The sequence below is a fragment of the Sus scrofa genome, chromosome 6 (genome assembly GCF_000003025.6).
Source record: "Sus scrofa isolate TJ Tabasco breed Duroc chromosome 6, Sscrofa11.1, whole genome shotgun sequence".
Classification (NCBI taxonomy): Eukaryota; Metazoa; Chordata; class Mammalia; order Artiodactyla; family Suidae; genus Sus; species Sus scrofa.
Genome location: NC_010448.4, coordinates 82,241,482 through 82,312,666, shown reverse-complemented (window position 1 = coordinate 82,312,666; position 71,185 = coordinate 82,241,482). Strand labels below are relative to the sequence as shown.

The following is a 71,185-nucleotide window of genomic DNA, read 5'->3' as shown; positions in this document are numbered from 1 at the left end:
AACATCATCTTCAAATCCAAGGATTTCTGTTACTCGTTTTGTTATCCAAGGCTTTATAACCTCCAAATTTACTTTGCTCATGTCCACCTGATAAAATATGCAAGTAATTATTACTGAGTACAACTTTGCAATCCTAAAAGAAAACTCACATAAGAGTCCTGGCTAAGTTCCTTTTAGCTTATGAAATACTTTGTTTAGTTTGGTACAATTTAGCTCATTCTTATTTGTTTGTGCTATTCTCTGTTGTTACTAAAAGGTGGAAAATGTTTGACTATAAATGTTTCCCCTAGTATTCATGTGACAGTGCATCTCCAAAACAATCCCAAAATGTTTGAATCAACTGTGCTACGTAAAGGTGCAGAACACTTTATCCAGTATACCTTTTTTTCTAGACATTCTGCGAATTTCAGCTGCTTCAGTAGCTTCTTTTGTTTGTTGCTGAACCGATTATCCTGTTCTGCACTTGTTCCCTGAAGGAAGAGAAACACATTCCAATCAAGACCTCAAAGTTAAATTCCTGCTTTTTATTAGCTAATGATGGCTATGACCTTTACAGTCAAAATAGGATAATCAAGTAAAGGGAAACACCAAAGTAAAGAGAAACACCCTAGCTCATATTCATAGGTACAGAATGCATACTCTTTTTCCAAAGTAGCTAACATTTTGAAAACTGGATTGTATTTAAAAAACACAAAACATACATTCATTGTATTAAGTCCAGCAATATAGAATACAACATAAAACACCCCCCTCACAACCAAGTTTGCTATGTATCTTTTTACACCCCTTTCTATGCTAATAAAGCATTTAAGGGGTTTTTTTGTTTGTTCAAAAGAGAGCACTTTCTATACTTTACAAACGAGACCATTTCATCCTCTTCTGAAAGCCAGGATCATCTTACAAAATTATTGTGGCAATGCATATAAACACAGAAAAAGGAAGAACCTAAGACTGTATGTTAAGTTTTCACAACTTGAAGAACTCAGAGTGCATAAAAAATAAAGGTCTACCATATAAACTCAATTTCTGCAAACAAACTGGAAAAAAGTGAGAGCTTACAAACATACCAGACCATCAAGTAACCACCAGACTGCATTTTGTCATTCCTACTGACCCAATTAAACCCGGATATACAATGTGATATGAAATCTACTGATTGGGAGAGCCTCCTTGCCTGCCAGCCTGTATCTCTCGCAAGCGCTTTTTATCTTAACCCACTTCTTGCCCATCAAAAAAAAGAAATCTACTGATCAGTTCTCAGAGTTGGCCACTAATCCTTTGGAAAGTGATCGAGAAAATTCTTTTAAGAAAGTAAAGAACCTGATTAGAATCCCAACTCTGTCACTATGTAAACCACATGACCTCAAAGCAAGTTACTTAACCTGTCTGAGAAACTTTCCCTAACTTGCTAAAACCTACCTCCCAAGGCTGAGAATATCCGAAACGATATACATAAAGTAACTGGTGTGTGGCAGAAGTTCAGCAAATGAAAGGTACTATTTCCATCTTAACTGAAAAATTCAGTCTATTACTCGATGGAAGTGTACTAAAAGAATAACTGCCCTAAAATCTTTAATTCAGAGCTCAAATCTAATCAACTTCTCTAAGAACCCAAGGCAATATATAAAACACTGCCCTTTCCTTCCAGATTTTTACCAACACTAAAAGCAAATCTCATTCTTAAAACAGCCACTTTGTTCTTTTTCTGTTGGAACTCTCTTCCGAGGGAAAGTGACAATAACAAGAAAAAATTAAAAGAACAGACTTGTTTCAAAAGAATACATTCAGACTACAGGATATGTTGAGTATTTACCACAAAAAAACTTTGATGGAAATCACAAAATGGAGAGTTCATCTGCAGTGTGAAAATTTGATATAAACTCACTGGAAACGATCATTACATAAATAACTATAGTACTGTTTGCATAACCTAAGAACAATCAAACAACCGGCTGTATCAAATTCTTGGAATAACACTTCAACCTTTAATGAAAAACTAGTTGGCACATTTAAAGCCAAGACAAAAGGCATTTCAATGCTAGCTTTGGAGTGTCAAGACATATCTTAAAGTCCCGGTCTTACCCTCTTTTATCTTTTCCTTTAAACACACAGAAACTGCATGTAACATGCTCCAGGGAATGGAAAGAGCCAATATGCACTACAGATTCTGACTTAAATCAACTGGTCTCTATATGGTCCGTTCTGCCTTAAAAAGAATTTGCAAACTCTAGTCCAATCAGTGTCACTTCCCACCCATCGAGATCTCGAATGGGTCCTACGGGAGTGTAAAAGGGGACCAAAAGAGTCCAGCACGCGCCCGGTAAAAGTATGGGCCCTGAGGGCCAACTACGACGAGAAAACGTCCCCATCTCCAGGTGATGGGCGAGAATCAAGAGGAACCTTTTCACCAAAAAGATTTTCAAGAGAACGTTCACAGGGGGTGGGGGGCGGTGAGCGGGAACGAAGAGTAGATCCACTCCATACCCCTGCCTCCACAAACGCGCATACTTTTTGTTGCACCCTCTGCCTGGAGTCTCAGACTCAAACGTTCTAACTACAAATTATCTGCATTCCCCTCCCTGAAGGGCTATCAAATTGGGCGGGAGCTCCCGCGAACTCTGACCCGGAGCCTTCGGGAAGGCTTAGACCAAGAGGGAGGGCGCGCGAGGCGCGGGGGGAGGGGGTTTGGTGCCCGCTTTCTCAAGAAAAGCGGCTCAAGGCTGCTTCCGGTCCTCTCACCCGCTCTCCTGAGGCGGTACCCCCAAACCTGTCCTCCCCAGGGCCCTCCTGCCGCCAGTCACCTCAGGGTTTCCCTCCGGCCTCCCCCCAGGGACTTCCTCCTCGCGGGTCCGCTAGGCCCCAGGACCCGGTGGGGCGCGCGGCTCTCCCTGCAGGCCCTGCCAGGGAGGCGGGCGGGAAGGTACCGCTCAGGCCCATTCCCGCCGCCATTTTCCGGCGACCGTCGCTGCCGCGTAGGGGGGACGATCCCGGAGGAGGAGACTGCGCAGGGGCGCACCGGTCCCCGCCGCAGGGTAGTGGGGAAGCGTCCACTGGCAACGAGGATCCTCAGGATCTTCGAAGTCTCCGCTCGCTGGCCACCCCATCTCGAGTTTAGGCCTCCTGCTGGGCCTTTTCGATAAGCCCCTCACCTCACCCCAGATCCCCGCGCTCCTACTTACGCGGAAGAATCCCGCGTCCATCTTGCTGCCTCGCTCGGAGATCGCTCCCTATCCCAAGGTGCACCGCGCCACCGCGACGGAGGGCGGGACCGGCAGGGAAAGCCGAGCGCCGGGACGCAGCTCGCGCTGCTCCACCCGCCCTTCCAGCGGACACGAGGCCGCGCTTGCTCAGTGTGGAGAGCGCTCGCCAAGTGTGCGCACGCGCGTTCCGGGAGGCGGGCTGCTACCGGACTCCGAGCTTCTCCAGTGGCCAGTCCTTGAGGAGAGCCTCGCGACCACAGCCAATGGGAGCGAGCAAGAGAGTGTCGTCCGGTCGCCCCGCCCTGCAAAACCTTTTGTGGCGCTTAACCAGCCTTGTTCGCTCAGCGTGAATTGACCCTTCCTTCGACCCGTAGTGGGGGCGGCTTTCTGCCCCCCCCCGGGGGGGGGCTCCATGGAGAGCTTGTGGAGAAAGGCTGTTACCTCAGGGTGACGCTTGTGAGGCCGCTCTTGCGCAGAGGAGAAGCCTGCGGCCTCCGCTTTCGTTAGAAAAGTTGTGATTGTGTTGCTTTTACGAGTTTCCAGTTATCGAGGTCGGCCCTGAAGTAGTCGAGCTCTGTACTATGAATGAAATCTGCGTTTTGGTCCCGCACCCTCGACTTCCGCTACAACTCCTTAGCTTTGGGGAGAAGCTGGAAATGTCCGTTAGATGAGTTTCGGAACCGGCAGGAAGCTGATGAGAGCCGGGGCCCCCGGGCAGAGTCTGACGGAAAGGAAGCCGGCCTTCAGGCTTCGGGACTTTCGGAGCTCACGTGTGCCTCACCGGCCCAGCTCTGGCTGCGAGGGCCTGCAACCGGATGCCTTCTGCCTCCTTTCCTTTATGCACTCTCTTTTTCTCTGAAAGGGAACATGTGACCCTTCTCTAGCCATCTTTTGTAACGTAACCACACACACACACCCCCCCCAACACACACTTGCCTCCCTTTCCTGATTTTTGTTCACAATGTATTCACTCTCTTGGCTTCAAATACCAATTCTGCCAACAACTTCATAGGTTTCCAGCTCAAGGCCTCTCCTCTGAGCTTCGAACATGTATTGGCAACGTCCTGTTCAATGTTTCCGCTTGGACAGACGTCACGAACGTAACATAAGTAGGAACTGGGCTCCTCGTTTCTCCTGTTCTGCCTGGAACTCCCTCCCTCCACCCTCCACCAGGCCAAAAACCCGACCTGTCCCTCCCAAAGTCTTCCCTACCTCAGTTGATGGCAGTATCTTTCCTTTTGTTTAAGATACAAGCCTTGGTTGTTAATCTCGATTCCTCTTGGAGTTCCCATTGTGGCTCATTGGTAACAAATCCCTACTAGTATCCATGATGACACGGATTCGATCCCTGTCCTTGCACAGGAGGGTAAGGATCTCCTGTTGCTGTGGTTGTGGCATAGGCCTGCGGCTGTAGCTCCCATTCGAACCCTAGCCTGAGAACTTCCGTATGCCAAAGGTGTGGCCCTAAAAAAGAAAAAAAAAAAGCTGGACTCCTCTTCCTCCCACATCTCACTGCCAAACCATCAAGAAACCCACTCTGCTATCGTCTAGGTTCAAAGCACCATCATCTTTGGCCTGAACTTCTGCCCTAGCCTCCTATCTGGTTTCCCTGCTTCTACCCTTGCGGATCAGCATCTGTTCTAAATGCACCAGAGTGAGCCCGTTGGAAAACCTTAGGCAAGTCACTCAAGCTCAAAACCTCCCAATACCTCCTCCTTTTCTCCAGCAAAGGTGGAATCCCAGGAAATGGAAATGCCCCCACATCTTTTTTTTTTTTTTTTTTTGCCTTTTTTTCTAGGGCCACTCCCTTGGCATATGGAGGTTCCCAGGCTAGGGGTCTAATCGGAGCTGTAGCCACCCGCCTACGCCACAGTCACAGCAATTCGGGATCCAAGCCACGTCTGCGACCTACACCACAGCTTACACAATGCCGGATCCTTAACCCACTGAGCAAGGCCAGGGATCGAACCCACAGCCTCATGATTCCTAGTTGGATTCGTTAACCACTGAGCCACGATGGGAACTAACACACACACACACACACACACCCCGTCTTCTTGAATCTCATTTCCTAGTACCCTAACACTGCGCAGTGCTTGAACTTCTGGTTGTATCTTCTGCCAGAATGCTCTCTCCCCACATATCTACTTGCAAATTTCAAGCTTTACTCAAGTATCACCTTCTCAATGAGGCTACCCTGGAAATTGATCACTTAACTCTCTTTACACCCTTGATGCCTCTTAACCTACTGTTTCCCCCACCCTCAGCATTTATCACCTTCTAATATTTACCTATTTTTAATATGTTTATTGTCTGTTTCCCACACTAGAATGTAAGCTCCTTAAAGTCAGGATGTCTGTCTGTTTTGTATATTGATATGGCCCTAGCACCTAAAACAGTGTCTGTCCTATAGGGTAGGCTCGTTAAAGTGGGTTTGTTTGTTTGCTTTTGTCTTTTTTTTTTTTTTTTGTCTTTTTAGGGCCACACCTTTAGCACATGAAAGTTCCCAGACTAGGGGTCGAATCAGAACTGTAGCTGCCAGCCTACACCACAGCCACAGCAGCACAGGAGCTGAGCCCCATCTGCAACCTACACCACAGCTCATGGCAACGCTGAATCCCTAACCCACTGAGCGAGGCCAGGGATTGAACCTGCGTCCTCATGGATACTAGTCAGATTTGTTTCTGCTGAGCCACAATAGGAACACCTCAATAAAATTTGTTGCATAAACAAAAGCACTGTCAGAGGGTCAAAGACTGGCTTCCACAGAAAGAGCAAGTTAACCAGATGGGACTATGAAATCACAATGTCCACATCTTAATATTCTCTATGATACTGACCTCCCTTCACTGAATCTGCTCTTTTGCTGCCAATCTTGTAATTGGTGGTTTTCCTTGTGATTCTGTCATTGACCCTTTTGTTTTCCTCAATAAAGGAAAACAAAATACATCGGCTTTTATTCATCAGTCACCTTTATCTCAGCCATGAGATTATTTTAGTCTGTATTTTGTTTGGTAAATTTCTGTTTCATTTCGAGATTGATGTAGGTCAGGAATCCCTTGGCATTAAAGGAAAATAAAAGCTTAGTTGAATTCATCATTATTATGAATACATCATGCTGTCAAACTATAGGAAGATTTCTAGTTGTTTTTGAATATATCGAATGTATAAGACATAGAAGTAGTGACCTGGGCTTTTCTGAAACACACTTTTCTAGTCTAGTAACAAGAGTCACTAGATGGCGATCTACCCTCTCAAGACAACGCCTCTTTGATTGGCCAGGACTTGTTACTAGAAATAAGTAATTACAAAGACATACGATTTTTTTTTTCTTTTATGTTACTGAGCCCTTACACCAAGCTCAGCATGGTGTTCTTAGATATAGTAAAAGATGCAACAGAAGTTTAAGACAGTCCTCAGAGAGTTTATAATACAGATGGAAGGGTATGAGCAACAGGCATAAAAGAAAACTGTAACTCTCCTTTGCTTCCTAGCCCACAGAAAGTCTACCCACAGAAGTTATATTCAGGAATGTGGCCACACATTTTTATTTTCTATTTATTTATTTTTTAGGGCCGCACCCACAGCATATGGATGTTCCCAGGGTAGGGATTGAATCAGAGCTACAGCTGCCAGCCTACACCACAGCCACAGCAATGATGGATCTGAGCCGTGTCTGTGACCTACACCGCAGCTCACAACAACACTGGATCCTTAACCCACTGAGCAAGGCCAGGGATTGAACCCACAACCTCATGTTCCTAGTTGGATTTGTCTCTGCTGCACCACAAGGGGAACTCCGGTCTGCACATTTTTATTTTTTAGTCTTTTTTTTTTTTTTTTTTTGCCATTTCTTGGGCCGCTCCTGGGCGTATGAAGTTCCCAGGCTAGGGTCGAATCGGAGCTGTAGCCGCCAGCCTATGCCACAGCCACAGCAACGCAGGATCCGAGCCGCATCTGTGACCTACACCACAGCTCACGGCAACGGTGGATCCTTAACCCACTGAGCAAGGCCAGGGATCGAACCCCGCAACCTCACATTTCCTAGTCGGATTCATTAACCACTGAGCGATGACGGGACCTCCCCGCACATTTTTAAAAGAAGGGTTTGAAGGAGTTCCTGTCATGGCTCAGTGGTAACAAACCTGACTAGGATCCATGAGGACATGGGTTCGATCCCTGGCTTCACCCAGTGCGTTACAGGTCTGGAATTGTCGTGAGCTGGTGGCTTGGACGCAGCTCAAATCCAGCATTGCTGTGGCTGTGGCGTAGGCCAGCAGCTAACAGCTCTGATTTGACCCCTATCCTGAGAACTTCCATATGCCTTGGGTGTGGCCCTAAAAAGACTAAATAAATAAATGAAGGGCTTGAAGAGCAACAGAAACATCCATCAGGTTGGGAATGAAGAACCATAATTGGAGAATTTCCTTTTCCCGCCTATGTTCTCTTGTGTTCCGATGACAGTCTCTTTGTTTTCTGTAGGGCCTTAGACTCACAACATTTACCATTTTGTGGGGCATACTATGGCAGGCTTTATGTTAATGATTTCGACACCTTAGATATTCAGTCTTCACAATAATACCTGGTAGGCTGTCATGAGATGAATTGTGTCCTCCCAAAATGTTGAAGTCCTAACCCTGTGTGCCTCGTAATATGACTGCATTTTGGAGATAGGGTCTTTAAAGATATAATTAAGTTAAAGTGAGGTCATTAATTGGGCTTTGATCAAGATGATTGGTGTCCTTAGAAGCGGAAATTAGAACCCAGAGACACATAGAGAAGACCATGTTAGTTTCACCTGTGCCCATTTACAAGCCAAGGGGAGAAGTTTTGGAAGAAAACAACCCTGCCAACATCTTGATCTCAGATTTCTAGCCTCCAAAATGTATGAAAATAAATTTAAGTCACCCTTCTGTGTTACTTTGGTAGAGCAGTCCTCACAAGCTAATACACAGGTATTATCCTCATGCTAGAGATGAGTAAAGTGAGACCCAGTGTTATGAGAGCTGCCCAGCAGCCCTGCACCGCAGTGTCTCAGCTCTAGCGACAGCCCTGTGGCTGTCGTATAGCAGCCCTAGCAGCTCTTTTACCCGGCAAGAAACCAAGCGAGCATTCGGAGAGTTGGAGAACCTGGGTTTATTACACCGGTGGGTTCAGAGGAGATCGCTCTCCGGAGTCTGAGCCCCAAAGAAGGGTTTCACAAGGCTTTTATGGCCTAGCTCTTCCGGGTCCGTGCTTGGAGGACCAGCGTGGGGACAGGCAAGGCAGTAGATGCAGAAGCAAGTTTACAGAAGCAGATGTGTAGGGGAGGGGTGGTTAGGGGCCGTTGGCCAGACTTTCATTAGTAATCATGGCCGCAGCCTCTCCCTCCTTTCTATGTTTTTATAGGGATATTTTTCTCCTACAACAGGAAGGAGAAGTTAGTTGCCTAAAATCACACAGCCAGCATACAGCAAAACTCAGGTTTAGGGTTCCATGGACCTGCTGAGGGTGGAGACCACAACATTCCAAAGGGCTTGACATTCGTATACATGTTAAGCAAATGGCTGGAGGAGGGAAAGTAGACAGACCTTATCCAACCAGTCATTAAGCAAACAGGCCTCCTCAATCTGGTGTTTGAGTGCCTTCCAGGCTCACCCAGGTGAGAGAAAGGGAAAGCCAGAGAGGCCTGGCTCAATTTTCTTCACCTTCAGGCCAAAGACCCTTCTGACAGTCATGGCCACAAGCAGTCAGTGATTCAAATCATTCTTGACTTTTTTTGTTTGTTTGTTTTTGGGGATGTTCCCAGGCTAGGGGTCCAATCAGAGCTGTAGTTGCTGGCCTACACCACAGCCACAGCAACACCAGATCTGTGTCTTGTCTACTACCTACCCCATGGCTCACGGCAACATTGGATCCTTAATCCATTGAGTGAGGCCGGGGATCAAACCCACATCCTCATGGATACTAGTCAGGTTTGTTACCACTGAGCCAAGATGAGAACTCCTGCAGTTGGATTCTTAACCCACTCCCACAGCGTGAACATGTGGTCTTGTGGAATACTTGAGGAGTTATGGTCCATTGATGAAGACCTTGGACCTGGGCACTGGATTAAGACACTTAGGCCAGGTGTAAAGTGTGTGAATTATGACTTGACCCCTTGTTTACATCCCAAGGAGGATCACTACAACTTAACATATATGTTAGGGAACCAGTGACTGAAACTGCCCACCGTGGCCAGGCACGGTAATAGCCACTTGCATGAGCTGTCTCACAAGAGGAGGCCCTGATAAGGAACTTGGGCCACCCTGAAGACTAACTGGGAGGATGTGGGAGGGGCCGATAGGAGGGAAGAGACAACCAACCTCCCAGGATCCTTGGCGCTGGAACCCATCTTAGCTGAGAGGTGTGCTTACTACCAAGAGGGACCCTGGGCCAGACCAAGTATGGACCGAGCAAGATGACTGGCCAGAGACAACCCAGAAACTAACCCCATTCCCATAAAACCTGAGGCTGTGAGCCACATGGCAGAGCACTTCTCCTGGCTTCCCCTACCCTGCTGCTCTCCACCTGGGTGCCTCTTCCCAGTAAATCTCAGTAAGTTTTGCTTTGTCAGCATGTGTTTCCTGCAACACATTGGGGCTGTCTAACTTATATGTCAAACCTGCAAACAGATGAGTAGGGGTAGTAGAGACAGCATGTGCATTCACAGGGAGACACCTGTTCCCACAGTAGGCGTGCCTATCATTCTTCCAGTGTCCTAAGGCCCAGGCAGCAGCTGGAAAGAGAGTGAGGAGCTTCCACACCTGCAAGCAACTCATGGACTATCAAAGGCACCCGTTTAAAGACGAAGATGGTATGGCCTTGGGAACTCCCTGATGGCCTAAAAGTTAAGGACACTTGGTATTGTCACTGCTGAAGGCTGGGTTACTGCTGCGGCTTAGATTCTATCCCTGGCCCAGAAACTTCCACATGACCCAGACACAGCCAAAAAAAACCAAAAAACAAACAAACAAAAAAAACAAAAAACGATGCTATGGCCTTGGCAGCTACATGTAAGAGAATGAAACTAAAACATTCTCTAACACCACATAGATGAGTAAACTCAGAATGGATTAAAGATCTACATGTAAGACTGGATGCTATTAAACTCCTAGAGGAAAACATAGGCAAAATCTCTTCAACATAAATCACAGAGATATTTTTTTTGGATCCGTCTCTTAAAGTAATGGAAATAAAATAAGGCGTTTCCTCGTGGAGCAGCCAGTTAAGGATGTGTCATTGTCACTGCTGTGGCTCTTAGTGGCAGCCGTGGAATTTGATCCCTGGCCCAGGAACGTCCACATGCCCAAGTTCAGCCAAAAAATAAATACATTTTTAAAAAATAAATAAAACTAGGAGTTCCCGTCTGGGTGCAGTGGTTAACGAATCTGACTAGGAACCATGAGGTTGCGGGTTCGATCCCTGGCCTTGCTCAGTGGGTTAAGGATCCAGTGTTGCCGTGAGCTGTGGTGTGGGTTGCAGACGTGGCTCGGATCCCAAGTTGCTGTGGCTTTGGCGTAGGTCGGCGGCTACAGCTCCGATTCGACCCCTAGCCTGGGAACCTCCATATGCCACGGAAGCAGCCCAAGAAGCGGCAAAAAGACAAATAAATAAATAAAACTAAAAATAAACAAATGAGAAACAAAAGCTTTTCACAGTAAAAAACAAACAAACCCATAAACAAAATGAAAAGACAGCTTATATCCATGAGATACCAACATCGAATGCGATCACCTCCATGTGGAATCTAAAAAAAGGACACGATGAACTTCTTTGCAGAGCAGATAGTGACTCACAGGCTTTGAAAAACATGGTTTCCAAATAAGACAGGTTGAGGGGTGGGGGATGGGCTGGGGGGTTGTGATGAAAATGCTATAAAATCGGGTTGTAATGATCATTGTACAGCTATAAATGTGATAAAATTCATTGTGCAATTAAAAAAAAGAAAAGATAACTTAAGAACTGGAAGAATATTTTTGCAAATGATGCAACTAACAAGGGATTAATTCCAAAATACACAAACAGCTTAGACAGCTTAACATCAAAAAACAATTAACCCAATGAGGAGTTCCCATTGTGGCTCAGTGGTTAACAAATCCGACCAGGAACCATGAGGTTGTGGGTTTGATCCCTGGCCTCGCTCAGTGGGTTAAGGATCCAGTGTTGCCGTGAGCTGTGGTCTAGCTTGTAGATGTGGCTTGGATTTGGTGTGGCCGTGGCTGTGGTGTAAGCCGGTGGCTGTAGCTCCAATTGGACCCCTAGCCTGGGAACCTCCATATGCCCTGGGGCGGTCCTAGAAAATACAAAAACAAAAACAGGTAACCTAATGAAAAAAAATGGACAGAAGACCTAAATAGACATTTATGCAAAGAAGACAGGAGTTCCCACTGTGGCACAATGGGATCGGCGGTGTCTTGGCAATGCTGGGATGCAAGTTCGATTCCCCCACCCTCCACAGTGGGTTAAGGATCTGGTGCTGCCAAAGCTGTGGCTTAGGTCGAGGCTACGGCTCGGATCTGATTCCTGGCCTGGGAACTCCATATGCCGCACCATATTACTGAATGTAAATCCAGTTCATTATTTCTGAGGACTGCATAGAGTGTCATCAAATGCCACATTTTCCTCATCCGTCTTCTTAATGGTGGACACATGGTTTGCCTCAAGCCCCAAATGTATACACAGCATGAAATAAATTTTCTGAAATATATACCTTATGAATCAGTGAGAGGTCTTTTTGGTATTTGGGGGTGGAGAGTGGAGGGAGAAGGATGGCAAATATACCCAGGACTAGAACTGGTGAGTCGTAGGACAAACATAGATATACTTAATTCAACTAAGTACAGCCAAAAGACTTGCCAGGGAGAAAGCACACATAATTTATACCCTCCTCCATCAACAACTTGGGGAAAATCCTGTTTCCACCATATCCCTACAGGCCTTTTGAATACCCTTGAGTTTCTATTTCTTGCAATTATTATGGATATTAAAATATTATCTAATTGTTGTTTTCATTTGGATTTTTCTGATTACCAGGTAAGAAGGTAAGTGCTTATAGAGTTTCCGTTCTGACATTTGTAACACTTTGGTTTTTTTTTTTTTTAGAGCAGAGAGAGGGAGGGAATGGGGAGAAATCACTATTTAGAAGCTAAGGAAATGTATTAAGTCATATATTCTTTTTTTATATGTAATTATTTTTATTATTTACTTATTTATTTTGCTTTTTTAGGGCTGCACCTACGGCATATGGAAGTTCCCGGACTAGGGGGTCAAATCGGAGCTACAGCTGCCAGCCTACACCACAGCCACAGCAATGCCAGATCCTTAACCCACTGAACAAGCCAGGGATCGAACCCGCAACCTTATGGTTCCTAGTCGGATTCGTTTCCCCTGCACCACAATGGGAACTCTATTAAGTCATATATTCTTCTTTACTCCCCATATCTCATTGCTTTCTCCTGGATTCAATTCTCTTCTTGCTTTATGCTTACTTTAGAAGGGATTTCAAAGAAGGTTTTTATGTGGCAACATTCTTCAGGACTTGAATAAATATTTATTTTCCTCAAGTACTTAATTGACAGTATAGCTGGAGATAAAATTTTAGTTTCAAAATTCTTTTCCTTCAGTACTTCAAAAATGTTACTCCACCATCTCTGCATCCCAGCTATTAAGATCTTTTGTCAATAATCTAATCATATTGTCAGGAATTTTTCTTCTCTCCCACATTGTGTTATATTTGTAAAATACCAAGTAAAATATGTAATATCTTTGGAGTTCCCTGGTGGCACAGCGTGTCAAGGATCCAGCATTGTCACCGGGGTGGCTCAGGGCACTGATATGGCGGGAGTTCAATCCTTGGACGGGGAACTTCTGCCTGCCACCAATGTGGCCAAAAAGAAAAAAAAGTGTAACATTTTGGAAAAACAACTCTGGAAGTTCCTGCTGTGGCTTAGAGGGTTATGGATCTGGCATTGCTTTAGCTGTGGTGAGGTCGAAGTTCCTGCTGGAATTCGATCCCCAGCCCGGGAACATCCATATGCCAGGGGCGGGTTAGGGGCAGGGGGTAGCTGAAAAAATAAATTAAAAATTTAAAAGAAAATGGCTCTGAACATCTGAACACACCCCAACTCAGCTCAAGAGTGGGAGCATTACAAGCACTGTTTAATAATTTGTGCACTTTCCCTGTCTTTTTTTTTTTTTGGTTTTCAGGGTCACACCTGAGGCAAATGGAAGTTCCCAGGCTAGGGGTCTAATCACCGCTATAGCTGCCGGCCTAGGCCACAAGCACAGCAACACCAGATCCCAGCTGCACCTCCGACCTACACCACAGCTCACAACAACCCTGAGCCATGACAGGAACTCCTCTTTCCCTGTCTTATCCTCAATCCTGCCCCCCCTTCCCAAGAAACAACTTTCTGGAATATTCCTCACTTTAAAAATGATTGTTGCCAGTCCCCAGAATGTTTGCACGCCTGCTCTGTCATCTCTTTCTCAGCCTAGCCCAGCCTCACCGTGGTGGATGCCTTCGCAGGCACCTGGAAGCTAGTGGACAGCAAGAATTTCCATGACTACATGAAATCAATTGGTGTGGGTTTCGCCACCAGGCAGGTGGCCAACATGACCAAGCCTACCACAATCATCGAAGTGAATGGGGACACAGTCACCATAAAAACACAAAGCACCTTCAAGAGCACAGAGATCAGCTTCAAGCTGGGAGTGGCGTTTGATGAGACAACAGCAGATGACAGGAAGGTCAAGTCCATAGTGACACCGGATGGAAGCAAACTTGTCCACGTGCAGAAGTGGAATGGACAAGAGACAACGCTTGTTCGGGAACTAGTTGATGGGAAACTTATCCTGACACTCACCCACGGCAGTGAAGTGTGCATTCGCACTTATGAGAAAGAGGCATGACCTGCCCATCCCTTCATCAACTACTCCTGCCGATTGGCTACTCCTGGACTCAGCACCAGATTGCCTCATTTTTTCCTCTGGCATTTTGTAAAAATCCACTTTGGAGATATTCTCCTGGGGTCAGATTGCACCAGCCTGCGTTTAGTTCCGGTTCTTTTTGTGTATGTTTGTTTTTTTTAACTTCATCCAAAGGGTGCTCCGAGGTCAATAAAATAGCCAAGGCCACCCAGTGAAAAAAAAAAGATTGTTGGGGAGTTCCCCATTGTGGCGCAGTGGAAACAAATCTGACTAGGAACCATGAGGTTGCAGGTTCAATCCCTGGCCTTGCTCAGTGGGTTAAGGATCCAGCATTGCTGTGAGCTGTGGTGTATGTCACAGATGTGGCTCAGATCTGGTGTGGCTATGGCTGTGGTGTAGGCTGGTGGCTGTAGCTCCGATTGGACCCCTAGCATGGGAATCTCCCTGTGCCCCAGTGTGGCCCTAAAAAAAAAAAAAAAAAAAAAAAAAAAAATGTTGGAGGTGCCATTGTGGTTCAGCCAGTTAAGAATGCAGCATAGTGTCCATGAGGATTTAGGTTCCATCCCTGGCCTCACTCAGTAGCTTAAGGATCCAGCATTGCCACAAGCTGCAGTGTAGTTCACAGACGTTGCTCAGATCCAACGTTGCTGTGACTGTAGTGTAGGCTGACAGGTGCAGCTCCAATTTGACCCCTAGCCTGGAAACTTCCCTGTGCCACACAGGAGCCCCCCCGCCCCCAAAAAAAAGAAAGAAAGGGAAAACCAATTGTCCAAAGTGGCAATAAAACAATACTTTTGGGGGTTATCTTTTCTGGTAAATTTTTTTTTCATCTCTTGGACAAAAATCATTTGCACTGCCTTCATTTTTCTATAAGTTAATATCTACACTTACAGAATTTTTTTTTTTTTTTTGCCTTTTCTAGGGCCACACCCGAGGCATATGGAGGTTCCCAGGCTGAGGGTCTAATCAGAGTTGTAGCCCCCGGCCTACGCCAGAGCCACAACAATGAGGTATATGAGCCTCACCTGTGACCTACACCACAGCTCACAGCAATGCCGGATCCTTAACCCACTGACGGAGGCCAGGGATCGAATCTGCAACCTCATGGTTCCTAGTTGGATTCGTTAACCACTGAGCCATGACGGGAATTCCATCTACCCTTACAGAATTTTAAAATGTTTTAACCAAGAGTATGTAGTAAAGGAAATAAAGGTACATTCCTTGAAGAATTGAATAATCACTGAGAATAATAGTCTGCTAGACAATGCCCTGAAATATTGAAAGGAAATGTAATAATTCCTTTTAGCCTATTTCCAAATTTTGAATATTTTTTCTTAATAAGAGTTAAGAGCTAAGGCTTCTTCTCCTTTTCCTCTTCCTTCTCCTTCTCTCTTCCCCCATCCACTCTCTCTCTTTCTGTGACATCTAAAGCTTTGTATATACCAAGGACTATGCCAAACATTTCACAAATATAAACTTATTTAATGATAAGCAAAAGATAAAATTGTCCCAAACTTGGTCTAGGACAAAATCCTTTTATGGGATCTAATTCTCAGCTTCCCTCTAGGAAAAACAAAAGTAGCATATCTGAGAAAATGCTTAAGTAGGAGTTCCTGTGTGGTACAGCAGGTTAAAGATTTGACATTGTCATTACAATGGCTCAGGTCACTGCTGCAGTATGCCTAGCCTGGGAACTTCCACATGTCCTGAGTGTGGCTGTATATATAGATATATATACAACCACACTATATATATATGTATATACATATATACATATTATATTACTATATATTTAATATATGTATTAAAATAAGAAAGAAAAATGCTTTAGCAATTTTCTAATGCTAATCAGGTTAAGACTTATTCTGCTACTCACCTACCCAATTGACTTTTATCTGAGAATCTGAAAGTCTTCTATCGAGAGTCTAGAAATCCCTTTTAATTTTTTACTTTTTATCTGATCCAACCATGATTAATTATTTATCCATTTTCTTTTTTCCATAATAGAACATTTTTCTTATATATATATATTTTTCTTTTTACAGCCGTACCTATGGCATATGGAAATTCCCAGGCTAGGGGTAGAATCGAAGTTGCAGCTGAGGCCTACACTGCAGCCACAACAATACTGGATCTGAGCCTCACCTTCGACCTACTCCACAGCTTGCAGCAATGCCAGATCCATAAACCATTGAGTGAGGCCAGGGATTGAACCTGTACCCTCACAGAGGCTATGTCAGGTTCTTAACCCACTGAGCTATAGTGCGAAATCCTAGAGCAAATTTTTTTTTTTTTTTGGTCTTTTTTGCCTTTTCTAGGGCTGCACCCATAGCATCTGGAGGTTCCCAGGTTAGGGGTCTAATTGGAGCTGTAGCTCCTGACCTATGCTACTGCCACAGCCACAGCAACGCCAGACCCAAGCCGCCTCTTCGACCTACACCACAGCTCATGGCAACACCAGATCCTTAACCCACAGAGAGAGGCCAGGGATCGAACCCACAACCTCATGGTTCCTAGTTGGATTCGTTAATCACTGAGCCAGGACAGGAATTCCCTAGAGCAAATTTTTTAATTGATTAAACACCCAAAGGAGTTCCCGTCAGTGGCGCAGTGGTTAACGAATCCGACTAGGAACCATGAGGTTGCGGGTTCGGTCCCTGCCCTTGCCTGGGAACCTCCATATGCCGAGGGAGCGGCCCAAGAAATAGCAACAACAACAACAACAAAAGACAAAAAGACAAAAAGACCAAAAACAACAACAACAACAAAAAAAAAAACACCCAGGGATCAAACCTGTGCCACAGCAGTGACCCAGGTGGCTGGAATGACAATGCCGGATCCTTAACCTGCTGTGCCACGAGAGAACTCCATGGCAAGCTTGAACTGTTAATCTCTTCCCCATCATCTAAAAAATTATTGCTCTTGATGAAACCACTGAGGGCTGAGGAGTAAAGAGATACTGTCTTGGGCGTTCCTAGAAAGACCATAAATAGCTTAGACCTGAGATGCCCTTTCTTGGAGAGCTGGCTCTAATGCCCAAACTTTTATAAGACCGACCCAGAGAAACAAGGTCTGTAACCAAGCAGGGGCCTGTGGGGCTCCTGGGCACATGAGCCTTCCTGTGTCCCCCATTTCTTGTTTTTAGGGAATAAGCTTCAGCCTCCACGACCTTCCCTGAGTTCCAAATGGCAGTTGTTAATCCGGAAAGGGAGGGGAGGCACAGACCAAGGAGGAGCCATCAAGAGACAATAGTGCAGCCTTAGGGCAGGATCCTGCTTCCTCAAGGAACATACATCACAATATCTTTGAATCTTTCTGCAGAACTAAAATGCCCAACAAATGGAAGAACTACTTATGAAGCATTTTTCATTCCAGGAAGAAGGAAGAGGACCACCAGAACTAGTCCTGGGGCCACTAAACACCAGCTTTGAAAGATGATGCAGGATTTCCTGTTGTGGCTCAGTGGAACCCTGGCCTCGCTCAGTGGGTTACGGATCTGTCTTGCCATGAGATGTGGTATGGGTCGCAGACTTGTCTCTGAACCCGTGTTGCCCTGACCGTGATGCAGGCTGGCAGGTGTAGCTCTGACTCTAACCTGGGAACTTCCTTATGCTTTGGGTGTGGCCCTAAAAAGCAGGGGTGGGGTAGGAGAACAATGTAAGCTTGCCTCTACCCTGATCCTTATCTGTGGCCCTATTTTCCACTCCCCAAACTAGAAAACCACCTCCTAATCTCTTCCAAGGGGGACACAGTCTTTAAGGCATTAGCCTGCTGTGGCCCCTTTTGCCTGGCAAAGCGATAAAGCTATCTTTTTCTCCTTCACCCAGAATTTGTCTCCACGTCTTTATTCGGCAAGGTTGGATAGAGGCTGAGCTTCGGCCAGGGGACCTGAAGCATAGCAGATAAGCCCTCCTTATCAGGAATGCCCAGAGGCAGCTTGGTCTTGTGGTGAGTTGAATGAGGGACCACTTTATTTATTCTGTCCCTCATGTCTTGCGTTTCCCACAGGTGGCAATGATCCTTTTCAGGGAGCAGCAGCAGATTGCCTAAAACTTTTGAGGGGTTGTGACTGTGGGTAAGAATTAACCTATGTCTTTTCTATCAAGGGAAGCCTTGGTTATTCCATTTTGCTCCTGCTTTGCCTGAGACACCCTCCTCCACCCTTCCCCTTTTCCCTCTCCTCCCAGTAAGAGTTTGTTTCAGATCAGCCAACCGAGAAGAATGTGTGCCCTGACCTGACCAATGGGAAGGGGACAGATGTACTGCTTGTGTTAGGGATTAAATAATGGGTTATTCCTTCTTCTCGTGCACTTGCTCACTTGCCTGCTCATCACTGACAGGGAGCACTTGCGTCCTTCTGCAGAAATAAAGAGCCTTGGTTTTTTTTTTTTTTTTTTTTTTTTGCCTTTTCTAGGGCCGCTCCCACAGCATATGGACGTTCCCAGGCTAGGGTTCTCATCGGAGCTGTAGATGCCGGCCTACACCACAGCCTCAGCAATGCGAGGTCTGAGCCACGTCTTTGACCTACACCACAGCTCAAGGCAACACCGGATCCTCAATCCACTGAGCGAGGCCAGGAATTGAACCTGCAACTTCATGGTTCCTAGTAGGATTCGTTAACCACTGCTCCATGACGGGAACGCCTAAAGAGCCTTGCTGAGATCTCCCTGTGTTCGTGTGTCTTACTTTCTGACACTGACATCCGAGCTGGGGGTCACTTTCCCCCAATATGTGTAAGCAGACAGGGCAGGATATTCCCAGAGAAAAAGAACTGGGCATGGCTTTCTGGACCTAAGAGAAGCTACTTTGGGCTGAAGGCATTTTGTGATCTAAGCCTGGCCACAGTGCTCACTCTTGAATAGATCTCAGTAATTAATGATCTTAAGGGAACAAAAGAATGCAGAAGCATCATCTGTTATCTGGCAAGAGAAGTAACAACAGCAAAGATAACAAATCAGTTGTAAAGACCCCCGTTCTCTTTCAATGGCAAAGGTTAGCCAGAAGCACGCCACCACCAGATCTACTGGAATCTAAGGGAGGATGATGTTAATCTTTTTTGACACTCACCCCACCTCCGACTTCAACCAGCTAAAGCTTGGACTCAACCAGCCAAGCCCTTTCATGAATATGCAGGTACCCACAGCTTAAAACTTCCCCAGTTTTGCTGTTTGGGGAGTCACTGCTTTGGGAAAGATCTCTGATGTTCTCCATGTAATAAATACTTCCTTCTCCTCTTCTTTGGCTTAGTTGTGTCCTTTGACTCAGTACTCACCAAGAGGTTTGTTTTTGTTTTTGTTTGCTTTTTTTTCAGGGCTGCACCTACAGCATATGGAAATTCACAGGCTAGGGGTTGAATCAGAGCTATGGCTGCTGGCCTACACCACAGCCACACAACGCCAGATCCGAGTTGTGTCTGCAACCCACACCACATCTCACAGTAACGCTGGATCCTTAACCCACAGAGCTGGGCCAGGGATCGAACCCACAACCTCATGGTTTATAGTTGGATTTGTTTCTGCTGCCCCACAACAGGAACTCCCAGTATTACGGCAGCTGCCCAGCAGCCCTGCGCCGCAGTGTCTCAGCTCTAGCGACAGCCCTGTGGCTGTCGTGTACCAGCCCCAGCAGCTCTTTTACCCGGCAAGAAACCAAGCGAGCACTCAGAGAGTTGGAGAACCTGGGTTTATTACACCGGTGGGTTCAGAGGACATCACTCTCCGGAGTCTGAGCCCCAAAGAAGGGTTTCACAAGGCTTTTATGGCCTAGCTCTTCTGGGTCCGTGCTTGGCTGGTCGGACCGGAGTGAGGTCAGGGAAGGCAGTAGATGCAGAAGCAAGTTTACAGAAGCAGAGGTGTGGGGGGGGGGGTGGTTGTGGCCATTGACTGGACTTTGCTTTGTCATCATGGCCAGGGTTTCTCTTTTCCAGCTTTTTATCAGGACATTTTCTCCTACACCAGTACTCACCAAGAGGCAAACCCAGTTTTGGGGTAAGAGCTGAAGAAGGGAATTTAGTGGTAATCTATAATGTGAGGGTGCCATTATCTGGGATCAGAGAATCCCCATCTTCCCTGAGGTTTGACAGAGAGGGCTTTGATGGCTCAGCTCGGCAGGGTCTCCAGAGCTACCTGGAGAAATTATGTTTACTCCGAGAGAAAAGAAAGTGGGGGTGGGGGGGCGGCGGTTGGAGTATATGTAGAAGGGGCCTCTGGAAGATGTAATAAATATCAGTCTTTCTTTGTAGGGTTCTACAAAGATTTGACAGGGGAAAATGAGTCACCTGAAACTGCATGACTCAGACTGGGGCTTGAACACACTTGCTGGGACTCTATTTATATTTATTTTTGTCCTTTTAGGGCCGCACCCGAGGCATATAGAGGTTCCTAGGCTAGGGGTTGAATCAGAGCTGTAGCTACTGGCCTACGACACAGCCACAGCAACGCCAGATCCGAGCCATGTCTGCGACCTACACCACAGGTCACAGCAATGCCGGATTCTTAACCCACTGAGCAAGGCCGAAACCTCATGGTTCCTAGTCAGATTCGTTTCCGCTGAGCCACAACGGGAACTCCAACCCTTGCTGGGACTCTAACCCAGCCCAAACCCAGACTGGAAATGGAACCCACTGTTTTCACACACCTGGTCTTAGGACTTATTAAATTTCATGGTCTTCTTCTTAGTACAGAAGAAATTTGGGGTGGTGGAGGGACACAGTGATAGGTAAGAGTAGGTATACCGAAAGAGTTCCTGTCATGGCTTAGGGGTCAATGAATCCAATTAGGATCCATGGGGACACAGGTTCGATCCCCAACCTCCCTCAGTGGGTTAAGGATCCAGGGTTGCCATGAGCTGTGGTGTAGGTTGCAGATGCAAGGCTCAGATCTGGCGTTGCTGTGGCTGTGGTGTAGGCCTGCAGCTACAACTCTGATTCAACCACTAGTCTGGGAACCTCCATATGCCTGGGGTGCAGCCCTAAAAAAAAAAGACAAAAAAAAAAGTGCATATACTGAGAAAGATGAGTTGTGGGCCACCTCAGAAGTTGAGAGCAGGAGTTCCCATTGTGGCTCTTGGGTTAAGAACCCAACATAGGGTCCGTGAGGATGCAGGTTCCATCCCTGGCCTTGCTCAGTGGATTAAGGATCTGGCGTGGCCACAGGCTGTGGTGTAGGTCACAGATGCGGCTCGGATCCCACATTGCTGTGGTGTAGGTTGGCAGCTGCAGTTCCAATCCAGCCCCTAGCCTGGGAACTTCCATATGCTGTGGGTGTGACCCTAAAACAAAGACTAGGTGGGAGCAGCCTGGAAGACACACATTCCATAGACACAACAAGGTCCTTGGTGGATCTCAAAAGGCAAGAGAGTGGCTCTGGAGAATCACTCCAGAGACAGGGTGTGGGTCATTTCAAAAGCCAAGAGGCCTGGAAACATGGGGTGGTGAGTTTTCAGGATAATTTCATAGACTAATGAGTAGGAGGATTATTCCAACTATTTAGGAAAAGAGGTAGGGATTTCCAGGATTGGCCCACCACAAACTTTTTGGCCTTTCGTGGTTGGCCTCGGAAATATCATGATGCCTCTGGCCTTGTCATTTAGCCTATGCCAATGTTTTACACTGGGCATGTAATGAGACTCAAGGTCTACTGGAAGTCCTACTTTATGCCATCCTTTTTTTTTATGATGTTTTTGTCTTTTTAGAGCCACACTCATGGCATATGGAGGTTGCCTGGCATGGGGTCAAATCTGAGCAGTAGCCGCTGGCCTACGCCACAGACACAGCAACCTTGGATCCTTAACCTTAACCCACTGAGGGAGGCCAGGGATTGAACCCGCATCCTCATGGATGCTAGTTGGGTTTGTTAACCACTGAGCCACAACAGGAACTCCCAAGCAGTATTTTTTTAGTACTTACTATGTGTCAGGCACCACTCTTGACCTTGGGAACATAGCAGCAAACAAAGCAAAATTCTTGTTTTTATGGAAGTTAGATGTGACTAGAAGAAGATAGATGATGAGGAAAAACAAATGAGGAGCACAGGATGGAGATGGTGGATCGGGGAGATATTCTATTTTATGTCAGGTGACCATGGAAGTCCTCTCTGATAGGGGGACCTGGGAGGAGAGGACTGCTTTAGGAGGAGGAGCAAGACTGGATGTGTGGGGACACATCTGGGCAAAGAGAACAGTACGTGCAAAGGTCCTCAGGTAGGAGTATGTTTGGCTTCAAAAATATGAAGGTGGCCAGCGAGTGGCTGGTGTAGAGCGAGAGAGGGAGTTATAGGAAGTGAGAGATGTGATGGGCGACCTCACACAGGGTCTTGCAGGCTCTGGTAAGCACTTCGGGTTTTGCTTGGAACAAAATGACAATCCGTTAGAGGCTTTTTAGCAGAGGAATGAAATGATCTGGCTTATTTTTACAGGATCATCATGGTTATTTTGCAGAAGTGCTAACCATAAAAGAAATAGAAATTTGACTCCATTAAATTAAAAACATGTATTCCTCAAGAGATACCACCAAAAGGAGTTCCCGTCGTGGTGCAGGGGTTAATGAATCCGACTAGGTACCATGAGGTTGTGGGTTTGATCCCTGGCCTTGCTCAGTGGGTTAAGGATCCGGTGTTGCCGTGAGCTGTGGTGTAGGTCGCAGATGCAGCTCCGATCTGGCGTTGCTGTGGCTGTGGTGTAGGCCGGTGGCTACAGCTCTGATTGGACCCCTAGCCTGGGAACCTCCACATGCCGAGGATGAGGCCCTCAAAAGACAAAAGACGGAAAAAAAAAAAAAAAAGAGACAGAGAGAGTTACCACCAAGAGTAAAAAGACAAGTTGCAAACTGAGCCAAGAGAGAGATTTTTTTTTTTTTTTTTTTTGCTTCTTAGGGCTGCACCCATGGCATATGGAAGTTCCCAGGCTAGGGGTCCAGTCAGAGCTACAGTTGCTGGCCTACCCCACAGCCACAGCAACTCAGGATCTGAGCTGTGTCTGCGCCCTAACACCGCAGTTCACGGCAATGCTGGATCCTTACCCACGGAGTGCGGCCAGGGATCAGACCCCCATTCTCATGGACCTAGTCAGGTTTGCTACCGCTGAGCCATGATGGGAATTCCAAGAGAGAGAATTTTAAAATAGCAATTTAATAATAGGTGGGTATGGAGTTCCCTTTGTGGCTCAGAAGAAACGAATCTGACTAGGAACCATGAGGTTGCAGATTAGATCCCTGGTCTCGATCAGTGGTTAAGGATCCAGCATTGCCAAGAGCTGTAGTGTAGGTTGCAGACAAGGCTCAGATCCTGAGTTGCTGTGGCTGTGGGGTAGGCCGGCAGCTGTACCTCCGATTTGACCCCTAGCCTGGGAAATTCCATATGCCATGGGTGCGGTCCTAAAAAGCAAAATTAAAAAAAAAATAAATAAATAAATTTAAAAAAAGAAAATCTAAGGAAAATCTAAGAAATCTTTATTTCTGGTCACCACCCTTCCTCTCCATTCAAACAGTGATAGGAAAATAGAAACGAAAATCAGGATGTGAGATAAGCAGCTAATCCCCCTCCTCCCTAGTCACTCCCGCTCCCTAATCAGACACATGACTGAAATTTAATTGATGTTTATCCTCAGCTCCTCCTGCTTCCCCCTTGTCCAGTGCCCCAGTCTTCCTTGAACCCTCCACCATCAGGTGGGAAAAGGGAGGCGGACCTTGGAGAAGCATGTGTGGGGCAGCTTGATCCTCTGAGGACAGATAGAGTCGGGGACACAGGATGGGCTGCCATCTCCTCTCTCTCCCAGCCTCCGTCACGGCCCCAGGTCACCCTCCAAACCCAGCCGCATGGCCAGCCGCGCCCAAGAGCACCGTCCCTCTAGTCTCCCAGTTTCACCTTGATAGCCCCTTGTAGGACTGCCACTCCTTGAAGGCCCTTGTGCCAAAGCGATCACTTCCCTGGGAAACAACACCTTCCCTTGCAATGGTCCCTGCCCAGAGCCCCCAGCCCCCAGCCCCCGCAGACCCCCTGAGGAGTTAAAGGTTTGAAGTTTGGGGCAGGGACTCAAGGTGGAGCGTCGGCACCATCATGACCACTCACCCTAGCACCTCCAGAAGCGACTGCAATGGCCATGCCTCCCTCAATGCCGCAGGTAGCAGGGACATGGGACATCTTTGCTCTGTGAGCAGCAGGACCCACCCCACCTGCACTTTACTGCCCACAGTGCCCCCATGAGATAGGAGGCCACAGGTTGAACCCCGCCCCCAGCGCCCCTATTGCCACTGGAGCAGTGAGGGAGAGCCCTCAACTTCGTGAGTCACTTCATGCAGCAGGATGGTCACTGTGTTCAGGATCTCCAGCCCCTGAAACCCCTAAAAAGAAAGCGCCATGGCCAGACCATCCGTGAAGCTGCTGCCAGTCAACAGCCAGACTCCAATAGATGCAGGTCTGAACTTGACTCTTCCGAGTTCTGAGGTCTCCCTGGCCCGTCTTTGAGCCCTGGGCTCTGTCTTCTCGCCTTCTGAGGCCCTGCCCCCTCCCTTGCTTTGCAGGAGGTTCTTGTCTTTCACGACAGTGACTTCCGTGTGGATCAAGAGTCTGTGCCTATCCTCCCACCAAGTGTCCCAAGGAGAGGTGACCGTTTCCCCGAGGACCCCATCATCTCGCAAACAGAAGGTGGTGAGAAGGAGGTTCCAGGTGCAGAGGGACTAGGGGCAGGAAGACATCTCCCAGGAGCCCACCCAAAACAAAACTGAGTACTGTCTGGAGTGGAGAGGGATGCCAGGGGGCCTGGGCTCCTCGCGAATATGGAAGAGGAAGAAAAATGGAGCTGCAGAGATCAGCACTGTGGCCCTTGTGCATAGGCTGTGTCATGGTCGTGTCCATGTCCTCTGAGGGCGAGGCTGTCATGGGAGTGGCCATAGGACAAATCCTCCTGTGAACATCCATGGCTGTGACTATGGGTGTGCCCATGCCAGATGCTCTCCTGAGTTTGGCCATGGGTATGGGCATGACTGTCCTTGGTGGAAACCCACTTCTGAGTGCCTATGGCTGTCCCCATGGAAATCCTCCTGCAGATCTGGCCACCAGCAGCCCCAAGGCCACCCAGGTCAACAGTCTGACAACTACCAGTTGGGGGTCCCAGGTCTTTGGCCACTTACCTGATCAGAGGGACCGAGACAGAAATTTCACTTGGCCCTCAACCTTCTACTTCCCTGGGGTCTGTTTTACTCTACTCAAGCCCTCAGTCCACTCCTATGGTCACTCCTCCATTCCATTTTCTCCCCACCGCATCGTTCCCAAGACTGTTCCCCAGGCAGCACTTTTGAAGAATTTTGCTATCAGGGGAAGCAGAGAGGTGGCCTAAAGAGGACTGTATGGCCAGCGGAAAGTTTTTGCTTGTTTGTTTTTCACTTTATTTCTTTCTTTCCTGGCTGCATCTGCAGCCTGTCAAAGTTCCCAGGCCAGGGATTGAACCTGTGCCATAGCCAAGACCTGAGTTGCTACAATAACAACATTGGATGCTTAACCTGCCACAGGAGAACTCCTCCTTGTTTGTTTTTAATGAAGCAAATTAAATAAAGGGAATGTCTGTGGTGGAAAAGTAAACTGGGGGATTCAAGTTGCCACGGAAAACATAAACTAAGAAGGGGCTCTATATGGCCAAAGATGACAGTGCCATGAATTGGAGGGGATGGTGGAGCTATCTCTGCTGGGGACTGGTGGGGGGCGGGGGGAGCAAGTACACAAAACAAACAACACCCCCTTTTCCCCTCTGCTGGTCATTATGCAGAGCAAACTGCCCAGTTCACAGATTCTTCCCTTAAAGGTCGTGAATGCTCAGACACTAAATTTTTTTTTTAATCTCTTTTACCCCAAAAGCCTACTATGGCAAGAACTGGAGGCCAGAAAGAATGAATAAATTAGTGGCTGGATATGGGATCTCAGATTGAACCGAGGCTGCCGGGGTGCAGGCTCTGGATCTGAACCACTGGACCACTAGGAAACTCCCAGCACTGCGGCATTCTTTAAAAGCTTCAGGAGACCGAGGTAAAATTCACTCGAGAGACTGAGTTTGAGCCAGGAAGGGCCCCTCTCAACTAATATATGGTCTGTCATCAGACAGAGGCTTTCATGTCAATAGAGACCTGAAGGTCATTCTTATTTTTACCTGCTTCTCCCAAATGTGGGCAGGCAGAGCCCTGCAGGCTTGGACAGTAGATTCATCTGACACTGAACCACAGTAGTTTGCTTCTTTGCCAGGAAATTTTCTGTGCAGGGAACGGGTGTCCTGGGACAAAGGGCTACAGAGCTGACACAATGCCCCGCTGTGTGCTCCCATCCAGTGGGCCCAAGACGATTCCTGGAGACATTTTTGTTGGGTTACTGCACACCCACAAATAGCTACTTTAAAAAAGGAAAAGAACAAAACTTCCCAATTAGAGGGCTATTCAGAAAAGGCATTTAAAAATGAACAGATCCTCAGATGCTCCTGTTACTTCTTGCGATAGACTGGAAATTGTTCTCCCAGCCTCCAGTCCCTCCCACACCCATCCATTCTGCACACTGCAGCAGGATTCATCTCCTTAAAGCACAGATCTGATCTTGCCACTTCCATGCTCCAGCACCTTCCATGGCTCCCTATTGCCTTTCAAACAACGAAATACTGAAGATCCTTTACCCTGGAGCCCCTCTCTCTTTTCCTCACCCTTCTCCTGCTGCTTCCTTGGCCATCTGCCCTGCTGCAGCTTCTCCCTCCAGCTTTACTCTCCTCTTCTCATCCCTTCCTCTCCTCCCACTCTCTCCTACTCAGTCTTTCTCTCTTAAAATAGATGCTGTTTCTTCCATGGAGCCTTCTCTGAGCACCAACCTCTGGGCAGAGCTGGGAGCCCAAGCAAGAGGCTTCCCTAACACCCTGAACTTCCTCCTATCACAAGAAAATGTGTGGGATATCTGTGAGAGAAATCTCCCATGTGGGAGTTCCCGTCATGGTGCAGTGGAAACAAATCCGACTAGGAAACATGAGGTTGCGGGTTCGATCCTTGGCCTGGCTCAGTGGGTTGAGGATCCAGTGTTGCCGTGAGCTGTGGTGTAGGTCGCAGACGTAGCTTGGGTCTGGTGTGGCTGTGACTCTGGCATAGGTCAGCAGCTGTAGCTCTGATTAGACCCCTAGCCTGGGAACCTCCATATGCCACGGTGCGGCCCTAAAAAGCAAAACAAAAAACAAAAACCAAAACCAAACTCCCGTGTGAAGGTAACCCCCCTACATCAGGAGGATAAAAAGCACCCTTATCAGCAGAGTTAGGGAATTCAAGGCTAAGAGAGCTGTAGGAACAAAACATTGTTACTTCCTCATGAGTCTGCTACCCTAAGTGCAAGCCCCTTTGTTTTGTTAAATCTTCACAAATGACTGTCTGAAAATGATATTGCATAAAAAACCTGCTGTGGTCACTTCAGGGGGTCCCATTTTTATGAGACCTTGGTGCATATGAATTAATTTTTTTCTCCTGTTCATCTGTATCGTGTCCATTTAAGTATTAGACCAGTCAAATAAACTCAACATCACCAAAAGAAGGACAAATGGCAGCATGGAAGGACAAGCCACCTCCCTGCACCTGTTTCCTCCTCCAGAAAAGCCAGAAATAATGATGGTGCTATGCGTGGAAGCTGTAAAGGTTAACGGAGCTGAGGGGTAGAAGGTGCCCATCATGTGCCTGGCACACAGGAGGAGCTTAGTTAATGGTAATCATCCTTGTTGGTGATTTGGGTTCCATTCTAGTGTTTCCTACACTGCCAGGAGTCCCCAAACCTTGGCGTCTCAGCCTGTTGCGAATTGGATTCCCTTTGCAGTATTTCATCAAGACAGCAAGGTCCACGGATGGCAGTCCACCTCTTTCACCATTCTGCAGAAGTGAGAACTCGATGTTTGTTTGTTTGGTCTTTTTAGGGCCATACCCACAGCATACGGAGGTTCCCAGGCTAGGGATCAAATCAGAGCTATAGCTGCTGGCCTATACCACAGCCACAGCAACACCAGATCCTTAACTCACTGAGCAAGTCCAGGGATCAAACCTGCATCCTCATGGATGCTAGTCAGATTTGTTTCTGATGAGCCACAACGGGAACTCCGGAACACAATGTTTGAAACAGCTGTGGCTTTCCCAGGGGACCCTATTTGCATTGCCAGGGAAAAGAAGTTTTTAGAAAAGGTATTGGTCAGCTCTAAAGTTAATTGAAATCAACTCCATAAAGGTTAGATTTAAACTTTTTTTATTTTTAGACATTTTTCTGTAAGCATTTAATATCTTTTATTGATTCAGTGGCCAAATAAGGCAGCCTCTGCTCAGTTAGGAAAGGCACCTGTCAGAAACAAAATAATGACTAGGTCCCAAGATCCCTGTCTCAGGAGGCCAGCTGCAGACTCCTTGAGAGCAGGGACCAGAACTACTGTGTTTCTAGTGCCTCAACTGGCACCCAGGAGCCCTTAGAGGCTGTTTATTGAGTTATCTCTATTAGTTAAACACAAACCACTAACCTTTCTCTTTACCTCCCCCTCTTCCATCCATTTCTACACTTTCATTTAGCAAAAGAACTTAGTATAGAGAATGATTTCTCCAGTAATTCAAGGAAGATTCCAAGGTGGACAGAAGAGTTTGGTTTTAGGGCTAGAACATTCCAAACAACCTCAATTTTTTTTTTTTTTTTTTTTAGCAGAATACATTTGGGAAACATCTGTATTTGGGGCTTAAGTCCTTCAATGGCTTTGTCCCCTTGCTCCTTGGACCTAAGTGGTAAGGGAATGAAGCAGGAATCCTTAGCGCTTGAATGGATTTAGAAAAGAGACCCTTTGGCTACAACCATGGAAGCACAAGGGAGGCTACCAAAGTGGCTTTGCCCCACTTCCAGTGTGGACACTACACCCCTGACCTCACGCAGACCCAGGGATAAGCCTGTCTTCCTCTGGTTCAGCTCGCAAAAGAATCTGTTTCCTTTGAGCCAGGAGGTTAGGGAAGAGGGCACTGCAATAAGCATTTAAATGTATAATAAGAATATAAGACTTTTGAATCAAAGAGACCTGGATTTGAGTCTTGTCTTTGCAACTTACTAGCTGGGAGACTTTGGGCAAGTGCTTTCTCTCTTTGGGTTTAAAATTCTTGGCAAATGGGGAAAAAAAAAACCTCCCAGGGTTATCAGGAAAAATAAATCCCATGAGATAACTCATGGGAAAGCAGCTTGCAAAGTGTCTGGTGGATAGTTCAACAGAGGAGGGAGAAGAGATGTCTGGGGAAAAACAGTTTGTCAGTATTTCTCCAGACCTATTCAGGTAAGCTTTTTTTTTTTTTTTTTTTTAAGTGAGATGACGTGAGCCGTGTGACCCTGGGTCAGCCTCCTTATCTCCTGACCTTCAACTTTCTCAAAAGGGATTTCTTACCCCAAGAAGGAATTTACAGTTCCTAGAATTTACAATTAAATGATAAGAATGTGTAATTTTCTTTCTTTCTTTTCTTTTTAGGGCTACACCCTTGGCATATAGAAATTCCCAGGCTAGGGGTCTAATCTGAGCTGTAGCTGCCAGCCTATGCCACAGCCACAGCCATGCCAGATCTGAGCTGCATCTGTGACTTACACCACAGCTCACAACAACGCTGGATCCTTAACCCACAGAGTGAAGCCAGAGATCAAACCCACATCCTCATGGATATCAGTCGGGTTCATTACCACTGAGCCACAACGGGAACTCCAAGAATGCGTCACTTTCTATAATAGAATACAGATTTATTGCCTTGTTCCCAAGGTGACTTCAATCATAAAATGCACAATTGTTTAAAAATCAGCGGTTTTTTTGTTTGTTTGTTTGTTTTTTGTCTTTTTGCCTTTTCTTGAGCCGCTCCCGCAGCATATGGAGGTTCCCAGGCTAGGGGTCTAATCGGAGCCGTAGCTGCCAGCTTACACCAGAGCCACAGCAATGCAGGATCTGAGCTGTGTCTGCAAACCACACCACAGCTCACAGCAACACCAGATCCTTAATCCATTGAGCAAGACCAGGGATTGAACATGCAACCTCATGGTTCCTAGTCGATTTGTTAACCACTGCACCACAACAGGAACTCCAAATCAGCGTTTTGAGAGAGAAAAAAAAATACAATCTCATTAATGGACCCATCTATTTTAAGATATATTCTGATTTCAGAATCATTAAAATGGGAACAAGTGTATATCTTGCAATAGAAGAAATTTATAATAATAATGTTGGCTCCCATTTATAAAGCATCTACTGGGTGCCAGGCACTATTCAAGCAGCTTTGCTAAGTCCTTGACTTGTTACAGTCACCCAGTGGGGCAGATGTTATTCCTGTCTCATGCTTAGAAAACAATACGGGGGAGCTGAGTCACTTCCAAGGCCACACAACCAGGAAGTAGAGCTTGGGCGGCAGTTCTTCTTAATTGCAACCCTTTCGCTAGATTGTTTTCCAGGTGAAGGAGTCAAAGAGATGAGTCCCATCCAGAGAAATGGTGTGTGAATGTGGTACTTTGAATATATCCTGAATCTTTGCAAGGTGACTGGGAAGGGCAGAGGTAACACAAACAGAGCTGTAATCTAATCAGCCTCCAAATACTTGGACCTTGGAGGTAAGGTGATAACGGGAGATGGAGGATAGCTCAGAATCCAAATAGAGGGAAGCCGAGAAAGGAGACTGAGTCAAGGTGAAACCAGCCTTCCAGGGGAGAGGGAGGGGCCCTGAGCCGTCCTGAGGCTCAGTCCAGGCCCCCAAACACTGCAACAAGCTTTCAGCCTCAAGACCAGAAATCCTCAAGTCCACCCTATGCTTCTACTCTGACTCTACTAAATAAGTAGACACCTTTGGAGAATAATTCAGTTTTTCCCTCTTTTCTTTTTTCTTTCTCTCTTCTTTAAAATATTCTTGGCCACACTGTAGCATGAGGGAGTTCCGGGGCCAGGGAGGGAACTCGTGCCATAGCAGTGACAACGCTGGATCCTTAACCCACTGCACCACCTGGGAACTCCCCCATAAACTTTCCTAGAGGAAAAATGTGCTGACCAATTGTCGTGAGCTCAACAGCAGTCATTTAGTACCAGAACAAGTTATAAATTAACAAATTGGTTTTTTGATTAGTTAATCCAAGTTAGTTCCCCTGTGCTGGATTATGGGATTGAATATTTGCTCTGCAAAACTGTGGATGTGGCCCTTCCTCTGATGTGACCCCAGGGCAGACTCTCTCAGGAGCACCCCCTGACTTCTGCCTGTCTGTCTGTCTAGCTATTGTGCTTGGGGGAGGGGAACAGCCAAACCCCACATCAGTGGATCCCCATCATAGCTCTATCACCTCATCAGACGGCAAAAGAATATTCCACAGCTTTTGGGAAGGGTGGCAGGAGGAATATGGACACAGTTGGGGGTGGGGCAGTACAGGATGGGGTTGAGGGTTGCCTAAAGCATCAGGGATTGCATAAGAGAGGCCCCCGTTGACCTGACCAGAAGCAACTCAGAGTGAAGCTGCCAGAGGAGAAATGTGCTCCGTGGTCTTGACTGAAGGCTCTTTGGACAGTGGCCAAGACAGTGCCCAGTGGGGGTCACCGAGTCTCCACGTGGACGTCAACAGGGCTGAAGGTCACAGTTGCAGGGTGTTGGCTGCTGTTGCCGTTTCGACCCAGGGCAGCAGGGGAGGCTGGCCTGGGGCTCTTGGGCTCCAGCTCCCGTCTTATCCTCATTTTCCTGTAACGAGATGCACACGCATGGCTGAGTTGTCCCCTTTGCGTCCCTGGGGAGTGGGCTCTGGGACTATAGCTCTGGCAAGGAGATTCATTTAGATCATCAGTAAATCATGTTGCTTGATTGCCACCACAGGGTTTTACAACTGGAAGGGACCTGAGACATCAGACAATCTGGTCCTTCAGTCTTTCGTTTAACCTAGATTAGATACTTGATTTTAATTCTTCTTATTAATGAAGGAGTAAAGTGACTATCTTTTCTTTCTTTTTTTTTTTTTGGCTGTGCCCTTGGTAGTTCCCTGGCCAGGGATCAAACCTGAACCACAGCAGCAAGCCAAAGTGCTGGAGTGACAATGCTGGATCCTCTTTTTTCTTTTCTTTCTTTTTTTAAATTTTAATTTAATTTAATTTTATATATATATTTTTTCCATTATAGCTGGTTTACAGTGTTCAGTCAATTTTCTACTGTACAGTATGGTGACCCCGTTGAACATACATGTATACAATCTTTTTCTCACATTCTCATGCTCCATCATAAGTGACTAGACATAGTTCCCAGTGCTATACAGCAGGATCTTTCTTTTTTTTAAATTAAGGTATAGTTGATTTGCAGTGTTGTTCAAATTCTGCTGTACAGCAAAGTGACTCAGTCATATGTATATATACACATTCTTTTCTTTTTTCTTTTTTTGTCCTTTCAGGGCCGCACCCATGGCATGTGGAGGTTCCCAGGCTGGGGTCAAACCGGAGCCACGGCTGCCGGCCTACACCAGAGCCACAGCAACATGGGACCTGAGCCACGTCTGCCACCTACACCACAGCTCACAGCAACCCCGGATGCTTAACCCACTGAGCGGGGCCAGGATCAAACCTGCGTCCTCATGTGTACTAGTCAGATTCGTTTCCATTGAGCCATGATGGGAACTCCCTAAAACATATGTCTTTGCTTTCACTTCATATGCCGTAAAATTCAATAGCTAACGGCAACCAATAATTCTAATGTCTACATGAAATTTCATCCTGTTGATCTATCATAATTTTTTTTCTTTTTGGTCTTTTTAGGGTTGCACCCACGTCATGTGGAAGTTCCCAGGCCAGGGGTTGAATCAGAGCTATAGCTGCCTGCAGTCACAGCAACACCAAATCCAAACCACATCTTCGACATACACCACAGCTTAAGGCAATACCAGATCCTTAACTCACTGAGTGAGGCCAGGGATAGAACCTGTGTCTTCATGGATGCTAGTCAGATTTCTTTCCACTGAACCATAATGGGAACCCCCCCCCCTTTTTTAATTCATCACATTTGTGGCATGTGGAAGTTCCCGGACCAGGGATCAAACCCACATCACAGCAGTGACCTGATCTGCTGCAGTGACAATGCCAGATCTTTAACCTGCTGTGCCAAAAGGGAACTCCCTTCTTTTTTCAAAATGTCAGAGCCTCAGAATTGCACGAATAGTGCAATTAATACCTGAATACCCTTCTCTGAATGACTTGCCATGTTTGCTTTCTTTCTCTTTCTCTCCTCATTTACACACACTCACACACACACACACACACACACACACACACACACACACGAGTTGGGTTTTGTTTTGTTTTTGTCTTTTTGCCTTTTCTAGGGCCGCTCCCACAGCACATAGAGGTTCCCAGGCTAGAGGTCGAATAGGAGCTGTAGCCACCTGCCTCCGCCAGAGCCACAGCAATGCCAGATCCAAGCCGCATCTGTGACCTACACCATAGCTCATGGCAATGCCAGATCCTTAACCCACTGAGCAAGGTCAGGGGTTGAACCCACAACCTCATGGTTCCTAGTCGGATTCATTAACCACTGAGCCACGACAGGAACTCCTTTTTGCTGTTTTCTGTTTTTAAATTATGAATCATTTGTGGGTTAGTTGCAGACATCATGACATTTCATTTAAATACTCCTAGGAACAATAGCATTCTTCAATATAACTATGACACAATTGTCACACTTGAGACTCTTCTATTTAATTTTAATTAATTAATTAATTAATTTTGTCTTTTTGCCTTTTTTAGGGCTGCTTCCCACGCATATGGAGGTTCCCAGGCTAGGGGTCTAATCGGAGCCGTAGCCGCTGGCCTACACCACAGCCACAGCAACTCAGAATCCGAGCCGAGTCTGCGACCTACACCACGGCTCAGGGCAATGCCAGATCCTCAACCCACTGAGCAAGGCCAGGGATCAAACCCACAACCTCATGGTTCCTGGCCGGATTTGTTAACCATTGGGCCACGACAGGAACTCCTTAATTTTATTTTTTATTTTTGGGTTTTTTTCTTTTCATCTTTTTTTTTCCCATTCTTTTTCAGAGTCTTTTCCCATATAGATTACCACAGAATATTGGGTAGAATTCTGTGCTATTCAGCAGGTGTCCACTGGCCAGTCATTCCATATACCACAGTGTGCATATGCCAATCCCCAAACCCCATTTAATCCCTCCCCCAATCTGTCATTTATTTCTTTATGTATGTATGTATTTTTTTCTTTTTTCTTTTTAGGGCCATACCTGTGGCACATGGAAGTTCCTGGGCTGGGGTCATATTGGAGCTGCAGCTGCTGGCCTACACCACAGCCACAGCAACTCGGGATCCAAGCCGTATCTGTGACCTACACCACAGCTTGCAGCAAGGCCAGATCCTTAATCCACTGAGTGAGGCCAGGGATTGAACCCATATCCTCCTGGATACTAGCTGGATTCTTAACCTGCTTAACCACAATGGAAGCTCCCTTATTTTTCTTTTTTACTTTTTAATTTTTTTCAGCTGTGCCTGTGGCACCCAAAGTTCCCAGGCCAGGGATTGACCCCCAGCCATAGCAGTGACAATGCCAAATCCTTACTTGCTAGGCCACCAGCGAACTCTGAGATCCTTCTATTTCAAAGATGATAAAATTGAAGCACAGACAAGTTACATGACTTGCTTGCTTTTGACAGACCAAAGGCTGAACCCAGGTCTCTCATTTTGTAAGCCAGGCATCACTGTAAACCAGATGGGGTGAGTGGAGTATCCACTCAGATTACAACATAGAAAAGGGGTGCAGAGCTCCAGCAATGATGGAGAGGAATGGCCAGTAGACATTGGGGTCTGATGCTACTTCCTAGTTTGGAATAGACCAAAGCTGTGATGGCTCAAAGATTTAGAAAAATCATATATGGAGGTTCCTGTTGTGGCTCAGCAGATTACAAACCCGACTAGCCTCCATGAGGATGAGGGTTCGATCTCTGACCTCGCTCAGTGGGTTAAGGATCTGGCATTGCCTCGAGCAGTGGTGTAGGTCACAGATGAGGCTTGGATCTGGCATTGCTGTGGCTGTGCTGTAGGCCAGCAGCTATAGCTCTAATTCAATCCTTAGCCCAGGAATTTCCATATGCCAGTGCAGCCATAAAAAAGCAAAATATGTATATTATTATGTGTAGTAGTGGGAATATTTTCTTCGAAACAAGATAGACTGAGCTTGAATCCCAACTCTGCCAATTAGGGCTGAGTAAACTTGGGCATGTCACTTAATCTTCCTGTGCCTGTTTCACACCTATAAAATTGGGGATATGGGAGTTCTCTTGCGGCACTGGTTAAAGATCCAGGGTTGTCACTGCAGCGGCTTGGGTCACTGCTATGGCACAGGTTCGATCCTTGGGCTGGGAACATCTGCATGCCGTGGGTACGGCCAAAAAAAAGTTGGGAGATATAAAAATACCCATTCTTGTGGGCTTGTTATGAAGAGTAGATGAGTTAATAATACATGTAAGGAGCTTAGAACCATACCAAGCACATAGTAAGGGATCAATATACGTTAGCTCCCTTTATAAATAATTTTTTTTTCTTTTTATGGCCACACCCATAGCATATGGAAGTTCCCAGGCTAGGGGTCGAAACAGAGCTACAGCTGCTGGCCTATTCCACAGCCACAGCCATGCCAGATCCAAGCCATGTCTACAACCTACACTGCAGCTCACAGTAACATTGGATCCATTAGATCCTGAGAGAGGCCAGGGATCAAACCCACATCTTCATGGATACTAGTTGGGTTCTTAACCCATTGAGCCACAATAGGAACTCCTAAATAATATTAATACTATTATAAAACAATGCATAAACTACTGACCCTGCAAAAAGCAACAAACCAACTAACCTATCAGCAACTCCATCATGCAGACATACTGGTTGTTATATGCATTCAAAACTTCCGTGTGTGTGTGTGTGTAACACACATGTATGATTATGATGTACACAACATTGTGTGAATTTTGATAGCACATTGTAAACAGCTTTCTTCATCAATAAATATATTTTTATGACATATATATTTTTAAACGGCTTCTTCTATAATATGATTATATTTAGTCTTTTTTATTTGGATTTCCTTCCTGAAAAGAATAATCTCCTAGTAAAGCTGTGGTTGGAGGTGACAACACATAACGTGGTAACACAACCTTTATTCTTTTTTGTGATCAACTTATTTTATTTCCTCTTTTTGGGCCCCAGAAAGTAAAGTCACGGGTCTGTGCACTTCAGTATTTGTCCCCTCCAATTCTCCTGTGGTCCACTCAAGACAACCCAGCAGAGGGCTCCCCAAGAGAGGAGGTTTGAAACATTCCTCTGTTATCTGTAAAGTACATACAGGAGTTTACCACAGAGCTCAAGGTCATTATCATTGTCATAATAATTATTATATTTTAAAAACACTTCTCCAGCTACGAAAATATTTGGTCACTGTGACGTTCTTCCAGCAGACTAGACATCCGCAAAGGACCCACAAAGCGTTAGAGCCTTTGATGACGGGCACATAGATACTGCCGTGCACAGAACAGGCACCCTCCCCTGTGAGCTCCCTTTCATCCTGACATCACTGAAGGCACCAGACACTTCTGAAGCCCAGGGTACCACGTACCTGTTGTACATCTTCAGCAAGATCAGCACCACGGTGAAGATGATGACGACAACCACCACGATGGCAGCCACGATGGCTCCAGAGCCTACAAGGAAGAGTGGGGGGGAGCTGGCTAGTGTGCAAACAGATGCAGGGAAGGATTCCGAGCCAGAGGGGGACCCGTGCTGTGGCACCTCACTGGGGTCAAGGGGAGAGGCTGGGATGTTCTGGGACACTCACTGCTGACCCCAGGACAGAGTCGCCTCGAGGGTCGCAGCACCCCTCTCCCTCCAGTGAGGCTTGGAGGCCCATATCCTCAGCACGGTACCTGCCAACATTCTGCCTCCTGCCAAGTCCTGCTCTTATCATCCCCAACATAGCTTCAAACTTCTTTTGTGAAATAGGCAAACAAAACACCCTTTCCCTCTTGTTGATTATAGAAAAGTAACACGTGATTTCTGTAAATAATTTTGAAAATATAAATACAAGCTGAAAAGGAGGGGAGGATGAAGACCTCACTGCCCCAAGAACCACGGAGAGCCTGTATGGGAATATCTTCACCTCTGCGATCATATTTTTGCATATATGCATATTAAATATCTATCATCTTTTTGAATAATTTATTAATCCTATATCTGAAAAGCAATCTTTTTTTTTTTTTGTCTTGTTAGGGCTGCCCCCATGGCCTATGGAATTTCCCATGCTAAGAGTTGAATCGGAGTTGCAGCTGCCGGCCTACACCACAGCCACAACAATGCAGGATCCTTAACCCACTGAGCGAGGCCAGGGATTGAACCTGAATCCTCATGGATACTAGTTGGGTTTATTACCACTGAGCCACAACAGGAATTCCCTTAAAACCCATCTTAAAAAATATTCGTAGGAGTTTCTTGGTGGTTCAGCAGGTTGAGGATCTATCTCTTACTCAACATTTCCTGTATTTAGAATATTAACAATGTAATAAACACTTTCATTCACACAGCTTCTTATCTATTTGGGATTATTTCTTATGATAAATTCCCCAGAATCAAATAGATTGGTTTAAAGTATGAATTTTTTTTTAAACTTCTGTTTTTTATTTTATTTTTGCTTTTTAGGGCCACACCCATGGCATATGGAAATTTCCAGGCTGGGGGTTGAATCTGAGCTACAGCTGCTGGCCTACACCACAGCCACAGCAACATGGGATCTGAGCCTTGTCTGTGACCTACACCACAGCTCACAGCAAAACTGGATCCTTAACCCACTGATGGAGGCCGGGAATCAAACCCTCATCCTCATGGATACTAGTTGAATTCGTTTTCCCTGTGCCACAACAGGAACTTTCTTTTTTTTAAAAAAACAAAAACTGGAGTTCCTGTCGTGGCACAGTGGTTAACAAATCCGCTAGGAACCATGAGGTTTCAGCTTCGATCCCTGGCCTCGCTCAGTGAGTTAAGGATGCAGCGTTGCCATGAGCTGTGGTGTAGGTCGAAGATGCGGCTCGGATCCCGTGTTGCTGTGATTGTGGCTTAGGCTGGCAGCTACAGCTCCAATTAGACCCCTAGCCTGGGAACCTCCATATGCCACAGGAGCAGCCCCAGAAAAGGCAAAAAGACAAGGAAAAAAACCAAAAAACTTCTGTTGTTTATTTTTGCTTTTTATGGTGAAACTTTTTGTGTCTTCTTTTTAAGGCCAAGCCTACAGCATATGGAGGTTCCCAGGCTAGGAGTCCAATCAGAGCTGTAGTCACTGGCCTACACCACAGCCACAGCAATGCCAGATCCAAGCCACATCTGCAACCTATACCACAGATGACGGCAAGGCCGGATCCTCAACCCACTGAGCAAGGCCGGGGATTGAATCTTTGTCCTCATGGATGCTAGTCAGATTTGTTTCCCCAGAGCCATGATGGGAACTTCTAGGGTAAACTTATTTATTTTATTTTTTTTTGTCTTTTTGTCTTTTTGTCTTTTCTAGGGCCACACCCATGGCATATGGAGGTTCCCAAACTAGGGGTCTAAGGAGCTGTAGCTGCCAGCCTGCTCCAGAGCAACAGCAACTTGGGATCTGAACTGCATCTGCGAACTACACCACAGCTTATGGCAATGCCGGATCCCTAACCCACTGAGCAAGGCCAGGGATCAAACCTGCAACGTCATGGTTCCTAGTTGGATTTGTTAACCACTGCACCAAGACAGGAACTCCTGAACCTTTTTTTTTTTTTCTGAACCTTTTTTAATAATTCATTTTTTTAAATTTTTTTTGGCCATGCCCATGGCATGGGAAATTTCTTGGGCCAGGGATTGAAACTGCCACAGCAGTGACACTAGATCCTTAACCACTAGGCCACCAGGGAACTCCAGAATGCATGGAATGCTCTTATGAAAAGCTTACTTAAAAAAAAAAAACAAACTGCAATTATTCATATGTGGAAAGACTGGGAGTGAAAAAGAAAGGGGGTGAGGAATCCATTAGGAAGCAACTTGTTTTTCTTTCCTTCCTGGGGAGTCTGGTGGGTTTTTCCACCTCAGGTGGATAATTCTTTGTCAAGGGGGCTGTCCTGTGCATGGTAGGATGTTAGAGCATCCGTGGCCTCCACTTACTAGACACCAATAGCACAGTTCCTCATTAATGCCTCCAGCTGTAACAACCACAACTGTCCCCAGACATTTCCAAATGTCCCCTGATGGTACGAATGACAGAGAAAGCATAGGACACCCATTTAAATTAGAATATCTGGGGGGAGGGGTAAATTAGCAGGTTGGGATTAACACTACTATATAACAAATAGATAAGTAACGAGGACCTACTTATAGCACAGGGAAATCTACTTGATCCGCTATAAGGGAAAAGACTGAAAAAGAATGGATACATGCATATGTAAACTCATCCACTTTGCTGTAGACTTGAAACTAACACAACATCTCAAGTCAACTCTAATCCAATAAGGTTTTTTAAAATGAGAATATCTGATAAACAATGAATAATTTAAAAATATTTCTAAAATATAGCATGAGACATCTTTATGCTGAAAACCTATTGTTTCATCTTAATTCAAATTTAATTGATGTCCTGTACTTTTATTTGCTAAATCTGGCAATCCTATTTAGGGAGCAAAATGGCCTAGTTGAGAAGCACTCCTTTTTTTTCATCTTTTTTTTTTTTTTTAAGGGCTGCACCTGTGGCATATGGAAGTTTCCAGGCTAGCGGGTGAATCAGAGCTGCAGCTGCTGGCCTCCGCCACAGCCACAGCAACACAGGATCCAAGCTGTGCAACGCTGGATCCTTAACCCACTGAGTGGGGCCAGGGTCGAACCTGTGTTCTCACGGATACTAGTCAGGTTCGTTACCACTGAGCCACAGCAGGAACTCCTGAGAACCATTACTTTTAATTAAATAAAAACAGGAGTTCCCACTCTGGCATAGTGGATTAAAGATCTGCCGTTGCCACAGCTATGGTATAGGTTGCAGCTACAGTTGGGATTTGATCCCTTGGCCTGGGAAACTTCCATATGCTGTGGTACAGCTAAAAAGAAAAAAAAAAAAAATACCCTGCATTTCCCTTCAGAACTGCTCTGCAACATACCTCAGCAGGCCTCTGTAGGTCTCCACTCCCAGCAAGGGGCAGGCTAACATGTGGGGTCCTGGCCCAAGGGCGACCCTCTCTGGGTCTCCATGGAGAGACACATCCTGACATTAATCCAGGTTCCTGCCAATCGCAACCTGGAGCCGTTTATCACTAGTCATCACTGCTCCAAGTGTGGTGGGGAGGCCTGGTCCATTGGCAGAGGTATGTACCAAGTCACCTGCGATGACTGAAGTGTATCCAAACTTCACCTAAGACAAAACCAACCAGTTGTCTGAAGAGTGTTCCTCAAATTTTTCCTTCTGGGGACCCCTTGTTCCTGGCAAATGTCTTCCCAGGACTAACTCTTCCCACCAACATTCATGAATTCCTTTGTGAATGGATGGGATGTCTTTGCTTCACAAAAATCGTATGAAATTAGGTGCATTTTAAGGTGACTTATGTAGGAACATCTTATAAGAGATTCAGATTTCCACCACCCTCTAAACCCAAAGCTCCCTAAGGAAAATAACAGTAACATGGAATTCCCTTATGGCGCAGTGAGTTAAAGGATCTGGTGTTGTCACTGCAGTGGCCTGGGTCTTGGTTGTGGCATGGGTTTGATCCCTGGCCTGGAAACTTCCACAGGCTGCAGGTGCGGCCAAAAAAAAACAGACAGACAATGACAGTAACAGTAGTAATAATAATATTCATTAGGTATTTAGTATGCATCACAGGCACAAAGGCAACAGTAAACTCTTGACATGGATTATCCCCTCTTCAGGGATAGGAGTAGGGACCTCCCTCCCACCTATGTGGCAGCTTCATTAACATCCCATCTTCTAGATGAGGAAAGGGGTGTGGCGCGGTAAGTCACATGCACAGGGTCACAGAGTTGGCAAGTGGTATGATTGAAACTGAGACTCCGGCAGTTTGTCTCCATAGCCCATGCTCTTGACCTCAACACCAGGTGACGACCATGACACCTGTCCCGCCCGCCCTCCCTCCCCCGGCCGCCAAGCCAAGGTGACCTTACTCTTGTACAGAAAGTCTTCTTCTCTGGTGGTCATGTTCACTGAGAAGAAGGGGGTACCCCCCAAAGGGGTAGCTGTGGTCATTGTGATCTGGTGAGAAAGAAGATGAAATTTTGTTTAAAACCAACATAAGCTCTACATGGGGCCTCCTTTGGTCTTCACCTGGATGACTGGAGGAAACACTTAAGCAAGGAAACACAAGGCCTTTAACCGTATACCAGGGGGAATTAAAAATAAGCTCAAATATTTGTAAAGAACTTCATTTTTTCAAAGCAGTTTCAATTCATTCAACAACCGTTATTCCATGCGTCCTATGTTTCACACAGAATGTCTCTGCTGATCTTCTCCAGACTGTGTGAGGGAGATACTATTGCTATTTGACTAATGAAACTGAAGCCCTGGTATTCCTGGGTGGTCTAGAAGTTAAAAGATCTGGTGTTCTCACTGCTGTGGCTTTGGTTACTGCTGTGGTGCAGGTTCAATCCCTAGCCTGGGAATTTCTGTTACAGGTGGAGCAAAACACACACACACACACACACACACACACACACACACACACACATACACACACACACCCCACTGAAGCCCTTAACAATATGTGGAGCCCCAAGTTTACCTAGTAGAACTGATCCCAGGGCATCTACTTCCCATGCTAAGGGGACTGAGCCACCCCACAACAATGCCTAAAATGATTCTGCTTTCAAAAGCTTTACAACCTAAGGAGGGTGAGCAAAAGCAGATGAAACAAGTAACTATGTTTATATGATTATTAAGCAGTCAGTGACATGAGCACTGGGTTATGAAGAGTGACTTCAGGAAGGAGATAAATTTGAATGGGCCTTGAAGGATGGGCATGGTTGGGGTGGGGCAAGAGAGAGAACACAGGTCAGGTTGCACAAAACCCTCATTACTGGGGAAGTCAGCATCTCCCCAGCACAAGGCTGTCCTAGGTGCCTTCACATGCAGTATCTCTCAGCTCACCTAAGCCTCTGAAGCATCACACTTTGCTGCTGAGAAACTGCAGCATCACGGCTCCTCTCAGTTGCTGTGTATGACAGTCAACTTTCCCAGGCCACTGTCAGGTCCTTAGGGGTAGAGACTCTTTGTGGTTCTCTTACACACTCTTCTGCCTCTCCCCTGCTCCCACCCTTAGAGTGTCTGGCTCTCCTCACCTTTGCTGGTAGAAGGACTTGAGTGAGTAACTGAACTTCTCCCAGCTGACTTTGCTGTTTGTAAAAAGAGGTAGCTTTTTCCAGGGGAAATGAGGGTTTGAGGTTAAATACGGAAAGTGCTTTTAAGTGCTCAATAAATGGTAACCGATGGAGTTTCTTAACCCCTGGCTCAGCGGGTTTAGAAGCTGACTAGGATCCATGAGGATGCAGGTCTGAACCCTGGCCTTGCCTGCAGCATAGGTTGAGGATGTGGCTCAGATCTCAGATGCGGTGGCTGTGGTGTAGGCCGGCAGCTGCGGCTTCAATTCGATCCCTAGCCTGCAAACTTGTATATGCCATGGGTGCAGCCTTAAAAAAGATTAAAAAAAAAAAAAAAGAGAGAGAGAGAGAGAAAAAGAGAACCCTTGGTATTTTAGTGGGTATTAGTAAAGATTTGCTGAATTAGAGAGGGGCTCAAAACAAGAAAAAGAAACTTTCGGAGTTCCCATCGTGGCACAGTGGTTAACGAATCCGACTAGGAACCATGAGGTTGTGGGTTCGATCCCTGGCCTTGCTCAGTGGGTTAAGGATCCAGCATTGCTCTTAGCTGTGGTGTAGGTTGCAGACGCGGATTGGACCTGCATTGCTGCGGCTCTGGTGTAGGCTAGCAGCTATGGCTCTGATTGGACCCCTAGCCTCGGAACCTCCATATGCTGCGGGAGCGGCCCTAGAAAAGGCAAAAAGACAAAAAAAAAAAAAGAAGAAGAAGAAGGAAAAAAACTTTTCTTTCTTAAGGAGAGGCGTGGCATAATCACTAAATAAATTAACTGTACCGTGGACACATCTCCCATTAAACCAACATGCACAAAAATAACCAAAGCCAAAATCCTAGTGTCTGCCACTTGCTAGGACCTTGTGACTGTATTTTTTAATCTGTCCTCTGATTTAATTAGCAAATACCATGTAAAATAGATTTTCCTCTCCCTTCCTTTCTTCCTTCCTTTGTTTTCGTTTGTTTGTTTGTTTGTTTGTTTGTGTTTTAGGGCCACACCTTGGAATAGAGAAATTCCCAGGCTAGGGGTAGAATCAGAACTGCAGCTGCTGGCCTATGCCACAGCCACAGCAATGCCATATCCGAGCCTCCTCTGTGAACTACGCCACAGCTTGAGGCAACACCAGATCCTTAACCCACTGAGCGAGGTCAGGGATCGAACCTGCATCTTCTTGGTTACTAGTTGGGTTTGTTACTGCTGAGCCACAATGGGAATCAAATGGGAACGCTGAGATTTTCCATGATCATATGACCTGGAGGCATCAGGCTTGGCGGATGAATTCGGCTTGGCAAACTTCGAAGCCTATATCCTTCTCTCTGTACCACCTGACCCTGGTACACATGGCGGGAGCGGCGGGGGCAGGGGGTGGCAGGGCATGACCAGTGGCCACAGAAACTCACACATGTACACACACAGACACATACTGACCAGTAATGGAGCTGTCTAAGGCCACCAGGGCACAGGCTCCTCTGCAGGTCCTTCAGGGTGGTCACCTGGGTGCCGAGTTCCAGGTGTGACTCCCTTTCAGATGGACCCAGCCACTCTGCTTTCTGAGAGAATACTGAGTGATGCCAGAGCATATCTGGCCTCCTCTAAGGATGAACGGCTCTCAATTACATCTCTGTTCCCGCCACATCAGACAATGTGGGAGGGAGGGTGGTGGAGCATCAATGGCCAAGGATGTGGATGTTTTCTTTTCTTCTTTTTATTTTTATTTTTATTTTTATTTTTATTTTATTTTTCCACTGTACAGCAAGGGGGTCAGGTTATCCTTACATGTATACATTACAATTACAGTTTTTTCCCCACCCTTTCTTCTGTTGCAACATGAGTATCTAGACATAGTTCTCAATGCTATTCAGCAGGATTTTTTTTTTTTTTGTCTTTTTGCTATTTCTTGGGCCACTCCCGCAGCATATGAAGGTTCCCAGGCTAGGGGTCGAATCGGAGCTGTAGCCACCGGCCTACGCCAGAGCCACAGCAACGTGGGATCCAAGCCGCGTCTGCAACCTACACCACAGCTCACGGCAACGCCGGATCGTTAACCCACTAAGCAGGGGCAAGGACCGAAGCCACAACCTCATGGTTCCTAGCTGGATTTGTTAACCACTGCGCCACGACGGGAACTCTGGATGTGGATGTTTTCATGTGTGGGCCCCAGAGATTCTTGTTAACCAAGTGCGGTCCAGCAGGGGGACTTCAGTATCAAACGTGCCTGTGACCATGCTCCATGGCCACAGAAAATTGGGGAGCATATAGGGAGGGTGAGGCTAGTTTTCACTGGCTGAAGTTCATTTAATAACAACAACAATAAAAATAACTATTGATTAATCCTCATACCTATCTGGTAAGGAGGGGGCTGTCACTGTGTCCATTCTACAGATGAGGACACTGAGATTCAGATCAGAGAAGAAATCAATCTACACTCACAGGGATTCAAGCTAGGGTCTGTCTGGTTTCACAGCCCCTTGTCCATAAGCTCTCACTAGACTCCCTCCTAGTGAATGCACAAGGGGCCATGGCCAGCATCTGGGGCCCAAATCAATGGAGGGCTTTGACAAGAAAATCCTCACAGGCTGTGCCAGAGAGAGAACCAGAGCCCTTGATCTAGCCCTGACCCAGACTGGTCCTACCTAACTGGTCCCTGACCTTGGCTATGCCCTGAACCTCTGTTTCCAGCAGAGCCTGAATCACATTTGCAGAATCGACAAGGAACAGTTGTTCCCGTGTTGTTTACAAATGGCCATGTGTGGGAGGTCAGATTGGGAAGTGATGGAGTGTCATGACCCTGTACCCACTGAACTGCCCCCTCTGACTGCTCATTGGTCAAGTATAAGGGCCATAACTAGAGGATAAATGTTGCCAGACCCTACGTGTCCAAAATATCTTCTCCTTCTGCTCTGCCTCCATGGTACCTTCCCTCTGGACTAGCCTAAAAGTTCCTCCCCGGATAAGACAACTAAGACACTATCAATTCTGGCAGACCATTACCCAAATGGCCAACTATAACTCAGAATAAGAAAGCTGCGAATGCCCAAGACCCAACAAAACTTCGGGATTCATTTCTCCCAGTCACCCAGGAGATAGGACATTCAGCATGACTTGGGCTCTTCCATAGAGAAGAACCTCATTATTCCCATAAATCTGTCCCTGGATTTATTGGAATTTTTTTTTCAGAATCTTTTAATTATCATAAAATTAACCCTCATTTTGGAGCCATAATCTCTCCCCTTGTGATTTTCAACCATTGGTCCTAACTCTTTTCCCACAAAGGTAATTTGTTACCTCTCACACCTGACAACAGTCATGTTTAAAAGCACTTCTATGTCTGAAAAGTTAAACCCCTACAAACGCAACAGTTTCCATAGCTGAAATTCGCAGATCAATTTCACCTCCTACCAGTAGGTGGCGATAGCAGTTGGCGATAGTATGTCCCTTTGACCTTAAACCAACAAATGGTTGGTAAATGTCCCTTGAACCCAATCTGTTTCTGAGTAGAGGCGTTTTCTGCCCTTGGAAATGGCAGTTGTATGTTCTCTCATGATTTTCTTCTCCAGAATAGTCTCAGCTCTTTCCAACAATTTTCAGAGTGAACTCATGGATGGGTTCCTCTTTGAGAACTATGCATCAATGTCTTCCTTAACTAGAACACCCCAAACTGGATATGTGACTCCAGAGGGGGACTGACCTCATCAGAATGACATTTTTCTTGCCAATTATCAGGCCTGAGCCTGAATTCTACTATTTACAAGGTTTGTCACTTTGGTCAGTTTTCCTTACTTCTTGGTTTTCTCATTTATAAAACAGGAATGACAAACTCCTTAGGGTTGTGTAAGAATTAAATGAGATGAAAAGTGCAAAATATTTAGTACAGTGGCAATTGCTATTAAGCTAGATTTATGCAAACAGAGAGTTCATTAGCTTTACAGGCAGCCATCATGCACTGCTCCACACACACCTTGTTGAAACACCCCTAGACATTTTTCAGACTTATTCTTGTGCTTGCTTGTGGTCAGTCAAAGCCCAAAGCAGTAAGTGAAAGGGCTTTCTAAAATCTAAGTGCTATGGAAATATAAGGCAATAACACCTGCCTTATGAATGGTGACAATATGGAGTTCTCTGGTGGCTCAGTAGGTTAAGGATCCAGTGTTGTCACTATTATGGTGCGCAGGTTGGAGCCCTGGCCCGGGGAACTTCTACCAAAAACAAAAAAACAAACAAAAAGCTGGAAATGAATGATGACAATGTTATGATGAGCTGCCATTCAGTAACCAGAATTCCATTGCACTCTTGTGCAGCTATCTTTTTGAACTTAAGTGTAGGACTTTGCATTGATCCCTGTTAGCCTTGATCTTGTTGCTTTGGGCCCTCAGGAGAGCTTCTGCTGAGTGGCTCCTGAGAATTCTTTTTTTTTTTTTTTTTTTTTTTTTAGGGACGCACCTGCAGCATATGGAAGTTCCCAGGCTAGGGGTAGAATTGGAGCTGCAGCTGCTGGCCTACACCACAGCCACAGCTGTGCAGGCTTCAAGCCACATCTACAACCTATACCACAACTCACAGCCACACCAGATCCTTAACCCACTGAGTGAGGCCAGGGATCGAACCTACATCCTCATGGATACTAGTTGGATTTGTTTCTGCTTTGCCACAATAGGAATTCCCGGGTCCTGAGAACTCTTGACCTTATTGTGACAAAGCCTGTTGTCTAGGAGCTTAGGACCCAGCAAGGGCTTTGGGATCATGTAGATCTTGGCCTCCTTGCTGACCAACTCCACAAGCCAAGCCACGTCTCTAGGGCTCAGTGTTCTCGTTTACAAAACAGGAATGACACTCCCTTTCTTATGAGGTTGTGAGAATAAACGAGATGTTGTAAGTGCCCAGCACAGACCCTGGGGGATGGGGGGTGAGCAGTGAATGTTAGCCCCTCTTCTTCATTCCTGTCCCCAGTCTGTGTTCCCGCTGCTCTTCCTGGAGTTCACAGTTCTCCATTTGGTCAGGTGTTGGCTGTGTTTGGTCAATTTCAAGTATCAGGGAGCCAGACTACGAAGCATGGTGCCCAATTCATCAGAACTTCCAGAGGGTTTGACCTTCTCCTCCATCTCTACTGAGGGCAGAGGCAGAGGAAATAGTGAAACCAGCCCACAGGCAGGCCAAATCCTAATGGGACTGGTAGAGCATGGGGGCTGCTGGGTGAGCAAGGAAAGAGCAATGATGAATTCATAAACTTGGGGTGAGAGACAGTAGAGCTGGGTCCCCTTTATTTTTCTCTTGCTATATGACTGTGGAAAGTCCTCTCCCCTCTTTGGACCTTGGTTTCCCCACCTGTAAAATAGCCCAGTTTGGAGACAATTTTTTTTTTTTTTTAAGGGCCATTTCTGCAGCATATGGAAGTTCCCAGGGTAGGGGGTCAAATCAGAGCTACAGCTGCCTGACTACACCAGAGCCACAGCATTGCAGGATCCAAGCCACATCTGCGACTTACACCACAGCTCACGGCAATGCTGGATCCTTAACCCACCGAGCGAGGCCAGGAATCAAACCTGCATCTCATGAATACTAGTCAGGTTCATTACTGCTAAGCCATACGGGAACTCCATGGGGATGATCTTAAAGGGCCTTTCCAACTCGTGGTTCTATCACGTGCAACAGCCATTCATGGCTTACATCAAGAACCAGTGTCTTCCAAAAGCTCATCTTTTTTTTTTTTTTAAGGGGTTGAAAGGATTTTATTTTATTTTTTATTATTATTTTTAATATTTTTTATTACTCAATGAATTTATTACATTTATAGTTGTACAATGATCATCCCTGAGCTCATCTGTCTTTGTAGACACCGACCCAGGGGATACTGGGAGAGGGAAGACAGTGAACAGTTCAGGCTGGAAGGCAGGAAGCCTTTCTGGAAGGTATCTGAGATGGGAACAAACCAAGGAGAACTCCGCAGAGGGGTTGACTTGGCAGCACCATTGCTTATAGGAACCTCCAAACGCTCAGCTGAGTGCAGAGTAAACCCAGTCCGTCTGAATCCTAACTGGGCCCTTCCTACACTCTCCATTCCTGTTGGGTTCTGCATCATCTCCCCCCACGCCATCTGCCCTGCCTGTGGTTGACTCTGTCCCGTTTGTGTGTCACAGCTCCCAAAGGTGGGGTCTGAATTGGCATAATGCTCTCCCGAACTTGGGGCCCTACACAAATACATACGGAAGACCTGCTCCTTGTGGTTGGTTCGCAGAAATCGGGAAGCCCATTTCTTGTTTCATTCATGCATCTATTCTCCCATCCTCCTGTCAGCGGCGGCACCCGCCCATGGCATCTGTGCACACCCACATTCATCCCCCCACGTGTTCTTCTATGCTTTTCCCTGTCATTCATTCAGGCAGCACCTACCAGGTACACAGCACGGAGACAATTCAAAGAAGGGCCAAAGATCATGTTTCTAGAGCTCAAAGAGGATGAGAAATGGAAGGAGTTTCTTTAAGAGTCTTTCTTTCCATCAATATTTAGTGGCGCACATCCCGCCTCATGCCTGGCCCAGATCACAGAGGTGGTGGATCGATATCAGATTGACATCCTATAGAAAAAGCAGTGGCCCGTGGATCTGGAGGTTTGGGTTCCAGGAAAAACACATCTATTAAGTCTTACTCACCTACCTGCCAATTTCTGGCTTGAACTAACTTCCTTTTTCTTTTCTTTTCTTTTCTTTTCTTTCTTTCCTTCCTTCCTTCTTTCTTTCTTTCTTTTCTTTCTTTCTTTCTCTCTTTCTCTCTTTCTTTCTGCCATGTCTACAGCATGCAGAAGTTCCAAGGCAGGGGAGCAAACCAGCACCACAGCAGTAACCAGAGCCACTGACAATGGTGATCCTTAACCCACTGAGCCACCAGGGCACTCCAAACATCCAACGGTTCTGATTTTTGTGGTCCACATTGTAAAGAAAGATACCGCAAGGAGCTTCCAGGCCAAGACTTACAAGTCTGATAAATTTCATGTACTAGGGGTTATAAATAGAAAGCCCAGATGAAAGTGGTCACAAGGCAGATTTATGCCTAATGCCGCAAGGGTGGCACAGGCCAGGCCAGGAGTCACTGGAAGGAAGAGACCAGTGGGCGTCCTAATTGAGAGTGACAGAGAACCGGAATGTGATCTGGGCCTTCCGTCTGCCCCTTGGTCTTTGGGCCCAAGCCAAGGGCCCAGCCCCCTGGAGTCCTTAACCACACCGGAGTGCCTGCATGAATCTCCAGGTGTCCCAGTGTCCCCATCAGAAACAAGCCACAGGGTTAAAGCGTTTATGCTCCTAAGTGAATATGTCGGAGGGAAAGAATTCCACCTGGACATTGTGGTCGGGAGGGAAAGGGAACTAACATTTAAAGGGTCGCGAATGAAGTGTCAGGCGTTGTGCTTTCGCATGTTTTCTCATTTAATCAATACAACAAGGCAGGACATTCCTCTCCACTCCACTGATTGAAAAAATGGAGGCTCAGAGAGGTTAAGTGACTTGCCCAAATTCATACAGCAAATGAGTGGAGACCTGGAATCTCAAATTCAGATCAATATTCAGACTGTGGTGACTGCCAAGCCTTCCAGGAGATAAGAAATGTTTCTGGGCGCCCCCTGAAAGTCCACAGCCCTGTTGGGGCAGGACTCTGCTCACTCTTTTTCTTATTTTATTTACTTATCTATTTTTGTCTTTTTAGGGTCACAGCCATGGCATACCAAGGTTCCCAGGCTAGGGGTCTAATTGGAGCGGCAGCTGCCACCCAACACCACAGCCACAGCCACTTGGGATGCAAGCTGCGTCTGCAACCTACACCACAGCTCATGACAATGCCAGATCCTTAATCCACTGAGCGAGGCCAGGGATCAAACCTGCTTACTCATGGATGCTAGTCAGATTCGTTTCTGCTGAGCCACAACGGGAACTCCTTGCTATCTTTACTACATGTTGAAGTCTCGAGCCCAAGACATACCACAAAACCCCAGAGAATGGCAGCATTTTCCAGCCTCGGCACTGTTTATACTTGGGCCAGATGGCAAATTGTGGAGGCATCTTGCACACTGCGGGATGTTTAGCAGCATCCCTGGCCTTTCCCAACCAGATGCCCGAAGCATCCTTATGACAACCCCAAATGTCTCCTGACATTTCAGATGTCTTTTGGGACGCAAAGTTGCCCCTGGTTGAGAACTACTAGAGTTACAGGTCTGTCTCGGAACAGTTTCCTATCCTTTGTCCCCAGAAAGGTCCAGAGAAACAGGAAATTGTCCAGCCTGTACTTACATCTATGTGTAGACAACCAATAGGGAGAAGGCTGATGGCCACAGCGGCTCCCATGTATCAAGGGCTTACTGTGTGTCTGTCACCATGCCGAGCACTTCACACTCGTTTTCTCACATGCATTATCTCTGTTTTCCAGATTAAAAAAAAAGCCCTGGGGCTCAGAGAGGTTAAGTCACCCAAGGTCTTGGTGCTAATATATGGCAGAGATGCATTAGTTTCCTGTGGCTGCTGTCACAAATTACAGCTTAAAACACACACACACACAATTTTTTTTTTTGGCTATTCCCATGGCATGGGGTAGTTCACAGGCCAGGAATCGAACCTGAGCCACAGCAGCTGCTGCAATGACAACGCTGGAAACTTTAACACAATGCTCCACAGGAGAATTCCACAAATTTATTTTCTTATAGTCTGGAAGTGAAGAAGCCTAAAATCAGGGTTTAAATCAAGATGTTGGCAGAACTGGACTCCCTTTGGAGGCACTAGAAGAGATTCTGTTGTGCCTTTTCTAGCTTCTGTGCACCACTGCAGCCTGTGGCCTGTGGCCCCTGCCTCCACCTTCCAGCTAACGGTGTAGCATCTCCCCTCTGACCTCTGCTGCCATGCTCACATCGCCCTCTCTCTCCCTGACTCTCCTGCCTCCCTCCTATAAGGGCCCTTGCGATCACTTTGCCCCCCACCTCAGGTAATCCAGAGGAATCTCCCTTCTCAAAAATCCTTAAAATAATCACATCTGCAAAGTCCCTTTTGCCACCTAAAGTTATCTAAGCACAGGATTGTTTGTTTGTTTGTTTGTTTGTTTACAGCTGCATCTGCAGCATATGGAAGTTCCCAGGCTAGGGGTCAAATGGAGCCTACAGCTTGTGGTGCATTGGGTTTAAGATCCAGGGTTGTCATTGCAGAGGCTCAGGTTGCCGCCGTAGCACAGGTTCAATCCCTAGCACAGGAACTTCCACATGTTGCAGGCATGGCCACGGGAAAAAAAAAAAAAAAAAGCAGGAGGAACCTCTGGTTAAACAGAGCAGATGGACCACAAATATTCACTTCCACTTCCTCCTAAAAACCCCCATGAATGACAGTGAAGGCATCAGGATGTATAGATCCACAAGACAAAGGGAAAAGAGAGACGCCAATTACATTGTTGAAAGGCCAGTCCAGCTTTTTCTTTTTTCTTTCTTTTTCTTTTTTTCTTTTTTTGCTTTTTAGGGCTGTACTCGTGGCATATGGAAGTTCCCAGGATAGGGGTCAAACTGGAGCTGTAACTGCCGGCCTATGCCACAGCCACAGCCACTCAGGATCCAAGCCACATCTGCAACCTACACCACAGCTCATGGCAACGTCGGATCCTTAACCCACTGAGCAAGGCCAGGAATCAAACCTGCAACCTCATGGTTCCTAGTTGGATTCATTTCCGCTGTGCCAAGACAGGAACTCCCCAGTCCAGCTTTAAAAGCTGGGAAAGCTGACAGCTCAATGTGACTTAGCAGCATGACCCTGCAGACTGGGGAGCCCAATAAAAGCCGATGGCACCAAAGAAACCCCAGGGGGACTCTGCGGATGCCCTCCAAATCCAGGGTGCCACGTGGGGCTGGAAAGGGGAATTTGCAGCTGTCAACTGCCTCCACCACCCTCCGTGCTTTAGGTCCCCTCCCCCTGAGCAGAACACGCTAAGTCCACCCTCTGCTGATGGTGGATCGGGAGGCTAACCTGCACTGCCCAGGATGATAGCCACCTGTAGCTGTTTAAATTTAAATGAAATTAAGGAAAGTTAAATAAAATTAGAAGTCAGCGCCTCAGTCCCACTCGCCACATTTCAAGCGCTAACATCCACGGAGCTTGTGGCTCCCGTATTGCTCAGCGCGGGTCTAGCGTGTGTCCACCGCTGCGTAAAGTTCCACTGGAGGGCGCTGCTCCAGACCCTGGCCATCCAGAGTGCGGCCTTGGGCAGCAGCATGGGCAACCCTCCAGCCCTGTCAAGAAGGTCCAGCACAGGGGACCGTGTGCGATTGGGTCACTTTGCTGTATAACAGAAATTGAAGAACCATAAATCAGCTATACTTTAATTATAACTTAAAAAAGGACAAAGAAAAGAAAAGGCAGAATCTTGGGCTTCATTCAGAACTGCTGAATGAGAAATGCCCTTTATTACTCAGATCCCCAGACAATTCATATGCACCTTTGACTTTGAAACTCTGGCTATAAATCGGGTTGAGGGAAAGGGCTGTCACTGTTGTGGCTTGGGTCACTGTTGTGGCTTGGGTCACTGCTGTGGCATGGGTTCTATCCCTAGCCCAGGAACTTCCATATGCCATAGGCACGGCCCAAAACAACAACAACAACAACAAATTACTCCAGGAGATCCAACATTCTAATAAAATGAATTTCAAAATGATTAAGCAGAAAAAAATCAAGAGGAGGAAATTATCAAAGAATATCTGGACATTTACCAGAAATTAAGGACAAGAATTTTCAGAATGAGAAGACCCATAGAGTCCCAGAACAATGAATAAAAAAGACCCACAATGGGGCTCACCATTGTGACTTTTTAGAACACGGGGAATAAAGAAAATATCCCATACACATCTATAGATTTTTTTTTTTTTCCTTTTGGCTGCATGCAGAAGTTCCCCAGCGATGGATCAAACCCAAGGATCAAACCCTCACCAGAGCAGCCACCCAAGCCGCTGCAGTAACAACGCCAGATCCTTAATCTGCCCCAAGAGAACTCCTATCTACAGATTTTTGTTTTGTTTGGTTTTTTTGCCATTTCTTGGGGTGCTCCCGTGGCATATGGAGGTTCCCAGGCTAGAGGTCCAATTGGAGCTGTAGCCGCTGGCCTACGCCAGAGCCACAGCAATGCAGGATCCGAGCCGCGCCTATGACCTACACCACAGCTCATAGCAACGCCGGATCCTTCACCCACTGAGCGAGGCCAGGGATCAAACCTGCAACCTCATGGTTCTTAGTCAGATTTCCACTGCGCCACGAAAGGAACTCCCTCCTATCTACAGATTTAAAAAATAAGGTCAAATACCAATAAAAGGATCTATATTTAGGTGAAAGCAGAATGGCAGTGGATTTGACAGCAGCAGCACTGAAGCTCTGAGATAATTCCAAAATTCTGAGCGAAAATAAGCTCCAGCCTAGAAGTGGACCACAAGCCAAACTAAATACTGAGTGTGAGGCAGAAGAACACTTTATCTTACAAAGCAGCATTCGAAGCTTCGCAAAACATTGCGGGGCATACGAAGCTTCACAAAAAATCCACTTTACCCCATGCACCTTTTCCTGGGACACTCCGGGAGGATTTGCCCCACTAGTTGGGGATGCATGAGCAAGGCAGACAGCTCACGGGACTCAGGGAGCAGGGGGTGAGTGCCCGGGGTGGCCCCACAGCAGGTTGGGGGCAGCCAGTCCAACTCAGGGGAGGAGGGGGGTGCAAGCAGATTCCGCCAGCCAAAAAAGAAAAACTGGTAGGTTTTCTGGGTGTGTGTCCTGGGAGGAAAGGAGACCTACTCTTCTGCTAGAGAGTTTGAGGGGTGAACCTAGGATGGAAAATTCAGCTCCTCCAAAAGGCTTAAGGAACAAAACTCCCCCCTCCTGCTCCTGCCCCCACAACGTCTCTTTCACTGTTGCCCACGCCCTCTGTGGCAGCCGTGGAAGTCAACTCCTGTGCTCAGAGCATCTGCTGGAAACCAGTCTGAAAACCACCGGGTCCACAGCCCTCTGCTTACAAATGGGGAACTCTGAGGGCCGGCTAGGCGCACGGCGCATGCGGACAAGAAGGTTCATTGGTTATTCATTTGGTTCATTTTCCAGAACTCCTGTCTGATTCATTCAAGACAAGATTAGTAACAACAATAGCAAGAGCCAAAGTGAACCAGCTGCTGAGCACCAAAGGTCCCGCTCCGCCCTGCGTCTCCCCCTCAGCTTTGCCCTCCACCACCTGGCAGTGGGGACTGTGCGTCGTTTCTAAAATGCACCAACTGAGGTTTCCAAGTTCCTTCTCACTGGCATCTATTAAAGCAAGAACACATCGATGTAACTGAATTGTGTCCCCCACGGACAGGCCACTGTGAATTTCTGGAGGAAGAAAAACTGGGGGTGGGAGTGCAGGGGAAAAACCCAAACCCACGCCCCCTGGGAACCAGGTGCCTGTCCCGTGGCACCCCGGCTACCCTTCTTCTTATTATTATTTTTAAGAGCCCAGGGCCCCTAACAACTTCCAATGATTTGAGCTCATCCCTAACGCTGACCTTTCGGGGGTCTCGCTTTGATTCTCTGCCTCTCCGTCTCCTCCAAGAGCTTGACCAATCTCAAGGTCTTTGTCGTGAAGGCGTTGCTGTGAACTCTATCTGGAGTGTCTGCACTTTAGTATGGAATTCAAAGAACTGTAGGACCCTGTAACTGTATCACGTGACTTCAACGTCCTGGGCACTTATCACCTTTCCTGTTTGGCAGGGTCACCACCAAAAGCCCGACAGTAAAGCCTGATGTGAGGCGCAAGAACTCTGGGCTGGAAGCTGGCTCAGGTTTCGAGTCTTACCTCTGTCACTCACCTGCTGTGTGACCTTGGGCAAGTCACTCGTTCTGCCTGGTCTTCAGTTTGCTTTCCTGCAAAGTGCACAGCTGGGACCCGGTGCCCTCCCTCTCATGCTCCTTCCATCTTGTGACTCTCTTGCCTCCTGGTTTGGTTCAGGACGTGGCCCTCACCCTCCCCGAAACTTGCCTGCCTCCCACACCTTCCATTCCAGAAGGAACACCCCTCCCCTTTCCTGCCCAAGCTGGGGCCTGGTAGGCGCTGGACTGCAGACAGGACAGGAGGTGGGGAAACAATCCGGGCCATTCAAGCCGCCTGCAGTGAGAGCTGGCCCACAGCCAGTCACAACAGGCACCGAGATACAGAGGGGCATTTGTCTGGGGGACCCAGGGTTCATTGAAACCTTCGCTCGTTCTTTTCTCTCTCCCTCTCTGATGGCAGGGCCAGCCCCCAGCTTTGCTAGGAGGTGAGATGTGGACACCATGCAGACCTGAGCAGCCCCTCCATGCGCTGGGAAACCAGACAAAAGCAGGGAGGTGGGAAGAAAGGCAGGGGAGCCATGTGTGCAGGGTGGCCATCCTGAGGGCAAAGGGTAGAGACTGGCATGTGGCTTTGGAGAGGGCAGGGGGCAGTGGGGAGGGGCTCTGGAGGTGGGACTACTTCCCCACGCTGACTACAAGGAAGGGACTTGTGAGCAAGGTGCTTCCTTCTCCTCCGGGCCTCAGTTTCCTGAGCTTTAAAATGGGACTGTTTAGGAGTTCCCGTCATGGTGCAGCAGAAACAAATCTGACTAGGAACCATGAGGTGGCAGGTTCCATCCCTGGCCTCGCTCAGTGGGTTAAGGATCTGGCATTGCTATGGCTGTGGCAAAGGCTGGCGGCTACAGCTAGGATTAGCCCCCTAGCCTGGAATGTCCATATGCCTTGGGTGTAGCCCTAAAAAGACCAAAAAATAAAAATAAAATAAAATAAAATAAAACGGGGCTATTTATCCCACCCTTTAGGCTGCGAGGACTCAATCAAATAACATGATGAACTTGCAAACAGCATGGTGTAGAGGAGAAAAGCGTTTGGATTCAGGTGGACCTGGGTTCAAATCCCACCTCTCTCACCTCTAAACTCACTGTTGTTTGGGAGGTACCCTTCAGCAGCATTTAGAACTGTACTCAGGAGTTCCCTGGTGGCCTCGCAGTTAAGGATCTGGTGTTGTCACTGCTATAGCTTGGGTCACTGCTGTGACATGGGTTTGATCCCTGGCCCAGGAACTTCTGCATGCCCCAGGTGCGGCCAAAAAATAAAATAAAAAAGAGCTGTGCTGGAGTTCCAGTCATGGCGCAGTGGAAATAAATCCGACTAGGAACCATGAGGTTGCGGGTTCGATCCCTGGCCTCGGTCAGTGGGTTAAGGATCCAGTGTTGTCGTGAGCTGTGGTGTAGGTCGCAGACGAAGCTCAGATTTGGCGTTGCTGTGGCTGTGGTGTAGGCCGGTGGCTACAGCTCTGATCAGACCCCTAGCCTGGGAACCTCCATATGCAGCAGGAAGCGGCCCTAGAAAAGGCAAAAAGACAAAAAAAAAAAAAAAAAAAAAAAAAAGACATAAGACACAAAAATAAATAAATAAAAATTTAAAAAGCTGGCTCACCAATATAGCAGCCACTAGCCGTCTGTGGCAATGGAGTCCTTGAAATGTGGCTGGTCTGAACTGTGTTGTAAGTGTAACATACCCACATGACGGCAAAGACTTAGCACGAAATAAAAGAATACAAAAATCTCAGCAATTTTTTTATATGGCTTAGATGTTGGATAATATTTGGGATATGTGTTCAATAAAATATATTGTCAAAATTTAATGTTTCTTTTTAGTTTTTTTTTTTAATTGTATTTTTTGGCCACCCCGTAGCATATGGAGTTCTTGGGCCAGAGATCAGATCAGAGCTGCACTTGAGACCAAAGCCACAGCTGCCGCAAATACTGGAGCCTTAACCCACTGTGCCCGGCTGGGGACTGAACTTCCATTGCAGCGCTCCCAAGACACTGCTGATCCCTTTGCGCCACAGCGGGAACTCTTTTTTTTAGGTTTTTAATGTGGTTACTAGAACATTTAATATTATACATGTGGCTCATATTATATTAAACGACACTATATTAAACAGCTCATTCATTTGTTCATCTCTTCACATGTCTTCATTTAGTAAATATTCATTAATCACACACAATGTGCTAGAGATGTGGCTAAACACTGAAGATAAAAAGGAGACAGTGTAGGGGAATTCCCGTCGTGGTGCAGTGGTTAACAAATCCGACTAGGAACCATGAGGTTGCGGGTTCGATCCCTGCCCTTGCTCAGTGGGTTAAGGATCTGGCGTTGCCGTGAGCTGTGGTGTAGGTTGCAGACGCGGCTCGGATCCCGCGTTGCTGTGGCTCTGGCATAGGCTGGTGGCTACAGCTCTGATTAGACCCCTAGCCTGGGAACCTCCATATGCCATGGGAGTGGCTCTAGAAAAGGCAAAAAGAAGAAAAAAAAAAAGGAGACAGTGTAGGCCTGGCATTTGAGCCCACATGGAGCTTATGAACTATACTTTAGAGATACCAAAGAGCCTGTGTTCTTCACACACGCAGCCCGTAGCACTAATTGCCTCTGCTCATATTCATGCTTCTTTCTAGAATGAGTTCCTAACCCTGGCATGTGTGGCCCCAAAAAGACCAAAAAAAGATGAGAAAGACGAGAGGCAAAGCCAAGCCATCCAAAAGCTGTCCAAGGCTGAGGGGAAAGAATAATTACAGCTTATTTCCTGCTCCTTCCTGCTGTGTCAGCTCGGGGTTACAGAACTGAGCTTCTCTGGGAGACAGCCCCTGGGGGCCTCCAGGAGGCAGGGTGACATAGATATTGTGCTCTCTGCCCCAGGCCTTGGGCTCTGAGCAAATACCACAGCCTGAAAGGGAGGCCGTGAGGACGAGTGAGCTCTGGGCTCGGAGTCAGGAGACCTTGTTCCAGCCCTGACCTGAAGGACAAGGACATCAGGTGACACGTTTTCATAGGAGAGGGACCTGGGAGGTGAGATTTCAGGGTGAGCCGGGGTGGGGCGTGGCCCTCTGGCTCAGTTCTTGCAGACAGAATAAAGGCTGCTCCTCGCACCCCGGCTTGGCATTCCAAGCCCTTCCCACCATTCTCCTGCCTCCTGTCCCGTCCCACACTCTGAACCTTGGCTCTTTGGGACTATTGAGTCCCCACCTCCCACCACCCATAGGATTTGTCCCTCGCCTGGAATGTCCTCCTCGTCCCTCAAAATGGCAGTATTTTGGAAGCGACAGAGGGGTGGGTTTTAGAATTAAGACGTGGGCTTGAATTCTGGCTTGAGTGTCCTTAGGCTTGCGACATGCCCTCCCTAAGACTGTTTCCTTAGCTGTGAATAGACTTTGTGATTCCTCCTTCCTGGTTGCAACAATCAAATGAGATAGTAATCATTAATAATGAGTATCAATTACTTAGGCTTACTGTGTAAACCAGGGATCTATGAGGGTTTTGCATGCGTTAAGTCATTTAGCAAGGCACATCAAACCTCTAGCAAAGGAGTTCCTGCTGTGGCACGGTGGATTAAGAATCCAACTGCAGCTGCTTGGGTAGCTGTGGAGGTATGGGCTTGAAGCCCTGCCTGGCACTGTGGGTTAAAGGATCCAGTGTAGGTCACAGCTGTGGCTCGGGTTCAATCCTTGGTCCAGGTTCAATCCTTGGTCCATATGCCCTGGGTGCAGCCATAAGAACAAAACAAAACAAACAAAGACCCTTTAGCAGAATGAGTGCCTGATGCATGCTGGGTGCTAATAGATGCTGCTTTCCTTCTCCAGGACCTGCCCAAAGCCTCACCATCAAACTCACGTAGGTCGGTCTCTTCTGAGACTTTTCACAGCATCTTATAGGTACCTTGGTTACAGCGCTTATCACTTGGAAGTGCGGTAATTGGTAGATAGGTCTGTCTTCTTTCTGTTCTAGGAGCTCCTTGAGAAACAAATTCATGCACACATAGAAGCTGCGTGGGAGAGATGGGCTTTAGCAGATGCCCTAGGATGGGGTGGCTTTGGACCTACCCTGAACTCTCTGGGCTCTGGCTCCCCAAACTCTGGTGACGGCCATCGGAGCCCCTTGCTCAGCTCCATGCAGATGCCAAGGCCAAGTTGCACCCTCCTCTGGGGTCTCATGTCGCTTGGACTTGGACGTGTGCCCTAATTTTTTGGTCGAAAACCAGGACACTTGTCTAGCAAAGTGGGTCCATGAGACGTTTAAATGGTGATCTAGAAGCTACAGAAAGAATGCAGAAATACTAGAATTTCCAGGAGAGTCCAGTGGCTTAGTTCCGCAATGAACTCCCAGAGCCATGCACACGGCATCAGTAATTGCCCAATAAATGTTAAGTAGATTGGGGCAGTGTGTTTTTTTTCACTCCAATGTGATACACAACTGTAAAGGAACAGAGGCTGCCAGACTTCTTCCCTTGGACAAAGAATTAGAACTGCAGAGACCTTGGCTTTCCCCAGACTGTCTCTCCATCATTCCAAGACCATCAATGCCTCGAGCTGGCTAGAGAATAAAGCCCCAATTCTTTGTCTCATCAACCAAGATTCTGGTTGTTTCTTTTATTATTTAAGTATTTCCTCCACAAGAATTTTCACTGTGGGTCTTTGTGTATTTCACCTTCTGAGGTTTTATTTGCCTAAGAATATTTTTAGTATGACCTCATGTTTGAATGACAATTTGGCTGGCTTTAAAATTCTGGACTGAAAGGGTTCTTTTCTTTCAATTCTTAGTAACATTACTCTTTGATCTCCTTTATGAAGTGTTGTTATTGAGGCAAATAATGTCAATCTGATTCTTGTCACTTCGTTTTTTTTGTTTTTTTGTTTTGTTTTGTTTTTCTCTTTTTAGGCCTGCACCCGAGGCATATGGAGGGTCCCAGGCTAGGGGTCGAATTGGAGCTGCCACTGCCAGCCTAGACCAGAGCCACAGCAACATGGGATCTGAGCCACCTCTGTGACCTACACTACTGCTCACGGCAACGGCAGATCCTTAACCCACTGAATGCGGGCCAGGGATGGAACTTGCATCCTCATGGGTACTAGTCAGATTCGTTTCCGCTGAGCCACGATGGGGACTCCTCTTGATTCTTGCCCCTTTGTAAGGGATGCTACTTCTCTCTGCCCTTCCTCTGTTAGTCTTTCCTATTCTCCATTTTACCCTGATATCTCTGTGTGCATTTTTCTCTATTTCTACTGTTGGCTACTCTGTGAATCCTCTCAATAGGTGTTTATTCATTTTCCTTTAATTCTGGATTATTTAATGTCCATTATTTCTTCAAGTCTTTCCTCTTCTCCATTTTTCTTTTTCTCTCCTTTTGGGATATCTACTATTCTCCATCTCTCTTAGGTCTGCTTTTTCATTTGTTATCTCTTTATCTTTTCCTGCTTCCTTCTGGGATAGTTTTCAATCTGATTTTCCTCTTTACTAGTTGCTAATTCAGTGGTAGCCATCCTGATATTTATGCCACATATTGTGTTCTTTCTTTCTTTCTTTATTTAATTTTTTTGTCTCTTTAGGGCTGCATCTGCGGTATATGGAAGTGCCCAGGGCAGGGGTTGAATCGGAGCTGCAGCGGCTGGCCTACACCACAGCTCACAGCAACGAACAATGCCAGATCCTTTTTCTTTCTTTCTTTCTTTCTTTTTTTTTTTTTGTCTTTTTAGGGCCGCACCCAAGGCATATATAGAAGTTCCCAGGCTAGGGGTCCAATCGGAGCTGAAGCTTGAAGCTGCAAGCCTGCACCATAGCCACAGCAATTCGGGATCTGAGCTGCGTCTGCAACCTATACTACAGCTCATGGCAACGCCGGATCCTTAACCCACTGATTGAGGCCGGGGTTCCTGGTCTCTTAATTCTTGTCGAGTCCTCATGGATGCTAGTCGGGTTCGCTAACTGCTGAGCCACAACGGGATCTCCTACTTTATTTATTTATTTTGGCCACCCCGAGGCATATGGAGTTCCTGGGCCAGGAATCAGATGCGAGCCACAGTTGTGACTTAGACCACAGCTGTGGCAACACTGGATCCTTAACCCCCTGTGCCAGGACAAGAATCAAACCTATGTCTCAGTGCTCCCAAGATGCTGCCAATCCCATTGTGCCATAGCGGGAACTCCTATGTCCTTTACTTCAAATATATATTTCACAGCTAATCTTTTGACTTGGTTCTCTCCTACGGCTTCTTGTTCTTTGCATTATTTTATGAATTTCTTCCCTTATTACTATTATTATTATTTGCCATGGTATTCAGTGGCTTGATGTGGGACCTCAGTTCCCAGACCAGGGATTGAATCTGGGCTGAAGTGGTGAAACCATTGAGTCCTAACCACTAAACCTCCAGGGAACGGCTCTTATCTTTTAAAATATAATTATTATGCTTTACTTTAAAATCTTGGTCCCGGGAGTTCCCTTGTGGCACAGTGGGTTAAGGACCAGGTGATGTCACTGCAGTGGCTTGGGTCACTGCTGTGGCATGGGTTTGATCCCTGGCCTGGGAACTTTTCACATGCCACAGGTGCAGCCAACAAATAAATAATAAAAATTTTCTCCATCTGCTTCGATCATTCTGCCTCAGATGGCATATGCAGTTTAATTGTCTATCTTTAGAATAGTTGTACTTCCCAGGTGGCAAATTATTTTGTTGAGTGAATTCAAGTTCCCCTGGGGGTACTTGCTCCCAGCAATGTATCCTGGGGAAGGGCCAAAGCATTAGAAGAGGAAAAGATGAGCCCTGGGGCGAAGAGCCACACAGACTCCCTCAGCCACCACCTTCCAGCTGGCCCTGTGCCAGAGTGCCTGTCAGGTTTCATCTTTGAGTTCCAGGAAGCAGCCTTGGGAGGCAATAGACTCCTCCTGTGAGATTCCACAGGTTGGGATGGGGGATGGAGTTGGAGGGGCCTTGATGGGCAAGTGAGTGCCCGAGCCTTCCTGGACTTTTTTGGTTTTTTAGTCTTTTGTCTTTTTAGGGCTGCACCCACGGCATATGGAGGTTCTCAGGCTAGAGGTCCAACTTGGAGCTGCAGCTGCCAACCTATGTCGCAGCCACAGCAATGCAGAATCCAAGCCACATCTGCAACCTACACCACAGCTCACGGCAACACCAAATCCTTAACCCAGTGAGCGAGGCCAGGGATTGAACCTGCAACCTCATGCTTCCTAGTTGGATTCGTTTCCACTGCACCACGATGGGAACTCCGCCTTCCTGGTTTTGATCAATTCCTCACTCCACCAGGGCTTTCAGTTGCCCCAGACATCCATCCCATCCCCCCATGCCCGCCCCAGGATGATAGCTGCCAATTTCTGCACTTCAGGGGCAGGAAGCAGGGACTATTCCAAGACAGACAGCAGGGAGCCAAAGCAGGTAGGCATCCCTAGAGAGCAGGACAGTGGATAGTTAAATCCAACATGCATTCATTCCACACTGAGGGTGTGTCTGTACCAAGGCGCTGTGCTGGGCAATGGGGAGGAAAGAGTCTGTGCCCACGGAGGTCAGGATCTGACAACAGACCAGCAAGCTCAGCTCAGTCCCCTCCTGGCAACACTTTCAGGCAACTCACTTAGTCTTTCTAAGCCTCGGTTTCTTCATCTGCAAAACAGAGATGATAATTTCTCTCCATAGGTTCCTGAGGCCTTCAGGAGAGCACATGGCAAGGGACCACAAAGGCCCAGCACACCGAGAGCTCTCAAAACACACGTTGCTCTTGCTATTATCACAGTGGCAAGTTATCTTGTTTCTGGGGATTAGGTAGGGACTTGGAGCTGCTTCTATAGGATAAATGAATCCCCTTTCGACCTCTGGACAAACCAGTTCCCCTGAAGGTGTGAGCCTGGAGAGAAGGCCAAGGTCGGGTGTCTAGAATTTCCACGGAAGAGGACAGAGTGGGCTTGGCGCTCAGAAAAGTTTCGGTCAAAAAGTAGCGAGGCAGGGGGTGGAAATTGGTGGGGAAGTGAATAAACAAACCAAGTTACATTTTCCAGAGGGAACTATTAATACCACCACAGCATCAAGATTTCCAATAATTAGTCCCTTTTCTGCAGTTTTTCTTTCTTTCTTTCTTTTTTTGGCTGTGCCTGTGGCATGTGGAATTTCCTGGGCTTCAACCCGCTGCACCACAAGGGAACTCCCTACAGTTTCTTGCTTGTTTTTTTTGTTTGCTTTTTGTTTTGGGGCAGGTTTTCTTTTTTTTTTTTTGGTCTTTTTGGGGCCACACCCTTGGCATATGGAGGTTCCCGGGCTAGGGGTCGAATCAGAGCTATAGCCGATGGCCTAGACCACAGCCACAGCAACACCAGATCAGAGCTGTGTCTGCGACCTACACCACAGCAACGCTGGATCCCTAACCCACTGAGCGAGGCCAGGGATCGAACCCAAGTCCTCATGGATACTAGTCAGGTTCATTAACCACAGAGCCACGATGGGAACGCCTGTGTTTTTTTGTTTTGTTGTGTTTTTTAATTGAGAAGGGCAGTAGAAAGAGGAGGTTAGAACTTCCTACTGCGTGGGCTTGAATCTCACCTTGTCTCTCCTTAGTCTCATGTCTATGTCTCTACTGGGCTTAGGAGACAAAGTGCCCGGGGCTCAAAATACTTTGGTGTGGCTCATAGAAATGTTCCCACGGACGCAGAGAATGGACTGTGGTTGCCGAGGGGGAGGGAGTGGGATGGACTGGGAGTTTGGGGTTAGTAGATGCATTTGGGGTGGATAAGCACTGAGATCCTGCTGTATAGCACAGGGAACTCTATCTGGTCACTTGTGCTGGAACATGATGGAGGATAATGTGAGAAAAAGAATATATATATGTATGACTGGGTCACTTTACTGTACAGTGGAAATTGACAGTACACCGTCAATCAACTCTAATAAAAAAATTTTTTTAAAAAGTGTTCCCATCTCTTTCAAAATCGGAAGAAAACAGGAACTTTTAGGTTGAAGAAAATGTTTTAATATATCGATGTGGTCCTTAATGTAACTGTTCATGTTTTTTAGGAGGAAGGGGCTCATGAAGGCAAAATTGCGGCCCCATTTAGTTCTGGTGACAACCAGCAAGTGGTCTCGGAACCTCCATCAGAACGAGGGGATAACACGTCTCGCTTCCTGGGCCGCTGTGGGTGTTAAAGGGATGGAGGCATGTGGAGCATTTTGAGCTGTGTGGGCACCAGTGAGCTCTGGGCAAACAGGAATTAACTGTGCCTCTCCCTCCGGGACCTGCAGGCTAAAACCATAGGAAACCCGGAGAAGGGTTACAGGATTAGGGACAGCAGTCTGGGAATGTTACACAATTGCTTTTTACTGCACAACACACTGAAAGAGATCACCTTGACTATATGGAGGTTCCCAGGCTAGGGGTTGAATCAGAGCTACAGCTGCCGGCCAACACCACAGCCACAGCCTTGTAGGATCCAAGTTGCATCTGCAACCTACGCCACAGCTCACGGCAACGCCGGATCCTTAACCCAATGAGCGAGGCCAGGGATCGAACCCACAGTCTCATGGTTCCTAGTCGGATTTGTTAACCACTGAGCCACAATGGGAACTCCAAAGAGATCACCTTGATGGAACCTTCAAGGCCAGGCCATGTGTGCCGGGGTAGGGATGGGGGCTGGGCAGGGGGTGCTGCTACAAGAAGCCAGACAAATAGCAGTGGAAAGAGCCGTCTGTATTCACAGGGCAGCCCCAAGGCACGCATCAGCTTTGGAGGCTGAGTGAGTGAAGGAAGGAATGATTAGTGAAATGAAGAATCCTGAGGCTTCTGGGCCCTAAAAGTTGGCTCAACAGGTCCTAAGACACAAGCTTCTCTGAAGGGGAGGGGAAATTGATATTTATGGGCTGCTGTGGATACGGTATCCTCTTTAATACATTAGGAAAGTGAGGCTCAGAGGGGTGATGTGGCTTAAACTAGACCCCGTGGCATGAACGTGGGGGTCTGCATCCCTACTCTCTGTCCTACCCTCACTGCTGGCAGAGGCCACCCTGGATGGAGCTAGGCCTGCTGGCCAGCCAGGGTCTGCAAGGATCTCTGAGATGCCACGTTCTTCTGCCTCCTCAAACCTCAAGCAGGTACCATGAGATCTGGCAGCCCCACTGAGGGCCCCCAGCAGCTCAGGAGTGTCTGGCTCAGGCAGGAGGCCCCGCACGACAGGCTTGGAAGCCTCTCTGTCTTAGAGCCTGGCATACCTTTTCCTTCCTTAGACCAAACTGCAGCCACCACCTCTGGGAGTTTCAAACCACATGAAAGGTTCCAGCCCCGCTGCCACCCTCTGGCCCTACCCCTCAGCTTTACCTACACCCAGCCTGGCTCAAGACTCTGCAGAGACACGCTGGCAGGCTCTTGCCTAGGCTCAGCCCCTTCCTCTCTTCCTGCCTCCTCCTGCCCACCTAGGATCTAGCCTTCGGATAAGGAATTCCTTTGAAAGAAAACAAACAGGGATCCACCCAGCCAGATCCCAAAGCCAAGAATGGGATCCCAGAAGCCCAGATGCCTATGACTGCATCCGGAGGCCAGAAGGATGGAGATGGAGAAGCCGATAGGGGCAGGATGCTGGGCACTTGGAGCTTGTCTAGGAGAAACAAACGTGCTGCTGCTCCTGGGCTGCCTGCAGAGGCCCCGCCTGGCAGCCGTGCCGGCCGCATTTCACACAGGCGCTGCCGGCCAGCAATATTTAGCCTCGGTTAGAGAGCTTCCTATTTTGGAAGGTTTTTCTTCAGTATCAACATAAGTGCATATATATAATTTGCTGTCTTTATTTTCCTCATTTGTGAAGTGCTGTTTTGTTTTTCTTTTTCTTTTATGACCACACCTGCAGCATATGGGAGTTCCTGGGCCGGGGGTGGGCTATTGTATATAGGGTTGCATGAATGAGTCTGAGCAGCAGCTGTGACCTGAGCCACGTCAGTCAAATACTTAACCCACTGTGGACCAGCGGGAACGCCAAGGTTTTGTTTTGTTTTTTAACTAAAAGGGTTTACTGGGCAACTTAAAATCCACTTTACTTTTTTTTTTTTTTTTTTTCTTTTCTTTTCTCTTGCCGCCCCATGGAGTTCCTGGGCCAGGGATCAGACCTGAGCCACAGTTGTGAACTAAGCCAGAGCTGCGGCAGTGCTGGGTCCTTAAGGCAGGGATCAAACCTGCATCCCAGCTACCTTTCTTTTTTTAAATTTCCACTCCATTTTCTTGGACGGTTGGAAAGTAAAGGGAAGTGCTGCAACACTTAGAGTTCCCGGAGAATTTCATGGCCCACTGTAGTGACGAAGCACTTAGACTCGGAGATTTCAGGTCCCCCCTCCACCTCCCCCTGCCCCGGCCATGCCCAGCTCTCCACTGACTGAGCGCATCTCATCCTCTCTGGACTCCAGTCTCGTCACTTGAAATGGGGGAGCCCTCTATTACCTTTAAGGGGCTCTGTAGCGCCCACACTCTGTGACCCCGCATCCCAGGAACAACAGGACAGGGATCAGCTTGGACTTCACTCTCCTCCTCTTGGAGCCCCCAGAGGGTCTGGGGGCGGGGGGATGGACGGTCAAGGGCAGCAGGGCTGGGAGAAGGGGCATGGAGCCCAGGCCTCTCCCTGAGATGTAAATGTCTGCTCCCAGTGGGCTCTTCTCTGAGGAAAAGACAATGATGGTGGCGGGAGAGAGGGTGGAGGCGCGGAACATGTGATGGGGGATGCGCCCTGCAAGTTGGGCAGTGGGGACGGGACAGAGAAAAAGAACTTCTGTGAGTGTCTACACCAGTCCTGCCACCAATGCTCATCAAGGAGCGCCGAACCCACCTCGCTCAGAGCCAAGGGCCCCCATCCCCAGCCTGGGTTTGTGCATTTCTCAGACGTTCACTCATTGCCTACTACGGGCCCGACATGGTCGTGGGGGGATACGGTGAGGAAGGAGGCAGGCTTGCTCTCTGCTCTCAGAGTTTCCATGGGAAACGGGTATTCAGTGTCATGAAAAATTACAGAAAGTGCTAAAAGGAGAAGCTTTGAACTTGGCTCTTTCGAGGGACACGGTGCCTCCCATGTCTTCTTGATGTGTGTCCCAAATCTCTAACCACTTCTTTTTTTTTTTTTTTTTTTTTTTTTTGTCTTTTTAGGGCCACACCCACGGTATATGGAGAGTCCCAGGTTAGGGGCTGAATTGGAGCTGTAGCCGCCGGCCCACGCCACAGCCACAGCCACATGGGATCCAAACCACGTCTGTGACCTACACCACAGCTCACAGCAACGCCAGATCCTTAACCCACTGAGCGAGGCCAGGGATCGAACTGCGTCCTCATGGATGCTAGTCGGATTCATTTCCACTGAGCCACGACAGGAACTCCCTTACCTCCACTTCAGATCGTGGTTTCTCACAAATGGATGTCTAGTCGCTGCAGGGAGATGGGAACCCAATGACGCTGCCTGCCAGGATGTCAGACAAGCTGAAGGCCCCTGACTTTGCTGAGTGGCGCCGCCCTGAGGACACAGCTCCCTCCCAGCCTGAGGCAGGAGTGGCCACAGTGCACAGGGGTGATAAGGGCTGCAGGAAACAGCCAGGGGGATAAGCTGTTGATTTGACACCATGAGAGCAGATTTCCCCAGAGACCCAGCAGGTTCCCCTGCTCACTGTACACACCCAGCAGCTGTCCTGCCTGGCACCACACTGCCCCCTGCAGCACCTCACCACCAGCCAGGAGACTGCAGGACAAGGTGAGGAATCTCCTATCCCCACAAAAGGGGCCACAGGAGCCCCTTTTCCTTTCCATCTTCCATTCCCATCAGGTCCCCACAGTCCTTTGCTGTCTCTTGGAGGTGGACACTTAGAGGACATGAGAAAGGTATCTGGCCTACGGAGAGTTCTAGCTCCTTCATCTCCTGCCATGGGGCTGCTGGGACTCAGGATTCCATGATTTTGTGTGCCCTCCCTTCCTCCCTCTGTGCTCTGGCTAAGCTTACCACGTTACTCCTCTGCTCCCTCCCCCCCAGAAGAGGGGGTGCCCCAAATCTGCTCCTCTGGGCTTATGTTTACACTGCTCCATCCATCTAGACCCTGTCTCCTATATCACACGCATCTTCTTAGGATCGGCCATCTCTCAATTCACTGCTATTTGTTGACGACTTACCACATTCCAACTGCCGTACTACATACTCACTCATCGTTCATTCATTCAACAAATGTGTAGTGAGATCTACTCTATACCAGACACCATAAAATGGTGAACCAAATAGACACGGTCCCTGCCCCCTAGAAGCTCCCAGTCTAGTGGAAATGAACAGCTTCTATTTATTGAGTGCTAAGCACTTTATATGGACTATCTGACAATATCAAAGAATCTGCTTTGTTCAAGGAGCACATCAAACTGAACTGTAGAGAAATGCAGGGTCCTGGCCAAGACTAAGTTAGCCACCCCCTAAGGGGTAAGGCAGGGATTCCAAGCCCAGGTTGATTCCAAAGCACGAGGCTTTCTTTCCCAGCCGCGCTCAATCTCACGTCTTCCAAGGAGCACTCCAGATTCTCCTCCAGGACTAGAGGGCTTCCTTGGTCCTCTAAGCCAGCTCTAGTATTTGACACATCCATGTCCTCCTCCTGCCAGTGTACCCGGGCCACAGAACCTGTCCTCCCATCTTTCCTTTGGAGTCACCTGGGAGCTGCGGAGTTTGCCCATCCAGAGCTAGAACCCTGGGTTCCTCCCCCTGCTGTGGGTTTTTATGCAGATCTTCCTCCCCACAGGGCCGACCCATTAAGACGCCCCTTTCGCAGGTGAAACCAACAGAGGTCTTGAATGGTTCAAAATCCCCTCTACCTCTCAGCGGGCCAGTTTGCTAGCTTTTCTTCCGGGGATTCTCCGCCAGAGGCTTTGAAAGGGAGGAGGGACAAGGAAACGATCTGTCTGCTGGATGCCCAGAATATCAACCCCCCAAACAGGCCGGCATTCAGGGTGGGTGTCCGCGCTGCGTCGAGAATGCTCTCCTGGCACCAGTACGCATGTCCCATCCGCATGGCCAGAGCCGGAGAAGACGAACCTCGCCTCTCCAGCCTCTCACCATCGCCCACCGCCCCCGCGCGCAGACTCCAGGCACTCCCTCCAAAGAAGGTGGGTGCGAGGCTGGGAAGCCCCGTGGCTCCTCTCCGGGCTCCCCTCCACCGAGTGCGGCCAGCAGGTGAACAGCGAGCCGCCGCGCCAGAGCCGGGTCGCCCGTGACCCCCGCAGACCCGGCGACCCCGGCGTCTTGCACCTCCTACCTGCTCCGGGGAGCCCCGCGCCCCGGCCGCCACCCGCTCGGTCTCCCGCCGGCGACTTCTCAGCCACCCTGGCTCTCCCCGTCGTGATCCCGCCCTCGGCCCCGCCCCGCGCAGGTGATCCTCGGGGCTGCCCTGGGGGCGCCAGGCTGGGACACTGACGTGGCGGCGCCTCCCCGTGGTGTCCTCGCGCCCCTCCCGGCCCGGGTCCTTCTTGGGACTCCACGTCTGGCAACCCCACCCTCCGCCTTGGGCGCTCAGCCCTCCAGACCACTTCTCCCAGGGCGGACGGGAGAAGGGAACTTACAGACTCACCAGGCCTGTGGGAGCTGCAGGGGGGTTTGTGCAGATGCCTTTAAAGCAGGTTGTGCTAATCCTATTGAAGGGACTGGGGTAGGGGCGGTTGGGGTCTGGACCATATAAAATGTTACACTAGGAGGTCTGCCAGCTCGAGAGGGTCAATAACTTGCTCTGTAGAATCGGACTGTTTCTTGCATCGGACTGGCTTATGGATGGATCCCTGGAGCCCAGCACTCTATCCTGAGCACGCAATGGGCCTCCAACCAATATCTACAGAAAGAGGGAGAGATCTCAGGGGAATCCCAACCCCTCTCCGTTTACAAACAGGGAAACTGAGGCCCAGGAGTTGCCCCAAATCACACAGCCAGGTTTCCTCATTCTTTTTTTTTTTCTCTTTTTACTTCTGCACCTGTGGCATATGGACTCCCAGACGAGGGGCTGAATTGAAGCTGCAGCTGCTGGCCTAAGCCACAGCCACAGTAGCACGGGATCAGAGCTGCATCTGCAACCTATGCAGCAGTTTGCAGCATCGCAGAATCCTTAGCCCACCGAGTGGAAGGCCAGGGACTGAACCACATCCTCATGGACACTATGTCCTGTTCTTAACCTGCTGAGCCACAAGGGGAACTCCAGGTTTCCTCATTCTGTTTTCAAATTACTTCCAGAAAGTGTTTGGTTTGGGGGCCTGCTGCTTTGCCACTGGTGCTGTGAGATGCTGTCAAAGCCTTGGTAACTTCCTCCCAAGTTGGCTGAGAACTGAGAAAGGATCTGTTGTGTTTTCATAGGAAGGTCAGGTGGTTTTTTTTTTTTTTTTTTTTTTTTTTTTTTTAGAGATTTTTCTTTTTCTTTTCAGAAGTCATATGCCATTGTTTTTTTTAAATTTTATTTTTGTTTTATTTCATTTTATTTTACTTTTTTGTCTTTTGTCTTTATAGGTCCACATCCTCGGCATATGGAGATTCCCAGGCTAGGGGTCTAATCGGAGCTGTTGCTGCCTGCCTACGCCACAGCCACAGCAACACAAGATCTGAGCCGCGTCTGCAACCTACACCACAGCTCAAGGCAACGCTGGATCGTTAACCCACTGATTGAGGCCAGGGATCGAAGCCAAAATCTCATGGTTCCTAGTCGGACTCGTTTCTGCTGCACCACGATGGGAACTCCAGGTGGTATTTATTAACAAGGATTGATTAAGAAGTGAAATTCTGAGAATCTCTATATTATGCACCTATAAGGTATAGTAGTGTACCATCAACTATACTTCAT

General features: G+C 47.4%; 2 protein-coding genes and 1 pseudogene across 33 annotated transcripts in view; 1 reads left to right on the top strand and 2 right to left on the bottom strand.

The window, feature by feature from the left end:
• Window positions 1-3,475, bottom strand: part of SRRM1 (serine and arginine repetitive matrix 1) — a 38,885-nt gene extending 35,410 nt beyond the window's left edge. For 18 of the 30 annotated variants that reach the window (XM_021095556.1, XM_021095560.1, XM_021095557.1 and 15 more), the window contains exons 1-3: window positions 3,180-3,475; window positions 381-470; window positions 1-87 (exon numbers count right to left, since the gene is read on the bottom strand). The exon at window positions 1-87 is cut by the window's left edge and continues 36 nt beyond it. In XM_021095556.1, coding sequence (XP_020951215.1) covers window positions 1-87; window positions 381-470; window positions 3,180-3,200 — 198 coding nt within the window. In that variant the 5' untranslated portion in view covers window positions 3,201-3,475. Of the gene's footprint in view, window positions 88-380; window positions 471-2,801; window positions 3,145-3,179 lie in introns of those variants that run through there. The other 12 variants (XM_021095580.1, XM_021095584.1, XM_021095586.1 and 9 more) reach the window with 5 other exon arrangements.
• Window positions 3,786-14,147, top strand: LOC100522323 (annotated as a pseudogene).
• On the bottom strand, window positions 28,780-70,296 carry NCMAP (non-compact myelin associated protein). 3 transcript variants are annotated; one of them, XM_005665097.3, is made up of 4 exons: window positions 69,623-70,296; window positions 41,328-41,415; window positions 36,766-36,850; window positions 28,780-31,851 (listed from the first exon to the last, which is right to left on the bottom strand). In XM_005665097.3, the coding sequence occupies exons 2-4, from the start codon at window positions 41,407-41,409 to the stop codon at window positions 31,710-31,712; spliced, it is 309 nt and encodes a 102-aa protein (XP_005665154.1). In that variant the 5' UTR covers window positions 41,410-41,415; window positions 69,623-70,296; the 3' UTR covers window positions 28,780-31,709. The 3 variants fall into 3 exon arrangements, with proteins under 3 accessions (XP_005665154.1, XP_013854508.1, XP_003127752.1); XM_013999054.2 differs by lacking the exon at window positions 69,623-70,296 and adding an exon at window positions 55,348-56,095; XM_003127704.4 differs by lacking the exon at window positions 69,623-70,296 and adding an exon at window positions 55,361-56,094.

Bases quoted from the DNA above. Each gene is read 5' to 3' on its own strand.
- NCMAP (XM_005665097.3), bottom strand. From the start codon at position 41,409: ATGACCACAGCTACCCCTTTGGGGGGTACCCCCTTCTTCTCAGTGAAC. The intron at 36,851-41,327 runs GTAAGGTCACCT...TCTTCCTTGTAG, and splicing joins AGAAGACTTTCTGTACAAGA to GCTCTGGAGCCATCGTGGCT. The intron at 31,852-36,765 runs GTACGTGGTACC...ATCTCGTTACAG, and splicing joins TTGCTGAAGATGTACAACAG to GAAAATGAGGATAAGACGGG.